At 45.9% G+C, this 60,948-nt stretch overlaps 2 protein-coding genes across 11 annotated transcripts; one reads left to right on the plus strand and one right to left on the minus strand.

Moving 5' to 3' along the window:
* The first annotated feature begins 11,096 nt into the window (after positions 1-11,096).
* Positions 11,097-20,815, plus strand: SFTPB (surfactant protein B). 10 transcript variants are annotated; one of them, NM_001163876.1, is made up of 12 exons: positions 11,451-11,514; positions 11,709-11,711; positions 11,863-11,990; positions 12,408-12,479; positions 12,863-12,988; positions 13,606-13,749; positions 13,987-14,076; positions 16,757-16,940; positions 17,100-17,260; positions 18,157-18,237; positions 18,766-18,850; positions 19,806-20,273. In NM_001163876.1, exons 1-11 carry the CDS (start codon positions 11,451-11,453, stop codon positions 18,826-18,828), a joined length of 1,116 nt encoding a protein of 371 aa, NP_001157348.1. In that variant the 3' UTR covers positions 18,829-18,850; positions 19,806-20,273. The 10 variants fall into 10 exon arrangements, 7 of the variants coding, with proteins under 7 accessions (XP_014586361.1, XP_014586362.1, XP_014586363.1 ...); XM_014730875.3 differs by lacking the exon at positions 11,709-11,711 and having other exon boundaries at positions 11,097-11,514; positions 19,758-20,815; XR_011425769.1 differs by lacking the exon at positions 11,709-11,711 and having other exon boundaries at positions 11,113-11,514; positions 17,968-18,237; positions 19,758-20,815.
* An 8,696-nt stretch (positions 20,816-29,511) lies between these two features.
* On the minus strand, positions 29,512-60,256 carry USP39 (ubiquitin specific peptidase 39). Its single transcript, XM_001916246.6, has 13 exons — positions 59,817-60,256; positions 57,166-57,235; positions 55,580-55,674; positions 54,285-54,421; positions 52,909-53,061; positions 49,324-49,549; positions 47,768-47,845; positions 46,539-46,606; positions 45,649-45,837; positions 41,873-42,015; positions 32,717-32,852; positions 30,891-30,977; positions 29,512-30,038 (listed from the first exon to the last, which is right to left on the minus strand). Exons 1-13 carry the CDS (start codon positions 60,082-60,084, stop codon positions 29,991-29,993), a joined length of 1,698 nt encoding a protein of 565 aa, XP_001916281.1. The 5' UTR covers positions 60,085-60,256; the 3' UTR covers positions 29,512-29,990.
* Positions 60,257-60,948: the final 692 nt, after the last annotated feature.

Below are 60,948 nucleotides of genomic sequence, written 5' to 3' on the forward strand. Positions count from 1 at the left end.
TGAAGGAGCGCCTTCCTCACTAGACCACAGTAGCATCTACACATGTGTGGGACCTGGGGTGCGGGGACACTGAACCCCTGATGCTCCCCTCGTGCTAGCGTGTTAAAGCCGCCGAGGAAGGATGTGTGGGGTTCCCGGGGCTCCGTGCGCCAGGCTGCACCTCGCTCCCGGTCTCCACCTTCCGGTCAGTAGCGGAATTACAGGTTCTGGCCGCCTAGTATGTAGATGGAGCCCTGCCAAGCGGGGAAGGTGCGTTGGGAGCAGAGGTAGAGTGTGTCCCTGTGTGGCTGGAGCATTGGCCAGCCAGTGTGAGGCCCTCTGGAGTTCTCTTTACCCCTAGGCATGATGAACGACAATGTTCAAGGTGGTGGCCGTGAGTCAGCCTGCGCCCCCAGGATGACGGTGATGAGCAGAACCTCTGACCACCCACCGTGTGCTGGAGGTTGGGCAGGAAACAAAGCTTTGTGGTCCTAAGCCACTAGCCTAGGGGTTTAGTGGTCAGAATTTCCTGAGACTGAGCCTACTGGTGGCTGAAGGCGTATGTTTGTTGTGTTTTCTCAGTAAGACAGCCAGCTTCCGGAGAGCAGTTCTGCCCTTGAATCACCCCCACCGGGCTTCCTCCAATATGGTGACTTGACTCCAGTCTTTCCAGGAAAGCCACTTGTCCCCACAGGAATGGCAGCTGGCACCCTTCCAGTCAGCATCAGCTTCTCTTCCTTTTGTTGAAGCTGCCGTCACCTGCTCCCCTGTCCTGAGACAGTTCACAGGGCAAGGCTCCCGTGGGGCCTTCTGTTGCCCTGGGGCTGTCTGAGCATCCACTTCCTCCCAGCCACCTCCCTCCTCAAGGTTACTTCCTAGGGCCCCACATCTTCCCTCAATGCTTTGCTCGGGCTCCAGGCATATCCATCCTGGTCCCCCTTGGTGCTCCACCTGAAGACTTCTCCGCAGGGGGAGGCCACAAGGAGAGGCCTGAACCACCTCTTCCTGCAGAAAGGAGACCAGGCCCCTGTGAGAGGCCTCTCTGGACGCCTTATCTCCTTAGGCCAGAGCAGTTGAGGTTGAACCAGAAAAGCAAAAAAGAACATAAACCAACAATGGACAGAAATTCCCTCCAAACCGATGGCAGCCACAACCTACAGGTGCAATTTTAGGCACACTTAAAAGATTCACAATTTAATAAACAAAATGTGGCCCAGTAGTCTCCCCGTTATCCGAGGGGGGTACGTTCCAGGACCCCCAGTGGATGCCTGAAACTGTGGATAGTACCAAACCCTAGATACACTTTCTTGCTATACATACCTACCTATGATAAAGTTTAATTTATAAATTAGGCACAGTAGAGATTAACAACAATAACTAATAATAAAGTAGAAGAATTATAGCAATATACTGTAATAAAAGTTACCATCGATCTTAGCAACCTCCGCACATGATTTTTTTCTTTCCTTATTAAGTCTAGAACTTTCACCTTTTCATTAGAGGAAGTACTTAATGACTTCTCTTGGGCATATGCGAATTGCCAGCATCCCTACTCTTGCACTTTGGGGCCATTATTAAGTAAAATAAGGGTTACTTGAACACAAGCACTGCAATACCATGACAATCTGATAATCAAGACAGCTACTAAGTGACTAGAGGGCGCATAGCGCTGACACTGTGGACACGCTGGACAAAGGGATGATTCACGTCCCAGCCAGGACAGAGTGAGACGACGCAAGATTTCATCATGCTACTCAGAACAGTGTGCAATTTAAAACTTATGGATTGTTTATTTCTGGAATTTTCCATTTCATATTTTTGGACTGTGGTTGCCCACAGGTAACTGAAACTGTGGAAAGCGAACTTGCAGATAAGAGCAGACTACTGTATAGAGAGAGAGAAAGAGAAAAAATGGAATATTATTCAGTCTTAAAAAGGAAGGAAATTCTGACACATGCTACAACATGGATGAACCTTGAGAAAACGATGCTCAGTGAAATAAGACAGACACAAAAAGATAAATACTGTGTGATTCCACTCATATGAGTTACCTAGAGTAGTGAAAATCATAGAGACAGGACACAGAATGGTAGTTGCCATGGGCTGGGGGGAATAGGGAGTTATTTATTGTTTAATGGATACAGAGTTTCAGTTTGGGAAGATGGACAAGTTCTGGAGATGGATGGTGGTGATGGTTGTACAACAATGTGAGTGTACTTAATGCCACTGAATTGTACACTTAAAAATGGTTATGATGGCAAATTTTGCTATGTGTATTCTAGAATTTAAAAGTAAGATTCACAATTCCAGGAAGGATAAGGGCACGCTATCCTTCATGGGAGCAAAGGTCAACAGGACATCTTTGGAGAGTTATAAGCAATGTTCTTTAAAATTGAAATATTCTGGCACTTTCAGCAATTCTTAGATTTAGTCTACCTAAAAGTACTTACAGAAGTCCACAAACGTGCATATGAAGAGTATTCTTTGAGACATTGTTCCTAATACTGAACACCTGAAAATAATCCAAGGGGGATAGTTAAGTAAATGATGGTATAGCTCAAAAAATGAAATATTGTGCAGGCATCTAAAAGAGTTAAAACTATATTTTCTAACTTAGAAAAATGTTCAAGATGAACTGAGTGGAAAAAAATTAAGAGCATTAAGCATAGGATAATCCCTTTATAGTAAAATAATGGTTCCCTATTGTATTAGTTTTCTATTGCTGCATAACAAATTGCAAAAACTCACTGGCTTAAAACACCCATTTATCATTTCTCGGTTCTGTAGTTCAGAAGTCTGAGTGGGTCACAAGGCCAAAATCAATGTGTGGGCCAACCTGGGGTCTGACCTGGAGCCCTGAGAAGAATCTACTTCCAACCTCAGCCAGGCAGAGATCTGTTCCCCGCAGGTGTAGGACTAAGATCTCTGTTTCCTTGCTGGCCGTCAGCCAGCCTCATTCTCAGCTTCTAGAGGCCTGCATTCCTTGGCTCTGGGCTCCTTCATCTGCAAAGTCAGCAATGGCACTTTGAATCCCTCTGCTGTCCGCTTCTGCTACCAGTTGGGGAAAGTTCTCTGTTTTTAGGGTTCATGTGATTATATTCAGTCCAACTGGATAATTTCTCTATCTTAACATCAACTGTACCATATAATATAACCTAATCACAGGAGTGACATATTCAGCAGTTCTGGAGAAAGGAGTGGGACGTCTCTGGGGGGCCATTCTGCCTGTTACACATATAGAAGTAAATATATGTAAGATATGTGATGAAATATGCACAGGAAAACGCCTGGAAGAGAAAGCAGCAAACAGTTATCGGAGGCCTTCTCTGAAATCAGGATTTCAGGGGACTTTCCCTTTCTCGGTTGCCCACTGCTGTATGTGGATTTCTTATGCCAACTGCAGGAGACGGTTATCAATGTTTCCTCCCAGTATCCACTCCCACCTCTCTGTGTCAGCACTAAAACTTTGAGAGCACTGTCCCTCCATCATTTCAGCCATCTGCAGGGAAGAACCTGCCTGTTTCAGTGTCTCCCACTGCCCTGCCACAGTGATGGGTTCAGGGAGGGGTACATACCCCAAGTTGAGCCAATGAATTGTGAGATGTTTGCTGTGGCTTTGGGGAAGAAAGGCTTCCTTTTATCCCCATCAGATCCACCAGAGAAGCCCCACTCTCTGCCCAGACAGGGTGTGGTGAAGCTGTGACACCCAGAACAGCTGCGTTCATTTCGCTCCGTGAGGGAGAGCTGGGAGCTGCAGGAAGACACCCTAGAAAGCAGAGGACAGGCACAAAGAGAAGCCAGACTTTGGTGACATGACTTGAGCCTATGGATCAAGTTTTACTTACAACTACTTGATCTATTTCTGGACTTTTCAATTGCATACACCAAAAATTTCCTTTCTCATATAAGTCAGTTTGAATTATCTTCTCTCTTGTTTTTAACATAAAAATGCCTGATACAAGTATTTTTGCAGTCAGAAATTAATTAACTAACACAAAAATCACGACAATGTTCCCCAAAGTCAAACTTTTTCTTGCTAGCTTTAAGAAAGCCTGCAAGTTGATGTTAGTTCGCCCTTTGCCGTCAGATATTTCTCATTTCTGGATATAGTGCACTTGCCTACCTACATAGACCCCGAGGACGGAAGCTCCCTGAAGGCAAGAACTTTATCAGGTTTGTTCTCTGCTGTATCTCCAGTGCCTAGAATAGTGCCTGACACATTGTCAATTATATATTTTTAATTGAATAAATGAATAAAAAATGAATAAATGAATGGAACCATTATTTCTTCAAGTTATCCCAACATGGGCTTAGAAATGCATCAATGCCAGAGTAACGATTTGAACTTCCAGGCTCTCTCCCTTCCAGCTATTGCAAGAATCTCAGCCCTTACAAAGTCTCCTGCACTGCCAAGCATTTCTGGGAGTCCCTGGGCAACAGTGAAAGAAGTGCCTTTGTCTGCTTTTCTTGGGTTATGCTGCACACACCATCCTTGCAGCCCAGCCTCTCACCAAGGTGTTAGTGGGACAGCTCTCTCTCCTCTCTCCTTTCCTAGAACCCAGGCCTTAGTTGAGGGGGCGGGGCGGGGCTGGGCTGGTGGACGACTGATGCCAGAACACGCTCAGATGCCCTCCTCTCTTCTGGGGACTGAGGCTTTGTTGGAGCACAAGTCTGACAGGCTGACTCCCTCGTCCCTTAGGGAGAACGTTCTCCTAAGAGGCTCCCCAGGCCCCTGTGCTTCTGTTCAGCAGAATACCATCCCAGGACGCTGGGCAGAACCGAATGTGCATGGACCCTAGGAGGGATCATGGCTGAGGCTCAAGTTGTGGCCTCCAAGCCAAATGGACCTGCGAGCTCAGGAGTGCTGAGAGTTGTCACAAAGGACAGATGGTCACTGGGGTCAAGAGGAGGGGGAGATGGACTCCAGTGGGGGGAAACTGGAAGATCTCCTTAGAGGATATGGAATTTAATCTGCCTATGAGGGATGGAAAGAATGGGCTGACTTCCTTATCTCCTTCCTTTCTTCTGTCTTTCCTTCCTTCGTTCTTTCCTTCATTCCTTCTTTCCTTCTGTCCTTTCTTCTTTCGTCTCTCCCTCCCTCTCTTCCTTCCTTCCTTCTTTCTTTCTGTCTTTCCTCCCTTCTGCCTTTGGTGAAGATGATTTGGGCTGCACATAACAGAACATCTAACTAGAAATTGCATAAGCAGAACAAGAAGGATTAAGAATTATTAAATCTTCAGCTTGGCCAAGTCAGGGCTCTAAGCTATTTTTTTGTGCTTCTGTTGTGTCTCCCTTCTTGGGACAGAATGGCTGCCACTGTTCCAACATCTTTGCATGGGAACGTACAAAGACAGAAAGAGATATTTCTCCCCATCTGTCTTTTAACCATGAAGGAAACGTTTCCCAGAAGTACACCCACCCCTGCTGCCCCTAGCAGATTTCCATCGGGTCTAGTTAACCAGAACCTGAACACATGCTTACTCCAAAGTAATTACTGGCAAAGGGAATGGCTTGGCCTACTCATGGTGTATCACCAGGGCTGGGGCACAGATTCAGCTCTCCAAAAAACCAGAGCCTGAACTAAATTTGGGTTCTGTTAGCAAGGATGAAAGAGGGAACGGCAGTCAGTTGGTTAAGCAGCCACTATGCCCCTAGCACCTGAGAATCAACAACGAACAAGACAGGCCCATTTCCTTCCTGTGGGGAGTGTCCAATTAGAAACGGAGGGAAGGGCATTCATGGCAGGGAGGATAAGCAAGTGAGCTTTAGTCACGGCCCTGAGGGAAGGTACACCTGGCAGATATTGAGAGAGGACCTCCCTGACAGTGAAGCCAGATGTCACCCGCTTTGCACACTCACTCATTTCTCAAGCCTATGCTGCATTGAGTTGTGAAACCCATATCTTCCCCAGGGCCTCTGCTGAGGTCAGACCCTTTGGTGAAAACACACACAGCAGCATTGACCAGCACCATGCCTGCCATGAACTTGGCAACTGTTAATTCAGATTTGGAAAATGTGGGCTCAGGCTCCTAGTGCGGGAGAAGGGGCAATGCGGTGGGTGGAGAATGTGGTGGGCCACCATGTTAGTTTCCTAGGCCTGCTGTTACAAATCATCAAACTGAGTGGCTTAAAACAAAAGACATTTATTCTCTCACAGTTCTGGATCCTAGCAGTCCAAAAGCAAGGTGTCCTCCGAACCATGCTCCCTGCAAAGGCTCTTGGGCAGAATCCCTCCCTGCCTCTGCCAGCTTAGGGGGCTGCTGCAGTCCTTGGGGTTCCTTGGTTTCATCACAACAATCTCTGCCTCCATCATCACATGATGTTCCCTCTGTGTCCACATTTCCTGCTTCTTATAAGGACACCAGTCATTGGATTAGGGCCCACCCTGATCCAGTTAGACCTCATTTTAACTTACACCTGCAAAGACCCTATTTCCAAGTAAGGTCATATTCACAGATACTCGGGTTTAGGACCTCAACATATCTTTGCAGGGACACAATCCAACCCATGACATCAGAGTAAAGAAAAGGGGGAAACGGGATGGGAGGAAAGTCAAAGTCAACATTGCCAACTCCTCCCATTGGCTGTTAGCATCAGAATCGAGCCAAGCTTGGTGAGACAGAGGAAGAAAAGAGGATGACTCTGGTGCCCACAGATGTTGAGGGCCCAGAACCATCTGGGCTGCTCAGAAATAGACCAGGGAGCTGGAGATTTGGGGCTGGCCATCGCTGCCCACTGAGTTCCCTGCCATTCTGAACTCACTATTTGGGAAGCGGCCTCACTTGCCCCCTCCAGCAAATGGGGACAGAATAATCCCTGTCCAGCCCCAGACACCCTCTTTTCCCAAGCCTTTGCATGAGCCAGTCCTTCTGCCTGGATCCCTCTCTCGATGCCACCCCTCCTCTTACTAGGCCAACTCCTGCTTCCTCAGGTCTCTGCTCAGCTGTCCCATGCCCCACAGAGTCCCCCCCTCCCCAGGGACCTGGGCGATGCCTCTACTCTGATTCCTCATCTGTGGTCCTGGAGAGACTTTAAGTCCATGAGGGCAGTGAGCACCATGGTCCCAACTCCAGATCGTTAACTGCACTTTGGTCAAATGTGTGAATGAGTGAAAGCTCTTTGTAAACTCTGTTTCCTTGCCCTCCTTCCTCCTCCCTGGGGGAGATCCCTTCTTTTGAAAGAAAGTAAGAAAAGAACTATGCTAAGAAGGCTGCCATGAGGCCTCCCAAGGTGGCATTTGTCTTGTTTTCCCGTGGGCCCTAGCCCAAACCAGAAACTACATTCCAATAAACTCAAGTAAGAGTTGGGGCGGAGAAGGGAGGAAAGCCACAGGCCCTGAGGCCTCAGTCCCAGAGCGCGCCACATCACAGAAGCACGGCCTGAAACCACAGATGGGATTAAACGGAATTCTGCTCTTCACCTGCCTCTCTCAAAGGATATAAAAGAGATTTCAGTCTGTAACCTGTGACCACACCTCACTGATCCCCTTTTGTCTCAGCCCCCAGTTCTCTCAAGTCCTACACTTCAAAGCCACACATTTCCCACAATCAAAAAGAAAAACAAAACCTTGGTCCACCCCCAGCTTGGCTTGTTTCTCCCTCTCTCTCTCTCTCTCTCTCTCTCTTCTTCCCACTCCTTCTCAATTTTTTTTTAACTGTGGTAAAATGCACATAACATAAAATTTACCAGTTTAACCATTTTTAAGTGTACAGCTCAGTGGCATTTGGTATGGTCACAATGTTGTGTAACCATCACCACGATCCATCTCCAGAAGTGTTTCATCGTCCCAAGCAGAAACTCTGCACCCGTTAAACACTAACTCCCATTCTCCTCTCCCCCCAGCCCCTGGGAACCCTAACCTAGCTTCTGTCTCTATGAATTTGACTATTCTAGGTACCTCACGTAAATGGCATCATACTATATTTGATCTTTTGTGTCTGGTTAATTTCACTGAGTATCATGTTTTCAAGGTTCATCTATGTTGTAGCACATGTCAGAATTTCATTCCTTTTTTATGGCCACCTAATATTCCATTGTATAGCTAGACCACATTTGTTTACTCATTCATCTGTTGATGGACACTTGAGTTGTTTCCTCTTTTGGCTATCGTGAATGATGTGGTTATGAATATTGGGGTACAAGTATCTGTTGCAGTCTCTGTTTTCAATTCTCCAGGGCATACACTGAGAAGTGAAATTACTGGGTCATAAGATAATTCTATATTCAACTTTTTGAAGAATTATTTTGCACAAACTGCTTTCCACAGCAACTGCACCATTTTTCATTCCCACCAGTAATGCACTAGGGTTCCAATTTCCCCACATCCTCATCAAGACTTCTTATTTTCTGTTTTCTCATGATAGCCATCCTAGAGGGTGTAAAGTGTGGCTTTGATTTGCTCCAGGCCACTTTGATTTAAGTAGTCGAGGATCCTCTTTGTAACACCCCACTGCTGGCTGGCTCAGCTCTTAGCTCCCAATTCAAAGTCCAATTGGCTCAGCCAAGCCCATGGATTGATTCTTTTCGAGTCAGGTGTCTACTCCTGGTCCAACCAGCCAGGGGGTTGGAGGGAGGCAGTCCGTGGGGCTTCCTTTTCGGGGAATGTTGTGAGGGCTGCTGGCAGCAGGCAAGAGCAGACTTGTGCAGTGTAGACAGTGGTGAGCTGTGGACGTAGTGGTAGGAAGGAAGCATGAGTCCTGTAGCTTGGTCACGAGGAACTGGCCCTCAGAGATGTCAAATTGTCCACATACCAGGAGGGGAGCCATCTCTTATAAACAAACTCAAGTTAATAAAGCTCTCGGGCCTTGGGGTGGCTAATAGATTTTTTTTTCCTTCACAATGATTCTTCATTCATTTAGAATGAGAAGTAGATGGGCCAGGAGGACAGCCTGCTGCATACAAGATCTGTGCAGGCTCTCCCCATAGCCATGCCCCATAGGAAGCCAAGTTTGAATCAGAGATTGTGGTGAGGGTGGCATGAGAGCAAGGGGAACAAGGGACCATGAGGCAGGCCCCTCTCCTTGCCCACGGCAGGGGCAGCTCTGCCAACAGCTGGCTTTTTATGTTTCTTTTATTTTATGCTCTTGGATGGAAGCTCTCAACAGTGTGGAGACGCCAATCCCTCTCTGAAGATTTGATGGGAGCCGTGGACCCACTACCCAGAAAACCCCACATAAACACACAGTGTGGTATTCAGTTTGGTGGATTGAGACAGTGCTGTGCATTCAATTCCATTTCCCTTCCCTCCTGGGCACACAGGAACACCGCATCACCCAGCTTCCCCATGGTTACGTGGGAACAGGTGACTGACTTCTAGCCAATGAACTGAAGGCAGAATTGAGGGACGCCACTCTCAGGCCTGGCCCCCAAAACCTCCCTCACTATCTCCCACTCTTTCTCTCTGTGCCCTGCTGGCCAGATGCAGAGGGTCAGGGGAGGACTCTGAGGCCTGGGCGATGGCCGGGCAAGCAGAGGGAGGAACCTGGGCTGCGGAGGGACTATGTGGACCAGAGCCTCCCCAACCGAAGCCACCCTGCTCTGTGCTATGGTGTGAGTGGGAAATAAACCTGTGTCACAGAAGCCACTGGACTTGAGGGCTCTTTCTTACAGCAGTTAAACCCCTCTGACCAACAAACTGCTGGAGGCAGCTGTTACTGAACCAGGTTCATTTTGCCCATCTCACAAAAAGTCAACCACCAAGATGGCAAGTTTGCAGCGGACAAAGGGTTTATTCACAAGGCAGCCAAGCAAGGAAACGGGAGAACAAATCTCAAATCTACCTCCCTGAAAAATGAAGATTAGGGATAGTCATGGGATACAGGGCAGGGTGGTCTGATGTGTAGGATAGGTGGTTGGAGTTGAGGAGAAGCGGGGTAACTGATGGTCTGCTCAAACGTAGTCAAGCTTCCTACCTCCTCACAGGACGCATGTTTACAAAATGGTGGCTTTAGCACGATCTGAGGGTGGAGTTTTCGGGCCCCTGACATCAGGAGGTCACTTATTGGTCACCTGCTCAGGCCCAGTTGATGAGTCAGTGGTCTTAACCGGCCTGAACTGGACAAGCGGTCCACTCTCAGGTCCTGAAAAACTTAAGTACCTGTTACCACGGTGACCCCAGCGTCACAGATGTTATCTATAGGCTGGGCTTGTCTAAGTACTTTTGCAAACAGACAACTGAGTATAGTTAAAGCAACTTGACCCTGGTTTCACAGCCAGCCACGAACCCCCACTCTGCTGCTCAGTCAGTCCTGATTGTGTCCAAACTTGATTGTCTCCAGCTCGGCTCATTCGTGTAACATTTACTAAACTGTAAGCACCTCCCGCTTCCACCCTCCTGAGGTTGTATGCGAGCCATCGGGTTGCTAATCTTCCGTCATACATTTACACACTCTTGGTCAACTCCCAGGATGGCAACTGTGTTTGTCGTACTGACAAGGGCTTGAGGCCAACAGAAACTACATGAATCCCTGAGTGACCTCAAGGATGTCACTTGAGCATCCTGTGTCCAAAGGTACTAATTCCTGCCCCGCCCACGGCATGAGTGTCGGAGCACTTCCTGGACTACAGAGGCCTGTGAGCCTCCGCTGGAGAGGGCTCCTCAGCAATCAGAACAACTGATCACCAAGGTGGTGGCCGCTGAGCTGAGGCTCTACTCCCTGCGCTCACCATAGCGTCTGCCCTTGTCAGGTGGTGAGCTTGTCCTTGGACGTGCCCTGCTCCGTAGGGCCTGACCTGAGAGACTCTGCAGCTGCAGAGGACAGTTTCTTTCTCCTGAACCACTAGCTGTGCCTCGGCCCCTACCCCGGAGGGGTCCCCAGGGGACACAGGCAGCATCGCTGTCTGAGAGCTGCTCTGGAAATCTCAGCCTCCACATCCTTGTCTTAGATTCTTGGGGCATTTTGGTATTTTCATTGTTTCATGTAAACGCTCCTCTGACTAATGCCAGCCATGTGTCCACAGAACCAGAGGCGTTTTCTGAGGGAAAGTATAAGGAGGGAGTGGGAAGTGGGTGGCCTAGGAGAGTCCTGGGTTTGCCCCTCCGGTGCTTGCCCTGGGTCAAGAGCAGGCAGGAAGCTCTCGAGGGCATTGCACAAGAACAGAGGAGGCTTGAGAGGCCTGGGTGGAGATGGGAGGGGGATCACTCTGGCCGCCCTGACCCTGCCTCAGTTGCCCTCCCAGATCCCAGAGAGATCGGGCCAGATATGGAGGCTCAAAAGCACCCTGGTTGGAAGGAGCCAGGAGCCCAGGCCCATGGGAGTTAGGGGAGGGGGCAGAGAGCAGGACAGGGCAGGAGACAGGGAGGAGTGGGGGCAGGCAGGCAGGAGTGCTGGGAAGAGCTGGGGCTCAAAGTCCCTGGAGGGTCCTTCAGGGAAAGGCAAACACTGGGTCCTGCTGCTCCCATGGAGCCCTGGCCCCGCCCCCAGCTATAAGGGCCCCGGGCCCAGGCAGGGTGTCCAGGCTGTGGAGGCGTCATGGCCAAGTCACACCTGCTGCTGTGGCTGCTGCTGCTCCCCACACTCTGTGGCCCAGGCTCTGGTGAGTGTCCCCAGCCTCTCCTCACCTCCCTCCCAGCTGGGCCAGGTGCGGAGGGGACATCGCTGCCACCTCCACTTCTTACTGAGCTCTGGCTCCATGCCAGGCATTGTGCCTAGTCTGTGCATTATCCTCATTTTAAAAATGAGGAAGCTGAGGCTCAGAGAGGCTCCAGGGCTTGGCACAAGGTCACACAGCTGGTGGGCACGAGAGCAGGTGAAACTCAGAGCTATCTGACTCCTGCATGTTTAACAGCCATGTGCTCCCAGTAAAATCGGGTTTGGAGGATGGGTGAGGTCAGAGCACCAGGTGTGGCCTGGATCCCAAGGTTGCTTTGGCTCCAAACTGCAGCTGTCTGGACAACCTCATCGCTGGCCTGTGCCCAGGGCCCTGAGTTCTGGTGCCAAAGCCTGGAGCAAGCATTGCAGTGCAAAGCCCTGGGGCACTGCCTACAGGAAGTCTGGGGACACGCAGGACCAGTGAGTACCACCTGAGCATGCATGGGGACCAAAGGTCTGAGACAGAGGGAACTGGGTATGCTCTGGATGGTCCTGAGAGAATTAGAACCCCCAGTAGGGGATGTGATGGGCTGGGATGAAATGGAATGGGTTGAAATGGGATGGGATGGAATAGGATGGGATGGGAAGGGATGGATGGAATGGGATGGGCTAAAATGGAATGGGTTGAAATGGGATGGGATGGAATAGGATGGGATGGGAAGGGATGGATGGAATGGGATGGGCTAAAATGGAATGGGTTGAAATGGGATGGGATGGGATTGCGGGTGGCCGGCAGTTGCCTGTGCTTTGAAATTCCCTGTCAGTCTCTGAAAGAGCCTCACCCACCTGAGCTGGGAGCCTGTCACTCATGTGCCCCACCTTGGGCCCCCTCTCCAGGATGATCTGTGCCAGGAATGTGAAGACATTGTCCGCATCCTCACCAATATGACCAAGGAGGCCATTTTCCAGGTGATGAGGCCCAGATCCTGGATAAAGTTTCTGGGCCAAGAGATGGGAGACAGAGCAGGGAGAAGAGGTTAGCCCCATAAAGAGGCCATTTCCAGGCTGAGGGTGAGGCCTGGGTCATCTGGGGACTCCAGGCACCTCCTGGACCAGAGAGGGCCTTGGCAGTGAGCTCAGCAGCACAGGTAGAGATCATCTTTCCTGAGGGAGAAGGGGCCCTACCTGTGCCCGAGTGTACTTAACTCCTTGGCAGTCTCTGAACTCCGGTCCTGGGAGAAGGGTGGCCAGTCTGCCAGCTGGTGGCCCTGCATGCAGGGACGGGGCAGACTTCAGAGAGGACAAGCTGATGGTCCCCTCTCCGTCCTTGTTGGCTCCCATCTGCCTCCCAGGACACGATGCGGAAGTTCCTGGAGCGTGAGTGTGACGTCCTCCCCTTGAAGCTGCTCGTGCCCCAGTGCCACCACATGCTGGATGTCTACTTCCCAGTGGTCATCGACTACTTCCAGAGCCAGATTGTGAGGGCCCGCGGACCTCGCCTCCAACCTGCCTCCCCGCACAGCCCCCCATGCCTACCCACGCCCAGAGTTACCCACACACACAGCACCCAGCCCGCCACACATACACACGCACACACACACACACAGACCCTGCCCACAACCAGCCCAGGAAACACACTGCCCCTCAGCCAGGTCCCCAGATCACAGCCCCATCTGCTCACCTGTACACAGTGGGCCTGTGCACTTACAAACAGCCACACACCCCCTCATACCCTTCACGCAAGTAAACACAGTCACACACATAGCACACACTCAGTCTCACATAAAACCCACACTGTTACACACTCACACTTACACTCATGCTTACACTTATTCATTCTCACAAACATTCGTGCTCACGCTCATTCACACACATTCCCAGACACCCGCCCCGAAGTCCCCACCTGGTCCATCTCTGCCTTTTGTCTCCCTCCACACCCACCACAGAGCTCTAAACCACAGCCCCCACCCGGCCTGCTCCCCTGACTCCAGGCCCAAAGCCAGCGGCCCTAGTCCCTGAGTCCTTGAGCAGCCTGAGCAGGAATGGGGTTCCCTCCCGCATCCTAACCACCCCCTCACCCTGCGTTGTGCCCTAGAACCCGAGGGCCATCTGCAAGTACCTGGGCCTGTGCAAACTTGAGCGTCCAGAGCCAGGGCTGGAGCCAGAGGGATTGAACCCTCTGCTGGACAAGCTGGTCCTCCCCGAGCTGCCTGGAGAGATACCTGGGCCTCAGACACTGGTGAGGGAGGCCCCTCACACTGCTGGCCCCTCACACTGGATAGGTGGGGATCCAGAGAGCTAGGGCCACAGTGGAGGCCCATGAGTACTTGGGCCTTGGGAGGGGCAAAGCAGGGAAGGGGACAAGCAACTCCAGGCAGGGCCTAAGGCAGGAGCGACAAGGGGAGGGGGAGGCAGAGCCCGGAGGATGCCTTTTCCCGTGCCCAGCCCAGCCTCCGCCCGTGATTCTCTCCCCCAGGATCTCTCTGAGCAGCGGTTTCCCATCCCCCTCCCCTTCTGCTGGCTCTGCAGGACTCTGATCAAGCGGGTCCAAGCTATGATTCCCAAGGTGAGGCGTCCAGGGGCCCCCAGAGGTCCAGCTTCCCCCACCCCTGTCAGGGGCCAGCTGGCTGCCAGAAGTAGGAGGGGACCCATTGGTGCATTGTCCCCAGTAGGTGCCAGGCCTAGAGTACATTCAACAAATGTCAGGCCCCCGCTGTGTGCCAGGCACTATGTCAGGCGTCAAAGTACGAAAAAGGACCAGACCCAGGCTTGCCCTCCGGCGGCTCACCATCTGATGAAGAAGAATCCTAGTGGTCTCTCTAGAAAAGCTGCTTTAATTTTTCAAAAGGAGAACTTCCACAGATGGTCTCCCCATCCCCGCCTGCGCCGAATGTGGAGTCTTCCGGACCTGTACTGACCACTGCCCGAGGGCCCCGTTAGCCCAGAGCTCCCCCGCCCTGAAATGGGGCCCAGTGAGGAGAGCCCCTGACCCACCAGCCCTTTCCATCTGGTCAAGGAGGGCTCCAGCAGCCGATGAGGTCTCCGCTTTCCCAAGTTTGCCTTGTGGTAGGAGAGATTTTTTCAGATAGTGATAAAGGCAGAGCAGAGAATTAAAACATATGAAGTGAGGGACAGTGACGGGAGAGGGGGTTAGGCTGGTTGGTCAAGAAGAGTGTCTGAGGAGGTGATGATTAAGCTGGGACCTAGAGGACAAGACCCTTATGGGCCACAGGCCTCGATGAAGAACGAGCTTGGCAAGCCAGAGGAACAGAAAGCCGGCATGGCTGCAGCAGGTGGGCCACAGGGAGAGTGGTCGGAGAAGGGACCTGAGGGGAAGGCATGGCCAGGCCATGTGCAAATGTCTAAGTCAAGTTAAGAAGCATTGGACTTTATTCCCAATGCTATTTACAGCTGTGGAAGGGTTTCAACTGGGGGATGCCATGGTCTGAGTTGCACTTTAGAAAGATCACTGTCCTGCTGTTTGAAGGATGGGTTGGGCAGATGGGAGGCAAGAATGAAAGCAAGGAGAGTAATTAGGAGACTATTGCAGACAATCTCAATGAGAGAAGATAGGGGTGGAGGTAAGAGGTGGACTGGGGATATGTTTGGGAGGTGGCTCAACAGGACTTGGTTATAGGTGGGACCTGGGGAGTGAGGACAGGTGAGGAATCCATGATGACTTCATGGACTTCGGCTGGAGCAACCAGCTCTCTGGTAATGTCACCAGCTGAGATGGGTAAACTTGAGAAGAAACTGGTTTGGGCAGAAAAATAACATGGCTAGAAGCCCTCTCCGAGTCCTAAGCCCCAGATGGCAGTACAACATGCAAGAGGAGATGTCGAGCCTTAGGGGAAAGGTCAGGGGCAGAGATATCAATCTAAGAGTCTCTGGCTATGGACAAGATTTAAATCCAGGGGAGAGTGGGATCATCCATGGTCCATCCCAGGGACGTGGTATGGCCAGGGTGGAGGAGGAGTCCTGGTCAAACAGAGGGAAATGCCAGCAAAAGAGCCCAAGGAGGGCCAGCCAATGAAGTGGGGGACACCATGGTGTGATGCCACGGAAGCTGAGAGGAGAAAGTTCTCCCTCCCTTTTGAGGAGGGAGTGGTCACCTGGGCTGAAAGCTCCTGCTGGATCAAGACAAGGCAGGACTAGGGGATTGGGAACAGGGAGGTTGTTGGGGGCCTCGAGAGCTGTTTTGAAAGCATGATGGGGACAGAAGCCCAAATGCAGTGGGCTCCAGGGAGAATGGAGGGGAAGAAATGGAGCAGCAAGTATTGACAACTGTTTCAAGAAGTTTTTCTGGGAAGGGGAACAGAGATGGGTGAGGCTTTTTAATGACAGAAGCTATTTTAACATGTTTATATGCCAATGGGAGAAGTAATGAGGCAGAAGAGAGAGGATAATGCAGGGATGAAGCACTTGTGAAGGGGGAGCTGGGGGGACCAGTGCATGAGTGGACAGGCTGGCCTTTGACAGAGCAAAGATCACTCATCCATCATCGTTGTAGCAGGAGGGGAGGCAGAGTGTGGGTTCCAATGCCAGCAGGTGGGTGAAATGTACCCATCTGGAACACATCACACCCAGAGAGTTGCACTTCCCTGTGCCCAGCTCCCACCTCAACCTTGCTGGCCCTGGGAGACAGTGGGGGCTGCAAGCAGGAGCCGGGCCAAGGTAAGCCTGTTGCACATGGGTCCTTCCTACAAGTTGGTTGAGTGAATAAAGGAGGGAAGGAATGAGCTAGCATGCTTGCTGCCTCTCTCCTTGCCCTTCACCTTGGAGGTTGTGTTTGGAATCAAGGTCAGGTGGGGAAACTCCCGGCTTCCCCCAGGGACTCCTGCAACCAGGGACAGGTTGGCTCTGGGAGCCACAGACAGGAGTGAGGCCACCTGTGGGGAAGCACAGCAAGCCCTGGGTCAGGAGGGAGAAGACACAGATCACGTGCCATCTCTGCCCCCGGCTGCCAGGTGGCCTTGGGATGCCCACCTCTGTGGGCTAGCTATGCCACTTTCAGCGATTCCAGAGCCTTTGAAGTCAGAGCTGGACCCCCAGCCTGGCTCCAGCACTCGCTTGTGACTCTGGGCAAGTCCCTGGACTCTCTGATGTCCAGTGTCCTTATCTGTAAACAGCATAATCATTTACCCTCTGAGAAGGGAACAAAAGAAAGTCTACGAAATGCCCAGTGGGCACGGAGTAGATCTTGCCAGAGAAGGTCCCACCGTGCCCTCTCTCGACCCCCGCCCCAGGGTGTGCTGGCCGTGGCTGTGGCCCAGGTGTGTCACGTGGTACCCCTGGTGGTGGGTGGCATCTGCCAGTGCCTGGCCGAGCGCTACACTGTCATCCTTCTGGACGCACTGCTGGGCCGCTTTGTGCCCCAGCTGGTCTGCGGCCTCGTCCTCAGGTGCTCCAGCGAGGATGGCACTGGCCCAGGTGAGCCTGCCGCCCCAGCCCCTGCCTACTGTCCGTCTCATCCTCTGCCCCCTCCCTTGGCCCTGCACCACCCTATCCCTCTCCTATCCCCCTGCACCACACCAGCAAGAACGGAAACTGAGTACCTCTGCAGGGCAGCCTTGACTGTTTTCTCTCTAGCCCTCACCGCTCTAGGGTCCCTGCCGGGAAAATGGCTATCACAAGACTCCAAGTGCCAGCTCTGCCTGTTTGTGACCACCCAGGCAAGAAACAGCAGCACGCAGGCCATGCCACAGGCAATGCGCCAGGCCTGCCTCGGCTCCTGGCTGGACAGGCAAAAGGTGTGGGGAACTTAGGACCCAGGGCGGGTGGAGGGTTGAGCTGAGAACGGCTTCCCAGCCAGAGACTCACAGGGTGGGCCAGACCTCTGCCCTTGAGGAGCTCAGACAGGACATGGGCCAAACAACGGTGGGACTGTGACTCAGAGCAAAACCTGCTCGATTCAGGAGTCACCTCTGGACAAAGGATGTGGGCTGGGAGAACCCGCAGGCCTCCCTCATGGAAAAAGAGCGTGGCCAGTTTACCAGGAGACGAGTAATGCCAAGGGCCAGGGCCAAAGGGAGCGGGAGAGGGCCTGGCCTTCTCTCCAGGGTCCTGGTCCTGTCCCAGCCCCATCCCTCCTCCCATTGTGACTCACTGGGGACAAACCCACCTGCAAAAGGAGAAGGCTGGGCTCGAAGGTCCTAGAGTCGCAGTACTCAGAGCCGATGACAGTGAATTCCCTTTAACGTACGATGCCGAGGCCAGCCTGCTGACTGCCGTCCCAGGAGGCAGCTTCCGCAGGGTACTCCTCTGCTCCATAACTTTCAGGGTTCCCTGCTGCCTACCACACCAGATCTCAAAGACCAGATGAGCTTGAAGGTTTCTTCTAGGACTGAAATTTGGGAGGAGGGGAAGGTGGGGGCTAAGATTCAGCCCCTGTGCCTGGGTTTCAAGACCCTCCATCTCCAACGTTCCTGGCTTTCCCGACAGAAACCCTCCATTTCAGCCCACACAGGGTTGTTCAGTCTTACTTATAGCCTGAGCTGCTCAGAGGGGGCCGATGGCCGGACCTACAGCGGGTCAAGGGGGAGCCCTGGAGTGATCCAGATAAGTGGAGAGACCAGGACGGCAAGGCAGGAGAGTCCTGCAGTGGGCCCGGTCCACCCCACATCCATTTGTCTGTCTCCTTCCTCAGTGTGAGCAATTTTTGGAGCAGCACATGCCACAGCTGCAGACCCTGGCATCCAGGGGCTGGGCTGCCCATGCCACCTGCCAGGTATGCCCGCCCCTGCCCACTGGTCCTAGCACCTTCCTCAGTTCCCAGAGCCCCACCCTCTCTGGTGCATGATCCTCAGAGGTCCCACTCCTCTGGGTCCAGAGCAGCCCCAGTAGCACAGGCCTAGGCCTGGGAGGTGCCCCCCACTGCTTTAATATAGAAAAGGCATCTCAGAGCGGTCAAGAAAAGGCTACAAAAGAATGGAAAGGAGCAGTATGGGAAGGGAGGGGGCAGCTTTAAGGAGTGTGGTTTGATGCACATTATGGGATGGAGGTTGTTCACAGAGCAGTGTGTGCCTGGCAGTGGGTGCACAGTGGGGGTTCTGGGGCGAGCATCCCATCTTCTCCAATTCTAAACCGAGAAGGCCGGGGCTCGGAGCACCCAAGGAGTTAACCAGGTTACACCAAAAGTACCCACCAGGTGGCAGGTGGAGAGCTCTCCTTTCCAGGAGAGGCCTCCCCATCCCTCTCAGAGCTTGGAATGGGAGCAGGGTTCAAGGCCTCAGGCCCTAATGCTGTCTCTGTGCAGGCCCTGGGGGTGTGTGCAACCACGTTCAGTCCTCTCCAGTGTGTCGGCAGCCCCCACTTCTGATGAGAACTCAAAGCTGTACCAGGTGAGTCCAGGCTCCCAACTGGGGGGAGGTTGAAGGGAGCACATCCCACACCCATCAGAGGAGGGCCCCTGTTCCCCAAGCAGGAGGCGGGAGCCACTGCTGCTGGTTGCTCCATCCTCCTCACAGGCTATAACTCAAGGCTCCTGAGGGCCCCTGGCGGCACCAGCACGAGAGTGACCTCTCTCAGACCCCACCCACTCCCTCTCCTCAGAATCCTTGCTGCCCTCAGTGCCAGGCCCAGCTCTCAGCTTCCTTGCCCTGTCCCAGCCCTCAGGAGAGCTTCAGCTCCTGCCTGAGGCTTTCCCTTCACAGCTCACCCTCCGGACTCCCTGATCCTCAGTATTTAATGTGTTCAGACCAAGGCCAAACTTTCCTGAAACTCAGGGGACATCAGACTTCACTGCCCAAAGTGTCATCCCCTCAGATGCCAGGAACTCCGCCATCATCTGTCTCCTCCCTCCTGAGACACATTTCTCTCTCCCTCTCATTGTCTAAGTCAGAGGTAGCACCTTAGGATGCAGGGGTGGGTCAGATGCAGCCTCTGTGACCAGGTGCCTCAGGGCAGGGAAGTGACGCTGAGAGGGACAGACATGGCAACAGTGGGCTCGAAGTGCCCCAGAGCAAACTTGGTTGACTTTACAATTCTGCTCAGAGCAAGCCCCTAACGCAATGGTCATTATTCACTTCTTCGCTCATTTTAAAAAAAATGTAGTGAGTGCCTGTGGCCAGGCCACATTCTAGGGACAAGAACTAGAGGTGTGAATAAAACAGGGAGCCCCCCGCCCTCCAGGAGCCCTCCTAGAATCACAAGTCTCTGTGGGAGGCAGTGGGGAGGAAATGTCTGCCCCGACCCAGACCCATCCCACAGGGACCTGTTTAATGTTATCCCTCCCCCACTGATGAGCAGGGCTCCCGGCACCAGGAAGACCTGAGCCTTTCATCCCTGTTGAAACAGGAAGAGCAGTGGCTTGGCACGAGGGGCCTGGGCTCTGGTCCCAACTCTGCCATCAATTGACCACGGGTCCCCAGCCAAGAGATGCCACCACCTCTCTGGCCCTCATTCTCCTCAGCAGCAAAGAGGTTACCAAGTGAAGCGGTCTCCAGGACTCGAGCTCTCCCACATGACAAAGCTCCTCCTCACGTTCCCTGCCCCCACTGAAAAGAAGCCTTCACTGCTATGCTCACCGTCCCCACCTCCTTTCCTCAAAAGGACCTTAAGCTGGTGGGCCACGAACCCACAGCTTGTGCTCTCAGGCCAGTGTCTGTCTTGTCTGTGCTATCTCTAACCACAGCCTGAAACCACAGTCACTTCCGTCCTCTCCGGGTGTAGGGCAGCGTCTTCTGGAGGAGGTCTGCCAGAGGTGGGGCTTCCAGCTTGGGCCAGCTTCACAGTGGACCGGAGCCAGCCCAGCTCCACAGCCCCTCAGGGTTGGGCCGAGGGGAATTTGGCCACCCGAGCCCAGGAGGACAGCAGGGCAGACGGTGGCCCTGCCTCACTCCCATCTCCATGTGCACAAGATACTAGCTTTTACAATTGTTTTGCTAACACTTTCACAAAATTTAAAATTCAGAAGAATAAAAAATGGGAACGTAAGTTACCATGAAAGCTAAGCGTATGAAATCCTTAAACTTATTTAAAAAATCAGGAAATCCCTGGCGTGGTCAAGAGAGGACATGGCAGTGTTCAGGCATGGTGGGAAGGTGGTCGGGCAAATTTTCATATCTGAAATCTGCTGCTGCTGAAGAGCTGTCACTTTTAAGATGTAAAAAGGGGTTTTCCTTTTTTATGTCTTTCTAAGGTGAACTTCCAACTTTTGTTAGAAATTGCAGGGTGATTCAATTTCTGCTATGATTTATCTCCTCAAAGCTCAGTTGGGGCTGTGCATGCTCTGAATCAGTTCCTATGTAATGCAATGCCTATAATAATGCTAATAAAGTCCTATTTCCTTGTACTAAAAAGAAAAAGACACTGTCCTTTAAGATGCTGCAGCAGCTGCAGCCTCACTCTGAAGGGAGCCACTGGGAGCCCACCTCACTCTCCCCTTTGACGGAGAAGCAGACGCCCACATCGCCTCTCCCTCTTACAAGTGCCTCCAGCGCGGCCCCCACCTGTTACCTTCCCCTCTCCCGAAGAGTCCACTCACTGTGACAAGGTGAGGTTGTCAGGGTACAAAAAATCAAAACATACCAAAAAACAGATAAAGAATCCTTTAGCATTAAAGACCTAAATGTCTGGAAGAGTTCCTTTATTTATAAAAGAACTTTTGTGGTATTCCCTATTATAAAAGAAATGTGTTTCTCGTAGAAAATTCAGAAACTGCAGACCAAAAAAGAGTGGAAATCACCCACAACCCTCCCAGTCCTGGGAGAGAACTATAGAAGGATGTATACTTTGACACTGAGCTAGACGTTTTCAATCCATTTTCCCCACACCTCCACCTTCAGGCACCAGGGAAAGCTTTCTATACAACCTGCTCCTGGGGTAGGGCTGATGCACACAAATTCTTGGCCTCTGAATTTGAACTTTTAAGTAAATTTTTGTAAATCTATAGCAGACTACTGTCTTGAAAGCCATTATTTCCATTTCAAAAAGCCCCAAGTCCCTGAGAGAAGAGTGTTTTAAATTCTTTAAAATGGCTGGTTGGGAAGATGAAGCGCCTAGGCCTGAAGGAGAGGCTTCACTCAAAAGGAGAGCAGGAGTTAACCAGCTGGTGGGAGGAGAGAAGTGGCAGGAAGTGGCTAGGGCTGAGACTCAGAGGGTCCCTGAGACGCGCCCAGCATCCTGCATCCCAAGAGGAAGGTGGGGAGGGAGGAGCCCCAGAAGGGGTGAGGCCCCAAGAGCAGAAGGGACTTGATCTTCACTTTCCAGGGTGTGGTGTGAGGAGAACAAGAGTCCCTTAGAGAAGGCTGCCTCCAACGTGACACCACAGAGGGAAGAGCACAGCCTCAGAGAGGGACCTAAACAGACAGGCGGAGGCCCTCTTCAGGGAGCGCCCCCAGCATGACACAGAAGAGCGATCACAGCCCACGGCCCAGGGGGCTGTCAGAATCAGCTCTGGACAAGACGGCGAGCCCCCGAGAGCCCCCGTGACTGGAGACAAAGCACTGACAGATTTTGCGGACCTTGAGAGGAGCAAAAGTCAGACATGTGTAGCCAATGGCAGCACAAGGGGGAGATAAGGCAAGATGAGCGACGCTTCAGTGGAGACCTGGAGGACCAGGGAGACCAGTCATGACATCCTCCTCATGACAGGGCAATTGGTAAATCATTCCCAGGGAAAAGGCAAGGAGGATTCTGTGATTATTTATCCAAGAGGGGCTGCGTATTAAACAACAAGGGATGGAGTTATTTTCAAATGGAATTACTAAGTTTTGGGGGCTAATGAGCCAAGTGAGTTCAGTTATAGAGAAATAAAGACAGTTACGTTTTGTCCCCCTGATTAATGACTGAGATTTAAAATCCAAAACACAATCACTATAACATTATTTATCATTCCAAGCCTTTCTCTGCACATATACAAAGAGATGTAACAGATTTACAAAAATGGGAACATTCTATACATGCTTCTTTGAAAACTGCTCTGTTCATTTAAAAATAACCTTTCCAGGTCAACAAATGTAGATACTTATATTACTGCTACTTGCTGCTGACTTTCTTGATATAAGCGCTTTCCTTTTTAAAACAATTATTATCAACAATGTTGTGAAGAATAAGAATCCTGGCACTTTATCTTTGTTTACTATTCTATTTATTAGAATCAATTCCAAGACACAAAATTTTGGGGGATGAAAACTATGCACACCTTTACCTTTAATACATGATGTATTACCAAACTGCCCCTCTCTACCAGCCACACCAATTTCCATCGCAATAGTAAACAAGTGTCTCTTTTCCACTCTCATCAACCCTGGGTATAGCAATCTTTCAAATCTTTGCTAATCTAAAATATAAAAATGACCTCTCTGGTTATTCTAATTTGCATTTCTTTGGTTACTAAGTAAAAGTAAACATTTTTTTTTACATGTTTATTGGCCATTTGTATGTGATCTTTCATGAAATTTCTATTTGGGTTTTTTGTCTGATTTTCCATTGGAGTGTTCTTTTTATTATCTTTCCAGTAAACGAGTATATCAGGTATACTCATTTATTTACTGTCCTATATGTTGCAAATTTTCTATCTATCATATGTCTTTTAGATTTAGGATATGTTTTCTATGTATCTATCTTCTCCTTTGTGATTTCTGGTTAAGAAAGCACGAATTTCACTTCTTTCTCATCTGTGGTTAGAGTGGCCAGAACATGAGGTTTCCAAAAGTGGAAGCATATGGTGGGATCAGTACCGTAAAGACATGCGGGCCAGGCCCCTGGCTCAGACAGCAGTGGTGGAAGCAAGCCATGTGTCAACCACAAGGACGTTAAGCTACTGCACACAGGACATGACAGCTCTAAGCTGTGGTCCCCAACCTTTCAGGCAACATTATCTATTGTCAACCTCTTGGGAGACCGTAAAGAGACAAAATCATCTGTGCAAAAGAAGGATACAGAGAACAGAGACTTAGTACCATGCCATTTGCTCAACAATCACTAGTGACTGACTCCTAAGTGCAAAGCATTTCCCTAGAGCTGGGCACAAAAGAAAACAGTTCCTGTCTGCCCTTTGGGAACTCAGAGTCTAGCTGGGAAGACAGACATTAATCACAGAATCACAGAAAAAAATGGAATACTTCAGGTGCGATAAGTGCTATCAATTAGAGACACACATGATACTAAGTGGATACGAGGCGTCAGAGAGGTGAAGAGGATCAAGGAGCATCCCTAGCAGAGGAAGCAGATGGCACAAAGGGCTGTGGCTCATCTGAGCAACAAAACGAAGGTCAGTGAGCCTGGGATGGAGGACCGCGAGAAACCTCCCCAGAGGAGAGGCCAGAGAGGCTAGGAATTTCAGTCTTTATCCTCAGAGCCAATGAAGTGTCTTAAGTGAGAGATCAGGGTGTGAGGGAGAGATGAATTGGTTAGATTTGTTTTTTAAAAGATTACTCTGGTTAAAGTGTGAATGAATTGGTGGAGGGGGACAAGGGAGTGTGGGAAGACCCATTAGGAGCTCACTGTAAACAGAAACCGGCAATAGCTAAGAATGAGAATGGCAGAGGGCCTGTGCAGAAATCAGATGGATCTTGGAGAGTGACTTGGGACAATCATAAATTAATCATTAATTATATAATGATCATATTATGTAATTATATAATTAATACTAAATTATATAATTAATAATAAACTATGTAATTTATATAAAAATTACATGATAATTATATATAAATCAATAAGTCAGAGGGTGACTCCAAAAGAAGGTGTTGTCCCAGATGTAGCATGTTTACTGATACAGCACAGCCCCTGGCACTTGTATACTTTATTCTCCACACCGCTTTCTAAAGATCACCAGAAGCTGTCTGCTTTCACCTGGCAGGGCCAACAGTAACCTTCACAGTATCGCCTCAGGACAATGCCAGCTCTCCCGCTCTCCACCAGAGCATAGTTCACAGACACCTTGATCGCCTTGACATTCCACAAAACATGACACTGGTCTACTACACTGATGACATTGTCATGCCTGGATCTGATGAGCAGGAGTACCAAGTACTTTAAATGTTTCAGTAACACATAAGAAAACAAGAGGGTGGGATGTAACCCCACAATTCAGGGGCCTGCGACCTCAGTGACGTTTCTGAGGGTCAGTGGTCTAGAGTATGTCAAAATATCCCCTCCAAGGTGACAAACAAGTTGCTCTACCTCCTATCACCTACTGCACACACACCCACAAAGGCGGCACAATGGTAGGCTGTTTGGGCTTTTGGAGACAACATACACCCCACTTGAGAGTGCTTTGACACATCTAGAGAGTCACTTAGAACTGTATGGCCACTAGTTTCAAGGAGACTAGAAAAAGTTTCTGCAGCAAGTTTAGGCTGCAGAACAGGCTGCTCTACTACTTGGGCCTTATGATCCAGGAGATCCAATGATATGTCCAAGTGCCCATGGCAAATAGGAACGCTGTATGGGGCCGCCGGCAAGACCCGTAGGACAATCACAGTGCAGAACTCCGGGATTTTGGAGCAAGTTTACGTCCTCTTCTTCTGCAGATACCTATTCTCCTTTTGAGAATCAGTTTCTTCTGACTAGTGACTGGGCCATGGTAGAGACTGAGCACCTAACCATGGCACATCAGGTGCCCATGCAGCCTGAGTTCCCCTCATGAACTGGCTGTGGTCTGATGCCTAGCCATGTTGCGCATGCGCAGCTACAGCCTATCATTAAATGGAACTAGCATGAGAGACCAAGCTCAGGCAGGTCCAAAAGGCACAAGTTACATGAGCAGGTGGCTCAGATTCCTTTGGTACCAACTCCTGCTGCATTGCCTCCTGGGGTATTCCTTAAGACCAGCTGACCAAGGAAGACAAAATTCAAGACTGGTTTATTGATGGATTTGCACAATACGCTGGTACAACCCACAAGTGGACAGATTCACCCCCACTCAGGGTGACACTGAAGGACAACAGTGAAGGAAAATCCTCTAGCGGGCATACTTCAGGCAGTATATTTGGCTGTTCACTGTATTTGGAGTGTGAGATGGTCACAAGTGCAGATGTAGACTAATTCTGAGCAGTTGCCAACAGTTTGGCTGGATGGTCAGGGATCCAAAAGGAACAGGATTGTGTGATTGGTGAAAAGAAAGTCTGGGGAAGAGGTATATGGAGAGACTACTTGAATGAGTATATACTATGAAAATATTTGTGTTCCATGTGAATGCCCATCAAAAGGCATGCACTGCAGAGACTCTTCATAAAAATAGGTGTACACAAATGACATGCTCTCTAATGTCAGCCAGCGGTCTCTTTCTCCAGCCATCCCCAGTGCTTGCTCAATGAGCTCAGGACCCATGGTAGTGGGGATGGAGAATATGCATGGGCTCGACAACATGGACTTCCCTTCTCCTGACCTGATTAGTACTTCTGCTGAGTATCTAATCTGCCAACAGCAGGGATTAACATTGAGCCCCTCATATGGCACTATGCCTTGTGGGGATCAGCCAGCCACCTGGTGCCAGGCTGATTACCACCTTCTATTGTAGAGGCAGAAATCCGTCCTCAGAAGAATAGAAACATTCTGGACACAGATTTGCCTTCCCTGCCCATAATGCTTCTGCCAGCACCACCATGCACTGGCTCACAGAATGTCTTATCAACCATCATGACATTCCACACAGCACTGCATCTGGTCAAGGAACTCTTTTCACAGCAAAAGAAGCGCAGTAATGGGCTCATGCCCATAGATTTAACTGCTCTTACCACATACAACACTATCTGGAAGCAGCTAGCCTAACTGAAAGGTAGAGTGGCTTACTGAACACTGTTACAGTACCATTTGGTCCTCTTCTTTTACAGGATGCAGTACATACTTCGAATCAGAGACCATTATATGATGCTCTCTCCCTCAGAGCCAAAATACATGGGTCTAGAAAACGCGCAGATGTTGGAGTGACTCTTCTACTACACCTAATAACCTTCTTGCAGAATTTTTGCTTCCTGTACCAACAACTTTAATCTCTAATGGTTTAGAGATTTTAGTTCCCAAGGGAGGAATACTTCCACCAGAGGACACAATAACGGTTCCACTAACTTAGAAGATGAGGGGTCGGCCCCGTGGCCGAGTGGTAAAGTTTGCGTGCTCTGCTGCGGCAGCCCAGGGTTTCGCCAGTTCGGATCCTGGGCATGGACATGGCACCGCTCATCAAGCCATGCTGAGGCAGCGTCCCACATGCCACAACTAGAAGGACCCACAACGAAAAATACACACCCATGTACCGGGGGGCTCTCGGGAGGAGGAGGATAAATAAAATCTTTAAAAAAAAAAAAAAAAGATGATACCACCTGGGCATTTGGGGCTACTTATGTTACTGAACCAATAGGGAAAAAAAAAAAAGTAGGGTGAGGGAGTGTAATCTACTTGTCAGAGCGATTGATCCTGATTACCAAGGAGAAACTGCATTGTTCTCAGACAATGGACACAAGATGGACTATATCCACAGTAAACGTTAACAGAAAACTAGAGCAACAAAGAAAAAGGGTGGGGGGCGGGGTGAGGGGGCAGGATGGGCAGGATGATTAAGGAGTTAGACCCTCGGGTTTGAAGGTTTGGGTCACTGTCAGGTAAAGGACTCCAACTGAGGTTCAGGCTAAGGGCAGAGTAAATGTGGAAGGGGTAGAGGAAGAAGGAAGCACAGTTATCAATTATAACGTTGCGACCAATTACAGAAATAAACAGCTATAAGTAGCTTTATTTCCTATTTGCTTGTTATTACATCTGTGATAATTTGCATATGCTAACCATTTTTCCTTTTTTCCATTTTTATTTTACATACAACTTGAAAGTTAACTTGACAACTTAGTCTTTAGGCAACAGACTATTCAGTGGGACTGTGAATGGATCTGAGGAGTAACCAACATAGTCACCAATGGATACACGACTCTTGGGACTGTGCATTTCATTTTGGGAAAGGGTGGAAACTTGTTCACTCATAAAAAGGGTAGCTATTTTTTGTCGGGCAGAATACAGTGTGGTTTTCTTTGTGGTTGTTGCTGTTGCACGGGAGCTCAAATGTGTGTACAAAAGCGCATATGGAAGCCGAGTTATCAAAGGAGTGGACTGCACCAGTTATCAGTTTAGTGCCTCTCAGCTCCAAATTCACCCTTTTTGCCTGCTCTGTGGAAATGGATTTGGGCCCTCTCGATTTTTTTCTTGCCAGAGCCACTGAAGCTTTGTCAGAAGAGTGTGCTGGAGACACACGGCAGGAAGAGAGCGCTTTCCTTCCCAGTCCCAGTGTGCCTACTTGAAAGCAGACATCCAGCATCAGGCTCCTGCTGTGCTTGTGGAGTCTCCGGTGCCTGGCTCCTGCAGCGCACAGCAGCCAGCAGCTTCACTGGGCACTCTCCTCCTCCCCAGGCAGTTTGGCAGCAAAGTGAGACACCTCCCCGTCATGTGCTTTCCCTAATGCACTAGAGAGCAGGTTTCTGACAAGTTCCAGGGAGTAGACTTTCACCAAGGCCTGGATCTCAGCCCTGGACATTCTGTGTCAGCCCTAAGGGTAGCAGCTGTTCCTCATATCTGGTATCCCGACATTCTTTAGAGTTCTCCTTATTTATTACTAGTTAATCCCTGGTTACTCCAATCCTGTTACAGTTGATAATTCTTGAAATTAAACTTTCCCTGATCAAATTATTCTATCGTTTCTCTCTCCTGATTGGACCTGGACTAAGCTGGCACTAGCTTAGACTAGACAGTGGCAGAGAACAAAAAGTGGGGAGATTCAAGAAAAAATTACACAGCAAAATTGACAGAACTTGGTAACATTTTAGACAAGGGAAGTGGGGGTGGAGGAAGGATGACTCCTGGATAAATTTCCAGCTTATATAACTGGATGGATGGTGGAACCTTTCACCTACATAGAAACCACTGGAAAGAGACTAAGTTTGAGGAGAAAATTCACATGCCCAAGTTTTGGAAAATGTTGAGTTTAAACTGACTTTAAGACATCCCAAACATATCAAGTAGGCAGTTGGCTCTAAAGCTTAAAAATTGGGAGCCAGCCAAGTGGTGCAGTGGTTAAATTCACACGTTCTGCTTCAACTGCCTGGGGTTCGCCGGTTCAGATCCCAGGTGTGGACCCAAGTACCGCTTGGCAAGCCATGCTGCGGCAGGCGTCCCACATATAAAGTAGAGGAAGATGGGCACGGATGTTAGCTCAGGGCTAATCTTCCTCAAAAAAATAAGTAAAATTTAAAAATAAATAAAGTTTAAAAATTTAGAGAAGTATGGAATTAAGATTTGTTTGACTGATCGCCCTGAAGGTGGTAAGTGAAGCCACAGGCATGGCTGAAATGGCCTAGGGAAAAAGTAAACAGCGAAAAGGGAGGGCCTAGCACCGTGTCTTGAGGAATCCCAACTTTTAATGCTGGATAGAGCAAGAAGAGCCTGCAAAGGAAATCTGAAAGCTGTCAGAGAGGTAGAGGAAAATAACAAGAGTATTATGTCCCACAAGAAAAGGGTGGCAGCCACAGAAGTGCGCAGCTCCTACCTCCCTTTAAGAGAACGTGCTGTAGTTGACTGACTGCTGCCAGTGGCTGTGTCTACAGATTTCCCCCATTCTCAGATCTCCATAGTGCTCAGGCCAAGGCCACACTTCCTCCAGGCTGTTCCTAATCAATGACTACACTTGATGAAAGCCACATCTGCTCGATTCTTCTGACAGGCAATCTGTGCTCTGGGCTCCCCCCTGGCCTGGCACAGGCGTTCTCAGGACTGCACTGCGGTCAGATGCTCTTCCCACCTCCCTTCCTTCCCTCTTCCCTCACACAGCCTACACTGCAGGCTGAAACCATCCACCTCCAGACCTCTAGTTAAGCACAGTAATAATTTATCACTTTGTCAGATGTTTTGTTACTTAGAGACAATGCATCCTAACTGACATACCACCCACAAGCTGACAGGAAGACACACATGATGTCAACCAGATAACAGACTGTAGAGCAGACAGTTTGTAAGGATTAAAAAAAAAGTCTTTCCTTTAGGAAGTAGCCTAAGGTAAGGATATAAAACAAGAGGCGGGTTTAAAAACAGGAAAATATTTAATCCACTCCAAAAAACACAACAGGACATAAAAAGAATCACAGGAAAATTATTTACCTATGATGGAAGAAGGATGTTACTGGCCTTGTGCTCTCTGTCCTACAATCCTGAGGCTTTGATGTTTAGAAGAAATGATCTTGTCCTTCAGATACTCCTAGCTACTCAGAAATAAATTATATACATCTGTAAAAGAGGTCTGCCCAGCCTAAGCTACAAGAGAGCTGGACAGGAAGGAGAAAGAAGCAGCAATCTACACTAAATTGACCAAAGAACGGCTGGGTGACATTGCAAAGCAATCCCAGGCAGGTGGGCCCTTCTGATGCTCTGGTGTGAACCACAACCCATAAAAGCGGGCTGGTCCAGGGAATGTGTCAGTCAGCCCACGCTTAGCTACAGCCTCAGTATCTCATTCACCATCTTCAGCCAAAAGCAGCCAGAACAAAGCCCCAGACTTCTCCTTCAAGCCCCCTGTTGGTTGGTTTCATCATTATCTCGCCTCTTCCAAATCTGTAAGAAATGAATACAAAAGATATTTAGGAGCTAAAACTCAATTCACAAATATTTATCGAGTACCAATTCTGCACTAGGCAATGGACAACCTGTCACCCAACTTACGTATTGCTAAATCCCCGGAAACCAACTCAAAATCTTTCAGAAAATTCTTACATTCGATTTTCATTTTCCACTCCCTGCCCCTCTTTCTTACTTTTCATTCCAAATTCCCTTTTTATAAAAGGACTCATAGTCAAGCCTACAACGTCAGACAAAGAGCTGAGGGAAGAGTCATCTCTAGAAGGAGAGATGTCTCTCTTTCTTTACAAAGCAATAGCTTTTCCTCAGTCTCCACCTTCCTTCTTCACCAGGTACTAGGGCAGTTAGAGAAGACAGAGACAATCTGCTCCACGAGCTCTCAATCCAGTGGAGAAGACAGTTCAAATGCGATCAGTGCTCCAATAAAGACTTGCAGAAAGTGCTGTGGGGTCACGAGAGATAACTTTGCCTTGAGAATTGGGGAAAGCTTCAGAGACAACTCCTACCTGCCCCCTTGATGATTTCAGGCTCTTCCTTTCGGAAACCAGACCACATACCTCTGCAAAACTAACCTGGCCATAAACATAACCTCCTTACTCACTTGTAAATCTTCCATGCTTCTCCCTGCTATTCCCTTCTCTGAAAACCGCTCCTTGACTTTCAGGGCCATATAATCCGGCCCCACTCAACTCCCCAGTGCATCCAACCAGGCACCCAGCCTAACCAAGGCTCTAACTCAATCCCATTTCCTGCCTTTGCCCACGTCATTCCTCTCACCAGCCCAACACTCCAGCTATTCGGTGCTCACCAAGCCTGTGGCCCACCCACCTGAATGTAAGCCTCTGACAGTGTGATCATCTGAGGAAGGATGTCAGTCACCTGGAGGTCTTGTAATTCATACCATTTGCCTGTCCCCTGCAAAAAGTATGAAGGGCTGGGTTAGTCGGCTTCCTAAAACCACAAGGGTGTAGAAGGAAGGGATCACAGCAAAAAGTTAGAAAAATCAGAAGAAAAGCTACTAGACCATCATGCAGCCAGTCATAAATAAGACGGTGCTGGACGTCTCTGGACATCATTCCATTTAAAGAGTTTTTGGGGTAGTGATCATGGCAAACTTGATTCCTGCCAAGGATTCCTTAAAGTACAATGGAGTCTCAAACACTTCTGTACACCTTTTAAAAACAATTTAGGTGGACAATAAAAAGAGGAAGCCCTCTATTCCTCACCTAAGATGTCTCCTTGCTGCTCAGAAATGACAGACTAGACACACTCACCCAGGAGGTGCAGTGTTAACTCTAAAAGTGGACATTCCCACCCTCACTCCAGAGAACACAGCAATAGTCAGCCAAGAAAAAGTGTCCCGTGTGGCCTACAAAACCAGTGCTGTGAATACTGCAAATTCTACCTCATTCCGTGCTTCCATAACAAGGAGAAAAGAGGTTTCTGGAATATGGCAGAGAACTTCTGGAAGCCTGCCTGCCTCATCCATCCAAATTTCTAAGAATGCCAAAGATAGATACCATAAAAGACAGGTATTCCAGATATTCTGGCTATTCCAATAGTTCGGGATATAGGAAACAAAGAAAGTTCAGGATCACATAATCAAGTCCCCATTCCTGGTCCAAGGACAGGTTAAGAACATGATGAAACCAAGTATCTGGATCAAATGCCAATTCTACCAACTTCAGATAAAGCACTAAAGCTCTGAGCCTAGGTTTCGTCGTCTGTAAAAAAGATGTATTAACACTTGTCTCGGAGGTGTGTGTTAAGGAGGTAAATGAGATGAACATGCATTAGCCATTTGGCATACTTTCTAGCACACAGTAAAGTGCTTGATAAACAGAAGCTAGTTATTATTAAACTAGAGTCCTGGAAGAGACTAATAAATTAGAACAATATGTGCTAATAATCTGTGTGATACCAAATATGTCAAGCACATGTTTCATCCATTTTCAGCTTGAGACAAATTCATAAAATTGTTTTTAGCTGAAAGGGAACCTCTACACCCAGTGCTTTGTAAACTTTAGTTTCATACAAATCAGAGGGTTTTATTAAAATGCAGATTCTGATTCAGTAGGTTTGGGTGGGCCTGAAATTCTGCATTTCTAACATGCTCTCAGACAATGCCACAGCTGCCGGTCCAAGAATCCCACTCTAGGTGGTAAGACTCTAGTCTGAGACAGTGATTTTCAAACTTGGCTGCACACCAGAATCTCCTGCCGAAATTTCAAACATCACAATGCCTGGGTTCCACCTCCGGATAAGCTAATGCAGAGTCTCTTAACCTTAAGTGACATTTTTGGCCAGAAAATTCTTTGCTGCGGTAGCTGCCCTGTACATTGTAGGATATTTAGCAGCATCCCTGGCCTCTACCCCAGTTGAAAAATAACAGGCACAGATTACACTGTTCTAATGTAACTGGCCTGGGGTACTGCCCAGGCACCAGGATTTTTCAAAATCTCCCCAGGTAAATCCAATGTGCAGCCGAAACAGAGATTAGCCTTAACTAATCACTTAAGCCTTAACTCTATCACTTGTGGAGTCTCAAAGTCAAGGCCAAGAAAGGGCAAACTGAAAGGAGCTACCCTCTGAAATGCCAAAGGAACGACACCTGTTTTGGCCACTCTGTGCCATGACAAGTCAGCGTCACTCACGTGATGAAGCACATGGATCCGGTAGGAGCCCTCGGAGGGCTTGCCGTCGTGTACGATGTTGGCAATGAGGTCGTAGGTGGTATTCTTGTGGACTGCCTGTACTTCTTCAGACAAGTATTCCCTCAGATCCACATTTCTGGTGATGATGAAAATAAAGCCAAAAGATCAGACAAAGGCTGTGAGGTCAGGGAAAGCATCCTACACAAAGGGATCACAAAGCTGTTGAACCCGACTTTAGGACCCTGGCTTGAAGGAGGTTTGCAGAGCCACAGAAGCCCAGGTTTGTGGGAATTCACATAATTTGCCATAAAAATGAGGCTTTCTAATCAAACTAGAAAGATAGGTTCTGAGGGAAAAGTACATTTTAAAAGCATGTCTAGCAACCAAAAGAGGAGGGCCTGGAGTAATTCAGACTTGAACTGGAATCTGGGCTCTGCCACTTCAGAAGTGTGTGTGATGAGCAGGTTACAACCTAAGCCTCTTCTACGAGATGAGAATGTGAGTCACCGACTCCACCGAGATGGTGAGGATTAAGTGATGGGACAGGTGTAACCACCTCACCCTGTGCCCTACCCGGGAATCAACTGCAGCTGCAGTGTTCAGGCAACACAGTCTCTGGCCTCAGGCTACGGAAGGCCTGACTACATAACTATGTGGGTTGCTGCTGTATATAACTGCTGTAACAATCTCAAGAGGACAAACCAGGCAGATCATCCAGATTTTTTTCTATTTTCTGAGAACTTCCTTCTTTGATTTTTTTTCTTTTAGTCAAGTAAGCGGAAAGGTTACAAGTAACAGAAACCCACCCAAGGTAGCGTAAGCACCAAAGAGGAATTTATTCTAGGTTTTCAGACTAGGAAATGCAGCTGGAACCACGCAATGGAGAAGAGGCAGGACTCAAGAGAGCTGCTTGCTCTCTTTCCTGCTTTTGGCATCAGCTTTGTTCTTCTTCCCCCATTTGCAGTCTGGCTTTCTCTTCTTTATGTGACCCACCTGTTACCCCACAGCTTCCAATTTCTCAGTTCTGGCTGCCAAAATATACTACTGACTAGGTTCCTTCAATTGGGACTTAGAAACATCAGATTTATTCTTACTATCTGTTTCAATCCTGTCTTCCTTTGACTTGAAGAAGCTCTTTAGTCTGATGAAGTCCCATTTGTTTATTCTTTCTGTTGTTTCCCTTTTCTTAGAAGACATGGTGTCCGAAAAGGTCCTTTTAATACTGATATCAAAGAGTGTACTGCCTACATTTTCTTCTAGAAGCCTTATCATTTCAGGTCTTACCTTTAAGTTTTTGATCCATTTTGAGTTCATTTTGGTGAATGGTGAAAAAGAATGGTCAATTTTCATTCTTTTAAATGTGGCTTTCCAGTTTTCCCAGCACCATTTGTTGTAAAGACTTTCTTTTCTCCATTGTATGCCCTGAGCTCCTTTGTCAAAGATTAGCTGTCCATAGATACGTGGTTTTATTTCTGGGCTTTCAATCCTGTTCCATTGATCTGTACACCCGTTTTTGTACCAGTACCATGCTGTTTTGATTACTGTAGCTTTGTAGTATGTTTTGAAGTCAGGGATTGTGATGTCTCCAGGTTTGTTCTTTTTTCTCAGGATTGCTTTAGCAATTCGGGGTCTTTTGTTGCCCCATATGAATTTTAGGATTCTTTGTTCTATTTCTGTAAAGAATGTCATTGGGATTCTGATTGGGAGTGCGCTGAACCTGTAGATTGCTTTAGGTAGAATGGACATTTTAACTATGTTTATTCTTCCAATCCAAGTACATGGACTGTTTTTCCATCTCTTTATGTCGTCATCCATTTCTTTCAGAAAAGCCTTGTAGTTTTCATCGTATAGGTCTTTCACTTCCCTAGTTAAATTCACCCTGAGGCATTTTATTCTTTTTGTTGCAACTGTGAGCGGTATTGTGTTCTTGAGTTCTTTTTCTATTAGTTCGTTATTAGAGTATAGAAATGGTACTGATTTATGTAAATTGATCTTATACCCTGCAATTTTGCTGTAGTTGTTGATTATTTCTAAAAGTTTTCCAATGGATTCTTTGGGGTTTTCTATATATAGGATCATGTCATCTGCAAACAGTGAGTTTCACTTCTTCCCTTCCTATTCGGATTCCTTTTATTCCTTTCTCTTGCCTAACTGCTCTGACCAAAACCTCCAGTACTACGTTAAATAAGACTGGTGATAGAAGGCATCCTTGTCTCATTCCTATTTTCAGGGGGATGGCACTCAGTTTTTCCCCATTGAGTATGATGTTGGTTGTGGGTTTGTCATATATGGCCTTTATTATGTTGAGGCAATTCCCTTCTATTCCCATTTTTTTCAGAGTTTTTATCATAAATGGCTGTTGGATCTTGTCAAATGCTTTCTCTGCATCTATTGAGATGATCATGTGGTTTTTATTCCTCAATTTGTTGATGTGGTGTATCACATTGATTGATTTGCAGATGTTGAACTATCCCTGTGTCCCTGGTATGAATTCCACATGATTATGGTATACGATCCTTTTGATGAATTGCTGAATTCGGGTTGCCAAAATTTTGTTGAGAATTTTTCCATCTATGTTCATCAGCAATATTGGCCTGTAGTTCTCTTTTCTTGTGGTGTCCTTGTCAGGCTTTGGTATCAGCGTGATGTTGGCCTCGTAGAATGTTAGGAAGTATTCCATCCTCCCTAATTTTTTGGAATAGCTTGAAAAGGATAGGTATTAAATCCTCTCTGAAAGTTTGATAGAATTCCCCAGGAAAGCCATCTGGTCCTGGGGTTTTATTCTTTGGGATGCTTTTGATTGCTGTTTCAATCTCTTTCCTTGTGATTGGTCTGTTCAAATTGTCTGCTTCTTCTTGACTAAGCTTTGGGAGATTGTAGGAATCCAAGAATTTATCCATTTCCTCTAGGTTATCCATTTTGTTGGCATATAGTTTTTCGTAGTATTCTCTTATAATCCGTTGTATTTCTGTGGCGTCTGTTGTTATTTCTCCTCTTTCATTTCTGATTTTGTTTATTTGAGCTCTCTTTTTTTCCTTGTAAGTCTGGCTAGGGGTTTATCAATTTTATTTATCTTCTCAAAGAACCAGATCTTTGTTTCATTGATCCTTTCTACTGCCTTTTTTGTTTCAATAGCATTTATTTCTGCTCTGATTTTCATTATTTCTGTCCTTCTGTTGACTTTGGGCTTTGTTTGTTCTTCTTTCTATAATTCAGTTAGGTGTAGTTTAAGATTGCTTATTTGGGATTTTTCTTGTTTGTTAAGATGTGTCTGTATTGCAATGAATTTTCCTCTTAATACACCTTTTGCTGTATCCCATATGAATTGGTATGGGATGTAATCATTTTCATTTGTCTCCAGGTATTTTTTGACTTCTTTAATTTCTTCAATGATCCACTGCTTGTCCAATAGCATATAGTTTAGTCTCCACATCTTTGTGCCTTTCTCAGCTTTTTTCTTGCAGTTAATTTCTAGCTTTATAGCATTATGATCGGAGAAGATGCTTGTTATTATTTCAATTTTTTAAAATTTGCAGAGGCTTGCTTATTTCCCAACATATGGTCTATCCTTGAGAATGTCCCATGTGCACTTGAGAAGAATGTGTATTCTGCTGTTTTGGGGTAAGGTGTTCTATATATGTCTATTAAATCCAACTATTTTAGCTTTTTGTTTAGCTCCACTGTTTCCTTGTTGATTTTCTTTCTGGATGATCTGTCCATTGATGTGAGTGGGGTGTTGAGGTCCCCTACTATTATTGTGTTATTTTTGATATCTTCTTTTAGGTTTGTTAATAGTTGCTTTATGAACTTTGGTGCTCCTGTGTTGGGTGCATAGATATTTATAAGTGTTATTTCTTCTTGATGAAGAGTCCCTTTGATCATTATGTATTGGCCCTCTATGTCTCTCTTTACCTGCCTTATCTTGAAATGTTTTGTCTGATATAAGTATTGTGACACCTGCTTTCTTTTGTTTGCTATTAGCTTGGAGTATTGTCTTCCACCCCTTCACTCTGAGCCTGTTTGTCCTTGGAGCTGAGGTGTGTTTCCTGGAGGCAACAAATTGTTGGATCTTGTTGTTTAATTCATCTTGCCACTCTGTCTTTTTATTGGAGAGTTCAATCCATTTACATTGAGGGTGGTTATTGATGCATGAGGGCTTAATGCTATCATTCTGTCATTCATTTTCTGGTTTTCCTGTGTTTCCTTTGTTTCTCGTCCTGTGTGTTTTAGCCTACCCATTGACTTCTGCAATTTCTTATGCTGGGTTTTTTAGCTTTTTCCTTATTTATGTTTTGTCTCTCTGTTCTATTTCTTAGTTTAGTGGCTACCCTGCAGTTTGTATTCAGAACCTCGTGCATAACACAGTCCATTTTCTGGTGGTCTCTTACTTCCTTAGCCTAGACTGTTTCAGTCCCTTTCCTCCTGCCTTCTAAATTATTATTTTCATCTCTTATTCCAACTTGTGTTGTGAGTTTGTGGTTAGAGTGATAAGACTTTGCTCTGGTGGTTTCCTTCCCTTTATCCTAATGCTATAGTTGAATATTTGCTATCCTATTCTGATTCTATTTGTCTCCCTACTCTGTGGTTTGTGACCCCTTTCTCCCTTTTTATCTTTTTTCAGGCATGAGAGCCTTCTTGAGGATTTCTTGTAGTGGAGGTCTTGTGGCTACATAGTCCCTTAGCTTTTGTCTGTCTGGAAAGGATTTAATTTCTCCCTCATATCTGAAGGATATTTTTGCCAGATAGAGTATTCTTGGCTGAAGATTTTTATCCTTTAAAGTTTTGAATATGTCACTCCAATCTCTCCTAGCTTGTAAGCTTTCCATAGAGAAATCCACTGAAAGTCTGATAGGAGTTCCTTTGTAGGTTATTTTCTTCTGCCTTGCTGCCGTGAGTATTCTTTGTCATTCATTTTTGCCATTTTTATTACTGTAGGTCTTTTTACATTGACAAATCTAGGAGATCTGAAAGCTTCCTCCACACACACTTCTCACTTAATCCTTAGCTTTGGGAAGTTCTCTGCTATTATGTCGCTGAGCACACTTTCTGCTCCATTTTCCTTTTCCACACCCTCAGGAATTCCAATGATTCTTAAGTTGCATTTTCTCATTGAATCAGCTATTTCTCTGAGATTTTCTTCAGTTTTTTTAATTCTTAGTTCTCTTTCTTCCTCTGTCTGGAGCCATTCAACCTGCCTATCTTCAATTATGCTAATTTGCTCCTCTATGGTGTCTACATGGGCATTCAGGGAGTCCGTATTCTGTTTTATCTGGTCCATTGTATTTTTCATCTCTAGTATTTCTGATTGATTCTTCTTTAAAGTTTCAATCACTTTTGTGAAATAACTGCAGAACTCGTTGACTTGTTTCTCTATATTTCCCTTTACCTTACTGAGTATTTTGATGATAGCTATTCTGAAATCATTTTCACTTAGTTTACCTATTTCTAAGTCCTCAGGACATAATTCTGTGTTTTTATTGTTTTCCTTTTGGACTGGAGCTTTTATAAATTGCTGGATGGTAGAGGAGCAGTTTTTGCACATAATGCTATTATTCGGTTGCAGTTACAACCTGTTGCCACTAGATGGGGGTCGAGAGCCACGTGTTCTGAGCCCTCTGCCTTCAGCCGTGATGGCAGTGCACAGAGCAGGTTGGGGGAGGAGGGGCACCTTCTCTCGCACGCAGACCTGGATTCCGATCAGCTCCCGCTCTCTAGTTTCCTGGGGCCCTGGCTTGATGGGGTCCCCCCACGTGAAAGCTTTCCCCCGTTAGAGGGTTTCTGCTGCAGGGGCGGTGGGAGTCCTGGACGATCCCATGGATGCACAGCCCCTCCCCTGCTCCTTCCCTCACCCTCCGCAGTGATCCCAGTCTCTAGGGGAGGGAGCAAAGTTCTTTCTTACCCCATTCCAGCTCCTCCGAGGGTAGCTCCAGCCTCTCCGCCCTCTGTCATTTGGCTGCTGTGGGTCTCTGACAAGCTCTGTGTTATTAGGATTTTTTTGGTTGGAATTCAGTTGCTCCTTCTGATTGTAATTTGGAGGGGAGAGAGTCCCAGGCGAGCTCACTCCACCATGTCACTGACATCACTCGTCCTTAATATCTGAACATTCACTTTCAAATACAGAGAAGCATTCTTGACGTACCCAGAATAAAATCTCCTTCTGTGCGTTTCTTTTTTTTTTGAGGAAGATTAACTCTGAGTTAACATCTGCTGCCAATCCCCTTTTTTTTTTTTTTTTTTTGCTGAGGAAGACTGGCCCTAAGCTACCATCTGTGCCCATCTTCCTCTACTTTATATGTGGGACGCCTGCCACAGCATGGCTTGATAAGCAATACACAGGTCCGTGCCCGGGATCCGAACTGGCAAACCCCAGGCCACTGAAGCCGAGCACACGAACTTAACCACTGAACCACCAGGCCAGCCCCTCCTTCTGTGTTTTATGTTTTGAATTCTATCCATCAGTTGAACTACAAATGCATACAGGTTATTGCAAAGTAAAGTGCTATAATAAATGCCTACTGTGAAGACTGTACAAAGACAATTATTAAGAACTGTCACACAGGGAGATTGACAATGTGACTATTAAGACAATATGTCAACTACCTAATTTTAGAAAAAATACACCCTTTTGTAGCCTACAAATATATAAAAATTTAAATAATACATGGTAGAATAAGAGATTGTATCCTATTTCTAATCTCTGTACAATTGTCTGATATGCTACCACTCACAACAGGAAACACAATAATGTCATCTCTGGAAGAATTCACAAGAAAAGCTAACAGTGGTCATGTCCAGTGGTCACTTCTAGATCCATATCTCCATTTGAATTTTAAACTATGTGAATCTATTACCTGTCCAAAAACACAAAAAGGTTTCAATGTGAACCATGTAGTAATAAAGATGCAACTTTGCTCTAATTATATTATGTAGGTTTCTATGTGTTAGTGATAGCTGTTTATTTCTACACACTGACAGTGTCCCATATAGATTACAATAAATATTCACTGTAAAAGATAATTTAGATACAAATCCTAGGAAATCCATGTGAGCTCTAGGTAGCCAAACTGCCTGCTGGCTTCTCCATTGTTTTCTCCTCAGCTTTAACAGATGTCCAGAGTTGGCTGAACGAGACCTAGAGAAATGTTTAGGAGTATTTACACTCAAATTTTCATGACTGAATTAAACCTGTTTAAGTGGCAAAAGGGAACGAATACACGTTGTATCATTTTGCCTTAGAAAACAGGCAAAGACGCATACTCACCTCCCAGTCAGAACAGCAGTCCAATTCAGAGAACACCTAATTAGCTGGAAGTCAAACTTTAAACCTGTACTCCAAAAACCCTATCTCCAAGTGAGCAGAGGGCACCTAATTGCTGCAAGTCCAATATATTCCTGGTAAAAAGGGGATGTGTTATGAATAAAACACAGGAGAAGAATTAGGTACAAAAAGTGTCCTTTTCATGAAGTGGGGACTTGGAATAACCTAGAACTGTATTACTTTGAAAGTAATTACAGTGCATAAAGTAATTTAAGTGCAGGACTCCAGCATGAGTCACACAATTTGAGGTTCTCTAAAGACTAATTAGCTAAGAAGTAACCTTTTTCTTAACCTCTCCAAGCAAGCTTTCTGAAGGACACAAACCACTGAAGTCACAGTTACCAAAACTCCAAATGCAACTGGTAGCAAAATGAACATACTCCAGGCCTAATGTAAAAGATATCGACGGGGTAAGGAGACGTCCGCAGTGAGTGAGTAGAAACTACTATCAATACATGGTCCTCCTTCCGGAAGCTGCCCTGAGTCAAGAGTGCTCTTTCCTACCTGGTACAGACTGTGACTGTGGCAATTCACAAGAGTCCAGTTCTGAAATAAAACCGTGACTCAAGAGACTGTCAAAGAAAGCTTCTCTGTGGTCCCACCCAAGGTAGCAGAGAGCTGGGCTCCATGTCCCCCAGGTTCACTCTACTTATCACACACACAAGATGCTAGTGATCACAGGAAGAAAAGTGAGAGAAAAGAAAAAGAAATTCTGTAATCCTTACCTCCCACTGTTCTCAGATTCTTGGTGATCACAGAACTGGAAATAATAAAATGTTACACCCAGAAGGACCCCTAGGGCTCATCTAGTTCAAGCCTCTCATTTTATCCATGAGAGAACACAGGCAGAAAATTGCAAATGACCTGCCCAAGGTCACACAACTAGGACAGTCCAGCAGTCAGGCCTCTTTAATTTTAGATACTACCTTCTTAACACCACATAGAATTAAGAAGTGGAACTATTTTCAAAGAAGAAAATGGGCAATCCTCATATAGTTTGGGGAACTGGGAAATGGTGGGGGACAGAGGGCGTAAGAAAAGAGATGAGCACCTGTCCATTACAGCTCCCAAAAACTTTGTGAAGGTTAAAAAAAAAAAACTACTGAACTAAACATCATGTTAATCCTATACCCATCCAGATCCTTCCCAAAAAGAGACTGTCTTAGGGCTCTACTTTTACCTTATCTAAATGCCAGCACACAGAGACCCACATTTCTTCCTGCCAGCCCTGCCACCAGATTTCCCCTCGTTCTCAGAGATACCGTCTACAGAGTGTGAAAAACTGTGTCTCTCTGAAAAATGCATGGTAAATTAAGACCATCTATCAAAATTTATAACTTCCTTGTCAATAAGGAGACATAGAACACATTCCAGACTTTACTCTCTGGTGAAAAAATAAGATAGAAGGACCCCAAGACCACAAGACAAATCTGGAGTCGTCCCCACTGTCCATGCCTAACTACAGTATGCAAGAAGATGTGACAATCAGTGAATGGATGGACTGACTCTAACTGCTCAGGATCATCTTCAAAGCCAGGCAGAACCCGACCTGCCCTACCCTACTTTGATCAACTGCTTTTCCCGGCACTGAAAGACCACACTTCCCAGCAAGCAGCAGGAGAAGGTAAAAGAGGGACTGCCTCCAGGGAAACATCTATTTTTCAAGTCCCTGAAATATTCGTATCCTTCCAATAAAACCCTTTAACTTCCATAGTGTAGGCAGGCTCTGTTCCTTGCAATCTCCAGCTAAGACAGTCCAAAATTAGTAATGGTACAAAAATATGAAAAGAAATTCAGGCTCATTCCCCAAAGAGAAAGTAAAGCAGGGTAATACTCACGTAATAGGGAAGTTGACAATAGTTGGATTCTTCTCCACAAAGAAATTGTTCTTAGTAAATCTCTTAATACAAAAGATTAGATATGGAGGCAGCTTGGTGAGCTGGAAGCGCTTCAGAAAGTTCTCCTTGTAAGTCTTATATTCCTAGAGAGAGAAAAGACAATTATCAAAACGAGTGCTGGAGTACCGGAGCAGGTGCGTGAGTTCCGGTTTGGTTTGGGGTTTTTAGTATACTCTTGCCTTATACTTAGAATTCAGAAGACACTTGATACCAGAAACCACAAACAAGGCTTAGGAATAGCAATTTGGCTAAGGCTGACTAAAATACCTCAACCGTGGGCTGTCTCTCAGCCAGCACATGATCATACTGTTGAACTCTAACCACAGTAATGTGGGTATCCGTTTCTACAAGAGAAACAAAAATACCAAGTGAAAAAGAAGGTTTGCTAAAAGCTGAAGAATTAAAACCATGAAAGTCTCACTCAATTCAAAATAAGGAAGAACTTCCTGATAATTAGATGCATGCACCCATGGAACAGGTACTTTTGAAGCAGTGAGGAGCTCATCAGCATTGAGGGTGTCAACCAACATCCTTCTTCTGAAAGGTCCCAAGACTCGTGGGTCAAATGCAACCTGTCAGGCAACGTTTACTGAGGACTCACTCAGCTGTTCCAGGAGATGGAGTGCTGGAGGACCCAGAACATCTTCCCCAGCCCAAGAGGCTTAAAAGCTAGTGAATACAAATTTACTTTTCCTGAAGACACACACACACAATTTAATATAGTAAAAACTAAGATGCAGGAGGGAAAGATTAGGCATAACCAAAGAGGAAGGACTGATGAGAACAGCCCTGTCTGGAGTGGGTGAGTTTTGGAGGTAAGAAGAGGCCGATTCAGGGATACCCAAGTTTCCCACTAAAATATTTTAATATAAAACTAGGATACTCAAAAAATTTAGGATACACATAATCCAAAACCACCTGGATGATGACCTTACAAAATATCAAGTAAGAGTTTCACTTCCACTCGTTACAGCCTGAGGAGCTCCAAAGAGCTGCCTACCAACAAAACTGGTAAAAATCATTTTACAAAACCACCACCACCACCACCACCATTTAAATTCTCTGGAAATGGTCCCAAGGGCATAGAGCAAATGAAAAAACATTACTAAAGAAAACGGTTTTTAAAATTTTTTTCTAAAATGTTACAAAAAGAAACTCTACTAATTCGGTAAGAAAAGTGAGAGTCGGTGGTATTTGAAACAAGACCTCTCCCTCTCTCCTTCCCAGCTCAGTAAGACAGAAACTCCTCTCTAGACTGGTACAGCCAAAAACTCCATTTCTGATCGTCTAATGGTATAACCAACACGGGAAAACATCCTTTTGTTGGTATCAAGTAACTCGTCTCAGTGTGGCTGAAATAAAATACTGTATTAAAAGCAAAAAACTTTTTAAAAGATCAAGTAAATGCCAAGAGATTTCACTGCCCACAATTGTATCAATGAACAAGTTGACATCAAGAAGCACTATTTTTAATTATCTCAGACTAGTGAAGGATAGACAGATTTAACACCTAAATGATGTCACAGCCTAACTTACAAGGTTTCTCAGGACTTTATGAGAAAACATGAGGGGAAAGAATTTCACCATGGACATCAGGACCACATTCACAAAGCAAGGAGCAATTTGGTTTTAGCTAAACACCACACTATAATAGCACTGTTAATTTTATTGCTTTCAAAGTTTTGTTGGTATACAACTTATAAGTTTGCTATAATTTTACACTCAAAAGTTGTAAATATAGGAGCTTATACACTAACATTTACGTTTCTACTAATTTAAGTAATATTATATTAAGAATAAATTTAAATCAATACTGAGGGTCCATGGGCATCTTAATATTTCTTAAGTTTGAACAAACAGTGACAATAGGGACCAAGTGGCAGAGCTGAAAAAGTCAGGTGAAAAATCTGAGTTTAGATTCTTAGCTCTGTCACTTGGGGCCGGCCCCATCGCTAAGTGGTTAAGTTCACGTGCTCCGCTTCGGCGGCCCAGGGTTTCACAGGTTGGGATCCTGGGCAGGGACACGGCACTGCTCATCAAGCCATGCTGAGGTGACATCCCACACGCCACAACTAGAAGGACCCACAACTAAAAATATACAACTATGTACCGGGGGGCTTTGGGCAGAAAAAAGGAAAAATAAAATCTTAAAAAGCAAATGCTAAAAAAAACAAAAAAAAAAAACTGAACTACATGAGCCTAAAGTCTCTCTTTCACCTCCCAAAAGTGAAACGAGTCAAATGAACAGGTTAGACATTTCAGGGATCACTGCTCCCTGTCTCGGTGCGTGTGTGACATGGGCAGCTGAACTGTACATGGTCACCCAGGGCTTGTTCTGCTTACTATGCCTGCTCCCAGTTCCTGACAAGTGACTTGGACGTCGGATGGAAACAGTAATGGGGGTCAGGGAGATGTGTTTTAGAGACTTCTTGGGGTGGCTGCCTTGCTCACAACTCCCACTCCTTGACCAGAAAGGACACCTGATCCAAGCGGGCCTTTCAGCCCCTTCCTGGGAACCTGGAGCAGAGCGGCAGAGCCTGCACACTGGAACAGCTGAGATCAGGTTAATGGGACAAGTCAACAGACCACTACTTCTGAGAACCCCATCACTCTGCTCCTTTCCTTCCCAGGTCCTGCTCGCTTCAAGTTTGCCTAGGATCCTAAGAGATACCTTCCAATAAAGTTCCTCTTCTAATTTAACTAGTTTTTTGTTAGTATTTAATATCTGAAAAGAAAAGAACTTTAGCTAATAAAAAGCAGAAAGTGTTTGGAATGAGGCATCAAGTTAAAAAAAAATTCTCCTAGTAAGGAACCAAAAGGATTAAATCTGTTTAGGATGAAGAAAGGAATTAAACCAAGAAACAGTTAACTCAGCAGATAAAAAGAAACTTTTAACTTGATAAAGAGTAATATTACAGTAAGAATAAGTTATTTCATTTTATTTATTTATATAGCCATACACTGCATAACAATGTTTCCGTTAACAATGGACCCTGTATACTATGGTGATCCCACAAGATTAGTACCATATAGCCCAGGTGTGTAGTAGGCAATACCATGTAGGTTTGTGTAAGCACACTCTGATGTTCACACAATGACGAAATGACCTAATGAGGCCATTTCTCAGAATGTAGCCCCATCATTAAGCAACACATGACTGTATTTTAAGTTCTTTTTTTTTCATTTTAACACTGATGTCATATTTTTTAAAAGATGGGAGTTGTTCTTCTGTGAGTTTCTACTGTCTTAAATATCCAGTCCTTTCTCCATACTATCCAAGGGTGGAAGGTTCAAAGGGGTACATGAGAAGTACAAGAGAGGGCACTGTAACTCAAGTTAAGAGTTGGGGGTGATCAGCTGTAAATGGCATGGAGTCTGGGAGGCTCAATAAAGACAATACACTTGGGGCTGGCCCGGTGGCATTAGAGGTTAAGTTTGCATGCTCTACTTCAGTAGCCCAGGGTTCATGGATTTGGATCCTGGGTGCAGATGGACACAGCGCTTCATCAAGCCATGCTGTGGCAGTGTCCCACAAAAAATAGAGGAAGATTAGCAGAGACGTTAGCTCAGGGCCAATCTTCCTCACACATACACAAAAAAATACATTTTATAACACATGCATTACATATACGTGGCGATATCTAAGTATAAAAAGAAAATGAAAAAGTTAAGAGAGAGAAAGGGGTATCAGCTGGGTAGGGATGCAGAGGGTCTACCTTCTCCGTGATGCCGTTAAACTTGGCCAGGATGTTGAAGAGTGGCACCTGGGGGATAATAAGCTGCTCCTTCTCATCCTTATAGAGGGGGGCAGTAGGAAGGTCCAGCGTCAGGTACATAAAGGTGGACTCCACCATCGTCTCCTGGTACTCGTCATTATGGAGCAGCTGCTCTTTTTCTTCTGCTGGCTAGAAATGAGTGAGAAAAAAAGGAGAGAAGGAGCAGCATGAAGACCACCACAGGTTGAAAGAAACAACGCTTTTGTTACATTTACATTTACTTCATTTTATACTGAAGTCAAGGGAGTGCCCAAGAGACCGGGCAGTTGCAAGGGCAGTAGCACCACCTGGTTAGATTAATGTAAGAACCAAAGATCTTCCATCTTCAGAGAGATTTTATTTAAATATCAGACTATTTACAAAGCTTTTAGATTATCTAGAAAGCTTACCTGAGCTTTCTAAAAGAAACACACCAGCACCACCCGGTGGCCAGACCTTTACCCTCACGTGCTGCATTGCATGTTTCAGTCAACGAGGGACTGCACATACGACGGTAGTCATGTAAGATTAGTACCATACAGCCTCGGTGTGTATTGCGCTATACCACCTAGGTTTGTCTAAGTGCACTCCAGGATGTTCGCACAATGACAAAATAGCCTAACAACGCATTTCTCAAAACATATCCCCATCTTTAAGTGACGTATGACTGTATGCAAGCAGTAACTCCCAAACTGGTGCGACAGGAACCTGAGGGAACTGCCACTTGGCAGGTGTTTTGCAGAACCTCTTCCTGGGGAAAAAGGCCTTACCAGTTCTCTAGGCATCTCTGTCAACCCTAAATCCCCTCAGGCAATATAAATCAGTCCAAGATTCAGGTTCAAGCCACTCACCAGGTCAGGATGAGGAAGCTTTTTAGTGAAGATCCTCATGGACCCCTGGAAAACGTCAGTCACGATAGCTGTACAAACACAAATCAAAGTGTAAATTCTGTCAGGCTGGAAAGCATTTCCAAAATATAGTCCTAACTTCTAAATTTCTGAAATAAACTAGCATCTTCCAGCATTAGACCCAAAGTTCTCACTAAACATAGAAGTACCTTCGTAACATATACCACCATGGCACCTTTATAATTATTTGCGTAAATTCTTTTATGTCTGTCTTCTACACAAGATGCTCTCTGACCTCCGGCACAGGGCCTACCCCATGAGAGAAAAATTAAGTGCGCTTGAAATGAATGATTTATAGCCTGGAGATTTATGAATCACAAAAAATTCATAAGCAAAACAAGATACATCCAAAGAACTTCCCAGAACCATATGCTGCCTGCAGAGGGAAACAATGTCCACCCTGCACCGGACGTAAAAGGAAAATGACAGACTAACGGATGGAGCAGAACAGAACCAGAGCAATGAGACAGAAAAGCACAACAGCGTTCTAGAATGCTAACAGGACACAAAAGTAGAGCACTCAGAGGGTGTACACAGGCTGAAGACAGCTGGTGTAGGCAGCAGGGCCATCTAGTAGGAAGAGGAGCAGGCCACAAGCCCACATCAAGAGACACTAACACCATCAGAACACAGAAAGAAGGAAAAAACTGTGTTAGGTCTCCAAAATTATTCACCCATCTCAGCAGTCTCTAAGATAATAGTTATTTTTGGCATTCGTGAAAAATGCATGATTACTGCTAAGCCAACATGGATGCTAAGGGACATAGGGACTCAAAGTCTGAGAATCTGTATGGAGGCCAGCCTCATTCCTCCACATGTAGGCTCTGAGCAAGGAGCGAGCTTTTACTCTACTTCACCAGTCAATTTACAAGCCAGGCAAACCACCCCAGCTCCTCCTCACATTAACTCTTGCACAGCCAGGAGACTAGCAGTCTACAGCATGCTGCCCAGCCCCTCAGTGTGAAACCAGGTCAGGATTTCTAGAGCACAATAATATCCATTTCCACTTATTAAAAATGCCATCAGATATAACCATATTATAACAAAAAGGGAGAGGGGCCTATTCGGGAACAAAATTTACCCACGTATACAGATATTACCCTAACATAAAAACAGTTAGGAGGAAAAGGACGGGAAGTTGCAGTGTTTTTAAAAGGAAACACACGACTTACTCTTCTTTTTCTTCTTTGTGCCCCCCAGAGCTGAGTGCAGAGCATTCAGAAACCAAGACAGAAAGTCGACTCCATCCCCTGGAAAAGGAAGGGCGGGACATGTCAAAGCTGGGAGGCAGTACGATAACCCCAACCAAGCGCTGGTTGGCATGACTCCACATTCCTGGTTTTCCTCCTTCCTTTCAGGCCATGCCATCCCATCCCCTGGGCAGCCTCTTCTATCTGGCCATTAAATGACGGCATTCCTCAAGGACAAGCTCTTAGTCTTCCAATCTTTACTCTCTCCCTAGTCTCTCTGATCCAACCTGGACCTTCGATTATCATCTCTACTCCAAGCCTGTATCTCTCTGCCCATCAAAAGCCATTATTATACTTCCCCTCTAAGTCATTCCTCAGCCAAAAAAATGTTTTAAAACATAAATCTGACGTCACATCTTCGTGACATTTAAAAGCCTTCAGAAAGGCGCCAGCCAAGTGGCACAGCGGTTAAGTTTGCACGTTCTGCTTCAGTGGCCCGGGGTTCCCTGGTTCTGATCCTGGGTGTGGACCTATGCACCACTTGTCAAGCTATGCTGTGGCAGGCCTCCCACATAAAATAGAGGAAGATGGGCACAGATGTTAGCTGAGGGCCAGTCCTCCTCAGCAAAAAAGAGATGTTAGTTCAGGGCTCATCTTCCTCAAAAAAAAAAAATTTCTTTTTAAATTAAAGCCTTCAGTGAGTCCCCATTGTTGTCACGATATAACCCAAGCTCCATATAACAGCATAGACAAACCCAACAATCTGGTCCCTCCCTCTCAATCTCCCCCTCCACTCTCCATTTAGAATGCCCAGCCCCAACCTGTCTCCTCCTCTACCTAAGACTCAGGTGCTTCTCCCTCCACTCTGACCCTCAGCCTACCTACATGTTTGACTGGGGGTTCTTGCTCCATGCTCCCTCCTATTACATACCTTGCTTCCTCTATCACAGCACTTAACACCCCATAATCACCTCTTTGCATGACTGTCTTCCCCACTAGAATGGCAGCTCCTAGAATCGTGTTTCTGATCCCTGCAGCTCCAAAACCCAGCACCATGAATGAATGTTGAATAAACTGACATGAATGCTAAAGGATACTATACGAAAGCCAGGTGCTAAGAGCTACAGACTATCCACTTTACTCATATGGCAATAATTAATTGGGTTTGGAGGGATGAAAACAGTCAAAACCGTTCATCAGAATATTCTAGCCTATGACCTGACAAAATGAGAAGCAAAGGTGGCAGGTGCTTAATAAGGGTTAGTTGGGTTAGTACCTTTCCCAGCCCCCTGGTTTCCCCTGAAGCTATGTAGTTTAGTAGTTTAGTTTACCAAATAAGACACACTTCTTATTCAGGTGAAATCTCTTGGGACTCTGAGCAGGGCAGGCTGGGGAAAGCAGAGCGGGGAGCCCAACCAGGCTATGCAGTGGACACTCACTCTGCCACTACAGGGGCCACTGCAAAGTGGAAGTAAATTTGTTCATCAAACTAGTTTTGTTGCCCTCAAGTCAGAGAACACGAACGACTTGTTCCTCACCCTGCTTGGTGATCTGAAAAGTCTTCTTGCTGCAAAGGACAACAGCCTGAAGCATCTCATGGGGAGAGACATGTGCCTTAAAATTTCGAGGGTTCCAGAGCTTTCTCATCAGCTCTCCAAAACGCTGGACCAACAAGAACATGATATCCCCCGGAGGACGCTTGATGTTCTTATAGTTGTCTTCTTCCAGGAAGTAGTTCCGGAGAGGAGGAACGTTAGACAGAGCCTGGAAGTCAAACATTCTGATTAATCCAAAGCTCCTTTGCAGGACCCCGGGAGCCAAGCTCTTTCAACTAAAGATCTTTTAATAGAACTGTGCCTGTGATGCCTTAAAGAACCAGAAGTAAATGGACTCCCAAAGAAGCCTACCCTGAGTTCATGAGAGAAACATCCTGTTATTGGATGTTTCATACAAAGCCCAGTGCTGCAGACACTTTGTTGACATGGATATGACAAAGGAGTTTCTAAAAAAAGTATTCAAATCCCTATCTGCTGACCAACTTATTTAATAATTTCCTTTGTTTACTCTAATCAGGCCTGTCACTACATTTAGATTCACGAGGAATTGAAGGCTAGAAACCCAAATACTCTTTTGTCATCCTCCATTTGGCTGGGGCAGAGGTAACTATTGGGAGACCCAGTTCCCCCATCTCTCAACTGCACATTAAAATAATATGAAAATCATCATAATAAAATTTAGTGTTTTCCCCAAACGTAGTATTAAGAATGTGGTAACAAACCATACAACTGTATATAAAAATGAACGTACTCTATTGTGTGTTGGAAAATGGTCAAAAGGTTTAAGAGAACAAAAATAAATTTTACCTCATTAAGCAAAAAGACAAAAACCAGCCGTGTTCGTTGCGGAATACATGCTCGTGACTCTGGGAGGAAGACCACACAACAGACCCCAAATAAATGCACAGTCTCCCCACAGGTCTTTCCCTTTGGGTTCATGAATCCCCACCTGTGCTGTGCTTACTATGAACAGAACTTTCTTTGGCAAGGTAAGCCACTTAGGAGGAGGACACAAGGTTTCTGCCAAATATAATATAAACCAAGGTGTCTCTGGGGAAGACAACTCAGGATGCAGAGAGCACCAAAACCATTAGAGGTGATTAGGAAAATCCCTACAAAAACAGCTTAAACAAACAAGAACTTCCTGCTTAAAGAATAATTACTTTAAAAAAAAAAGAGAGAGTTACTCTCAAATGGAAAAGAATATAGATAAAGTTTATCCTAATTCTCAGTTATCCATGCTGTGGAGAGAGGCTGCTCTCTGGCTTCACAATACAAATAATAGTAAGCATCCTCGGAGAGAAATTTTCCAGCCTCCAGAGGGAGTACTTGGTCCATTCAACCCTATTTTAGTGGAATCCTCATTGCAGAGGTTTTGTTCATCCACTTTTTTTTTTTTTTCTGCTTTATCTCCCCAACCCCCCCGTACACAGTTGTGTATCTTAGTTGCATGTCCTTCTAATTGTGGGATGTGGGATGCCGCCTCAACGTGGCCTGACGAGCGGTGCCATGTCCGCACCCAGGATCTGAACCCTGGGCCACCACAGCAGAGCGCGCGAACTTAACCACTCAGCCATGGAACTGGGCCCGATCCACTTATTTTTACAAATAAAGAGAACTTGTTAGGGAAACTAAAACCCATCACAAAGCCAAGACTAACTGCCCTAACCAAGTTCAAACCCTGCCTTCCCACCTGTAACAGTCCTCACAAAGCCGTGAGAGGCAGTAAGAGGAACAGTCTGCAATGTCTCTCTCCACCTAAGAATCTGACTTTCCCAAGGATGAGGCATGACACCAAAACTGAGAGATATACTTTTACAATTTTTTACCCAGTTCTTTTTATTTTTATTTTTGCTGAGGAAGATTAGCCTTCAGCTAACATCTGTGCCAATCCTTCTCTATCTTTTTGTATGTGGGACACCACCACAGCATGGCTGGTGAGTGGAGTAGGTCCATGCCCAGGATCCAAACCTGCGAACCTGGGCCACCCAAGTGGAGCATGTGAAACTTTAACCACTACACCACGGGGCTGGGCCCAATTCTTTATGCACAAATACCATAAACAAAGTTTAAAGGTCAAATAAGAACTAGGAGGAAATATCTGCAACATATAACACAAAAAATGGCTAATAAATTATTTCTTAAAGTTCAGTAAAATGAACCAATAGAAAAATGAGCACATAAGGCCCAACAACTCATGAAAAAATAGAAGTAATTAACTTTAGAAGTGAATAAAAAGGTAAGTTAAAGTGGAGATACCTGTCAAAATGGAAAAAATCTTTTTCAATGGTAACAGTGACAATGCAAGATGAAGAACACTCTTGTATTGCTGGTGGATTTGCAAGTTGCTACAAACTCCCTACGGCCTAGAATCTAGGCCTTAGATACATTAATACAAGTAGAGGTAAAGGCTCAATAAATTATAATTCATTAACAAAATGGATTGACACATAATCATTAAGGATGCTGCACAAGAATACTTATTGATTTCATAATACGCTTTTAAGTTAAAAAATATATAAAGATACACGTATATACTGTTGCTTTACACATTAAAAAAACATGTCATTATGTATATTTTAAAAGTCCAGGAAACAAATATAAGAAAATGTAACAGTGTCACAAAAAGTGCAAGACTATACATGGAAGGACAGTCACTGTAACAGTGGTAATAGGAAAACAAACTGAGACAAGCTAAATTTTACCTACCAATTGGGGAATGGCAAAATAAATCATGATATTGCCACATAAGAGAATATTATGTACGTGTGTATATGTGTTCTGGAGATCTATATACTGTGAACTACGCCAGGACAGGGCACTAGGAAAGGAAAGGAAGGAAGCTTTAACTTCATACATCTTTCTTTCCCCCCACTAAGTCTGTGCTTATAATTTTTATGTTTATAATTTTTTAAAATCAATGTTTTTGAGGTATAATTGACATATAACTTATTTTCAGGTGTACACAGTGATGCACTATTTGTATACATTAAAATCAATTTTTTTCTGGTGAAATGGGCTTGTTAATTTTCTTACTTATGCTTACCAGCATTTTCTAAATTTTCTACAATATGCACATATTACTCATGTAATTTTTTAAAAAACAAAACAACTGAAAACAGGACAACTTTGGCTTTCTGCCTTTCTCACTTTGGGGCTTAAGCACAGGGAGGGGCAGGAATGAGACATTAGACAGCCAGCAAAATGAACATCTGCACGGTAAAAAAAAAAAAATGCACCAAAAAAACCCACAACAATCTAGCATTTCTAAATGTTTCGTATTTGGTATTGCCAGGCCACAGGCAGATTCTATTCCTCATTCCCTGGAAGCTCCAGAGGCCAAGAGCTAGAGGCCAGAAGAGGCCTCATCATTTGGCAGTAGCCCCTTGAGCAGACATAAGAATATTATGCTTGGTACAGAACAAAAACTCAAGTAGAATCCTCGGCAAGACTTGGTGTCTGGGGACCACATGACCACACTCTACCAGAAGGCAGTAATTTCTTAGCCCACCTTCACAGTATTCCCAGGTTACCCCCTCTCCCTCACTGTTCCCGTCTTGATCCTACCTGAAGGACAGCATTGGCATAGTCGTTGGCCTTTATGTTGTTCAGTCCCACAATACCTGGCAGGTAAGTGGTGCCATCATACGCCCGAGACAGTTTGGCCTGTTTGTCCAAGTTTGCAATCTGCTGCTTTGTGAAGGTGGGCTTCAACACATACTGCAGAGCAAAAGAAAATTCTAAGCTGTCTTAGGGCTGTAAACAGTTCACAACATATATCTGGAACAGCAATTTCTGCTAAAAACAAAAAACACTTTGGTCACGAACGTCTCACCATATACCCAAAAGGGCTGCCAACGACAGATATTAAAACCAAGGTAATGAGGGGTAAGTCCTCTCCACATTACTAATGTACAAGAGGATCTCCTTGTTTAACCCAAAACCACTGAATCCCAGGTCCTTCCTCAGAACTCAGGTCCAGCCAACTCCATGACAAACGACTGTTAGGAACTGCAGGAGACTCAAGTCTCTGCAGACAGCAGGAGTCTGAATCTCGGGGGGGACCTCACACTGACCCAGCACGTGGACCCGGCACAGGAGCAGGCGCACCTCCTCACCTGTGTGCAGGACTGAGATTAACGACTCCCTGTGGTTGGAGGGGCAGGATCAGGACCTGCCCAGCCCTAGAGCTATGAGGGCGATCATGTCACGAGTGGACAGAAGTCACCACTAAGTCTTTGAAACCTTGAATTTACTTCAGTTTCCCCCTCTGTAAATACTGTCCATAACTACTTCAAACTCAATTATTAATAGATCTAGAAAACTTATAAGACTAACATACGGAGCATTTTAAAAACTGAGTATCAAGCTTTCCTTAAAAATAAACAGAGCATTCAGCACTATGAATACACAGCCACATGGTGAAAAGGAAAATAACAACAACAGTTCCAACATTAATGGAAGCCTAAGAGGACTTCCCACGTTTTCTACTTAAGTACAGTGATTCTTGGCACAGGTCACAAACCAGAGCCCACAGATGGGACATGCTGAGCACTCTGGCCCCATCAAGTCAAAAGCAGCCAGGAACTGGTACGCAACTTGGTATCCACTGTCCTATGTCAGGCCCAATTCACATCCCTACTCCACAGTGCGGAAGGATAATTATTTAGCAAAAACGCTTTCACCTCAATGAGAAACTAGCCATTTTGCTTCGGTCCTAACTCTCAACATTAAAAGCAGGAATGATGGATAGATTGCAGACCACAGGCTGCAATTATGAATCTTGACCTTCTTACTCGGCTTCCCTGGTTCCTCCCAAAGAGAAAGAAGCCTCTGCAAGCCCAAGGGACTGAGATTCTTCCCTGTGGGTGGGGCAGATCCCCAGAAGCCCTGGAGAGGCTCCCAAGAGAACTGGTTCCAAACCAGCCATCTTGGACACACACCGTGATATCCTCCAGCGAGGAATCGATGATCTCATAGTTGTCTGGAAGGCAGTAAAACTTGAGGGTGTGGAGGTTGAGGAAGACATGGTGGCTAAACTGGACGCTGTGAATGTAAGCATGAGACTTCAAACCCCGGCCTGTAGGGAAGGATGAAAGGCTGTAAGAGAAGCGCAGATCCCAGAAAGGCACAGATCAGCTTTGATTCTTTCACTATTTTGAACTGGAACATGTTAATATTAGCAAAAAGAAAAGTACTATGCCATCCGTGAAGTGAATCTCCCACATGAACTTCTCTCATCACAAAAGTTAGCAAGAAAGAATAGAACATTAGTTACTTTATTGCCTAGATGGCATAAAACATTGGTTGGGGAAACTAATTCATATACACGAATATGAAATATCTATGTGTGTATATATATGAGCAAGTTTCATATATTAGCACAAATGAGGACTATCTGCATTTATTATATATAACACATGTATACACATACATTGATATGCACATATACACACAAACACATCCTTTAACAGTCTATCTTCACTCAGTCCTAAATTTCCAACTGCCCACATTGAGGACAATCCTACACCTACATACCTTTGTTCATGTTGCCACTCCTTTCTAGAATACCTCTCCCTTAACCCATTCAAACTCTAGATGTCCTGCCAGTTCAAGTCCCATCTCCACCTCCTCTATGAACTCAAACACTCCAGCTAACATTGATCTTTGCATATTTCAACTCCTATTACCCCTATTTATACTTAGTGCAACACAATCCAGCAATAATCTTTATGGTCTTATAGAGATTGCTGACTGTTCCATGTGTTAATCTTGACTATTCATCAGCTCCTTATAAGAGCAAGGAAAGTAGTTTATATTTCTTTTGAATCCTCCACTATACTATGAACATAGCATTTGCTTGGTCTGAATGAACTGAAATAATAAATTTCCAGAAAAGAACAGAGTGAAAAAGTCCTCAGAGCAAAAGGATTCTCAGAAAAAGACATAAGTAGAGAAAACATTAGAGATTCAAACCCCAGAATCTTTGAAATCTCCTACAGAGTCTTTCACACAACTAGTTCTTTCTCCCTTTCATACGTATTCCGGTTCTGACCAACCAGAGACCCTCCCGCTGGTTTTCTAAGAGTACTCCAATTTCCTGGGAACAAAGATAGGGATTATTAGACAGGTCTCCTGACAGCAGCTTACTTTCTTTAAAAAAAGAAAATCTCTCTTGAGCAGATTTGTGGCTAATACTGAAAATTTAGCAAGTTTATAATGCATAACATTTATTTACCCTGAAAGTACTTGCCACACACCAGACAGGCATACGCATTGATATGCGAGAGGGAGATGGAACACAGTTTCTCAAAGTCAAAGTCCAGCACACTCCTAAGAGAACCAAACAAAAGAAAAAACAATTAACAGGGAGGGATGTCTAGGAAAGCAACCAAGGGAAGCAGTGCTGGTTCCGTGTTCCACAATGTCACAGAGCATCCTTCAGAGAATGGTTCAACAACCATATATAAATCGTGGGGAATATTAACTATTCCTCACTAGACATTTAATATAGCACCTTCACCCACCAAGGCCCAAAGCAGGGTAAAGGTGTCTCCACCAGACACATAATGCCAAAGACTCTCTTTCTTTTTAGTATTTACAACCAGCTGAGAACCTTCCATTGCAGTCTCTTTCTCCAGAGGGAAAGCTACAAGCAGGACTAAAGTAAGAGGTCCCCAAAAGCATTCCAAACTAAAAGACTGGGGGTGCAAGAACATAAAAAGAGTGAATAAATCCTTTTATAAAAGAAAAATTTATTTTTGTCAATAAAAATAAATGGGAAGCCTGAGATTTTAGGGGACTATCTACAAATAGATCTATTTATTCAAGTGCAAAGTAATGGTACATGAGTACTGGGCAGGTTAAGTGAAAAAAAACTTTACCTCCACTGAATCCAGGTGACAAGGGGTTTCCTCTCAAATATTAATGCCAACTAATAGGTGATGGTCCTGGTAAAACTGCACTATCCATTAAAGGGGTCACTAGTCACATGTGGCTATTGGTGTTTGAATTTAAAATAATTAAACTTAAAATTCAGTCCTTCAAGTCACATTTCAAGTACTTACTAGCCACAAGTGGCTTGTGCCTACCACAATGGACAGGCCTTATAAAGAGTAATTTCTTTTTTCTTCATCTTCTTCTTCTTCTCCCCAAAACCCCTCAGGACATATTTGTATATTCTAGTTGTAGGTCCTTCTGGTTCTGCTATGCGGGACACCACCTCAGCATGGCTTGATGAGCAGTGCTAGGTCTGCGCCCAGGATCTGAATCCACAAAGCCCTGGGCCACTGAAGTGGAACATACAAACTTAACCACTCGGCAACAGGCCAGTGCCAAGAGCAATTTCATTATTATGAAAAGTTCTGTTAGACAGGTCTACCCTAGAGCATAAGCTGAAAAGCATCCTAAGATGCCATCTGAGATAAAAGAAAAGAATACCAGGATGAGGTAACTACCTCTCCTTTAGGTCACACTTTTGTCTGTTTTTCTCTGTGGAATTCCAGCCACCTAGAGTAATACCTAGCACATAATGAGTGCTCAATAAATATTTAAATTTGCTATTGTCATTTAAGAATACTATGTATCCCGTTACTCCATCATACAAATTCAAAATGAGCTAAAAGCTTTTTATGCATGTGCTCACCCTAAAAAAACACGCCCTCTGACGCTTTAAATTGAAAGGCAAAGATTAATAAACATGGCAAGAAGGACAATTTTAAAAGGGATAAAATTTGTGAACATATTACTCAATGTACAGTCCAAAGACCTTTGTGCATAGATCCCATTGTTTTTTGCTGCCCTCGGAATCCCAGTTCTACTGACCTGTTAATGGTATCCAGGTACGGGCAGTGGCGGCTCCTCCTATCTTCGGAATCCACACGGCCATTCTTTGCTGAAAGGAAAATCATCACAGACTGTGAAAATGGGAAACTCATACTCAGGGTCAACTACAATTACAAACAAAGAAATCTAGAAACGGGAAAAATTAATCAAGATGAGCTCCTATAAAGGCAGCCTGGCAACACCCAAAAAAGCCCACCAACTGGACAAGCCACAAACTTAAGAATATATTTGAAACATGTATGACCAACAAGGGATTCATTTGCAGATTACATAAACAAATCTGGTGAAGCAATACGAATTCTTAAAGACAAACAACCCAATAGAAAATGAGGAATGCAGTCCACACATATATAAAAAGATGCTCAACCCCATCAATATTCAAGAAAACCCAAATTTCTTTGCATAATGATATACTACTTCACACCTACCAGAGAAGAAAATATAAAATCAGAAAATGCCAAGTGTTGGTGAATATGTGGAGCAATGAGACTGCTCATGTACTGGTGGCACATGAGTATGGGGCGTAAACATGGAAAACAGTACAGCAGGATCAGAGCTGAAAATATGCAGACCCTTCGACCAGCAATCTCTTCCACTTAGACCCCCTAGAGAAAGTTTTGCACATGTGCACCACGAATGCTTTACTAAAAAATATTTATAGCAACAATATTTGAAAGAGCCCAAACTGGAAACCCAAATGTCCCCCACAAATACAATGGAGAAATAGATTGTGGTACATCATTCATAGAACACTATTTAGCCACGAACATCTACCCGGATGAACCTCAAAACTACGGCTAGAAAAAAAAAAAAAAAGGCAAATCAAAAGACTACATACAATATGATTCCATTTATATCAAATACAACATAAAACACAGTACAACTTAAGGATACACAAGAGGTTAAACTATAAATAAAGCAGAAGTGATTAGAAAAGAATTCAGAATAGTGATTTACCTGAGCAAGGAAGGATGATAAATACAACTGGGAAGGGGCCTGCGGGAGCTTCTAAGATACTGGTTCTGTACCACTTCTTAAGATGGACAGTGTTAGGAGACAATTCTCCATGGGTCTCTCATGTTTCTGCACATACTGTGTGTGATCTGAGGCAATGACTGCCTCCAGACTACCTTGTCAAGGATGTTTGTATAGTGAACAGCCTTGGAAGACAGAGAAAGTGTCTTTCTACAGAGCAAAAGAGAGGCAAGCTCACAGTCCATTATAAAAGATTTGGCTTCTCTATGCTCAGAGTTCCTCTCCTATAAGGCCAGCCTTGGTGTGTAGGGGTTCTCTTCATGCTGCACCGTGGGAACTAACTCAGGGAACTGACACCAATGCTGTATTCTGGCTACTGCTGCAATAAACTGTGTCAGACCCAACAGTCTCATGTCTTACATCAGCATCTGTGACACTGTGGCAGACTAACTTGGTAGCCTGCACATAAGGTAAAAACTCAGATCCTTCTCAATTCTTGACAAGCAGTAGATGTACATCCACACTCTTCTTTAAACTGTACTTGTGCATTATTAGATTCAGTCTACCTTAGTACCCGTCATCTATTTCACGATAAAAATAAAAAGGAGAAAAAAGACAAGACAGTAACAGCAACTGGGTTCCTAGTGTGTCCCAGAGAAAACAATCTCCTTATCACAGCTATGCAAAATATCTAAGAAACAATTTCTCTACCAAGGAAAGGGAAACCTAAGGTTGACAGAGTATTTAAGTAAAGGAAATCAGAGAATACCCTGAAATTACTAACAAGACTATTCAAGGAATACTTATCAAGCACTTTCTATGAGCAAGGACCCTGCATATAGCCTAGCGACATGTTTAACTGCTACTTCAATAAGCTACTACCTCACCGTAAAGCAAGTATCTAGCAAGATGTTCAAATCAGGAGTTCCAAGTTCAGAAAAGAAAAAGATGTAATTGGTATAAGCAGGAAGACCTTCAGAAGTGGTGGAAAACTACTTAACGATTGGTAAGATAAGTTGGAAAAGCACACACTACAGACAGGGAACCAAGGCTGGGCAAAGAGGTCTCTAGAAATTACTAGAAGCATAAAGAACCCAGTGGAAGGAGGCAAAAAGTGCAGTCATGGAGGGGAGTGACAGCCTCACTGGCCACTGTCAGGACTCTCAAAGGTCATGGGTTCCAGGACTATTTGCACTAATTTACAGAGGGACAGACAGGTCAAACCCACTTTCCCAAACCACAGCGACTCAGTCTGAGAGTCAGGACTGGAATCCAGATATCCCGGCTGGCTGCCCAGATAATGGACAGTATGGTGCTGGTGCCAGGGTTCAGGCTCTCGACTCTGATCTAATTCCAGAAATTACAGCAGGACTCACTCCCCAAATGTTTCGTAAAAGTTGAAAAAGGTAACACCTGTAACACAATTAGCACAGCGCCTGGCCCGCGCGTTAGGCATTCGATAAAAGGAAGCTGCTATTGTTATTACTGTTGCTAGAAGAATCATTAACTACGGTTACTATTAAGACTACTACTATCCTCACTAAAACGCAGTGGAGTCGGGACGCGGACACTGGAGTGTGGCTCCCCCGGGGAGGGAAGACTGGGAAGAGAAAAAGGAGAACGAGAGGGTGGAGCCCGCGCCCGGCCCCGCGCACCTCGCACCTCCCGCTCAGGCTCCGAGTCCTCGTCGGCCTCGCGCTCCCGCTTCACCCGCACCGCCGGGACGACGGGCGCCGGGGCCTCGCGCGCGCTCGCCGCCTCGACCTCCCGCTTCACGCGCACCGGGCTGCCGCGGGAGCTCGGCGCCTCGGTCTCCCGCTCCCGATCTCGCTCCCGCTTGACGCGACCCGAGCTGCCCCGCGACTCGGACTCGCGCTTCCCGCGGGTGGAACCACGAGATTCCCGCTTGGACCGGCCGGACATGACCACCACCGGCCGAGTAGCCCAGCGCCGGCGCCAGGCACGCTTGAGTGAGCGGTACGCGGCCAATCAGGAGCGGAGCTGTTACCGAGCCCAGGGCTCTCTACGAGTCGCCGATGGGGACAAATCACGTTGCAGGAAACTTCTGGGAAGTACTGCGCCCCTTGTGGCCTTCTCGAACCTGTGTGCGCACCTGAGAACGACTTATGGGTGTATTGCCGCCTTACCCATAATTTCCAGCTTAAAGAGCCAGGAACCTTTTAGTGGCTACAGAATTTCCGGATAAAAGCAGCTGTCACTGGGCCCCAGATTTTTTTTTTGAAGAAGAAAGATCAGCTCTGAGCTAGCCACCACCAATCCTCCTCTTTTTGTTGAGGAAGACCGGCCCTCAGCTAACATCCATGCTCATCTTCCTCTACTTTATATGTGGGACGCCTACCACAGCGTGGCTTTTTGCCAAGCGGTGCCATGTCTGCACCGGGTATCCAACTGGGCGAACCCTGGGCCTCCAAGGAGCAGAATGTGTGAACCGAACTACTACGCCACCCGCCGGCCCCTGGGCCTCAGATTTTTTCAAGATAATTTGTGCCCAAAAACCAGAATTGGGAGATCGTCTCCACAGTCTCTGTGCCTCGGAGACTGACACCTCTGCACAGGAGAACTAGGCGATGTCCCCAAAGCATCCCCTTGACGCAGCAACCTGGAGTCTCCAATTCCACATTTAGAGGGTTATTCTCGGTATCACAGAAAAATACAATCGTGGGGCAGAGGGGTGCTTAATGATGATGCTACTAAAGCTCAAATCTCAGGGCTTATTTTCACGACCCCTTCCATGGTTTTGAACTACTTTGTACAATTCTACTCAGG

This window comes from Equus caballus, chromosome 15 (assembly GCF_041296265.1).
Source record: "Equus caballus isolate H_3958 breed thoroughbred chromosome 15, TB-T2T, whole genome shotgun sequence".
NCBI lineage: Eukaryota > Metazoa > Chordata > Mammalia > Perissodactyla > Equidae > Equus > Equus caballus.

Bases quoted from the DNA above. Each gene is read 5' to 3' on its own strand.
- USP39 (XM_001916246.6), bottom strand. From the start codon at position 60,084: ATGTCCGGCCGGTCCAAGCGGGAATCTCGTGGTTCCACCCGCGGGAAG. The intron at 47,846-49,323 runs GTGAGGAACAAG...TTCCTTTTCCAG, and splicing joins TTTTCAGATCACCAAGCAGG to GGGATGGAGTCGACTTTCTG. The intron at 46,607-47,767 runs GTAAGTCGTGTG...GTGTTTGTACAG, and splicing joins CACAAAGAAGAAAAAGAAGA to CTATCGTGACTGACGTTTTC.
- SFTPB (NM_001163876.1), top strand. From the start codon at position 11,451: ATGGCCAAGTCACACCTGCTGCTGTGGCTGCTGCTGCTCCCCACACTC. The intron at 12,989-13,605 runs GTGAGGGCCCGC...GTTGTGCCCTAG, and splicing joins ACTACTTCCAGAGCCAGATT to AACCCGAGGGCCATCTGCAA. The intron at 16,941-17,099 runs GTGAGCCTGCCG...TTTTCTCTCTAG, and splicing joins CGAGGATGGCACTGGCCCAG to CCCTCACCGCTCTAGGGTCC.